Source organism: Panthera uncia, assembly GCF_023721935.1.
Source record: "Panthera uncia isolate 11264 chromosome D3 unlocalized genomic scaffold, Puncia_PCG_1.0 HiC_scaffold_8, whole genome shotgun sequence".
Lineage (NCBI taxonomy): Eukaryota > Metazoa > Chordata > Mammalia > Carnivora > Felidae > Panthera > Panthera uncia.
Genome location: NW_026057586.1, coordinates 13073245 through 13125653, shown reverse-complemented (window position 1 = coordinate 13125653; position 52409 = coordinate 13073245). Strand labels below are relative to the sequence as shown.

The window sequence follows — 52409 nt, the reverse complement described above, 5'->3', positions numbered from 1 at the left end:
CATTTAAGGAAACATGCACAGCTACAAGTTTGGGTGATGAGCTCAGATTTTAACGCATCATGTGAACAGAAAATAGGCAGCGCATATAATCCAAACTGAATGTTGTGTAAGCTAATGAGAAAAATTCCAAGAAATCTAATGCCAGAATGAAGTAAAGCTTGAAGAAATGAGGGAAGAGTGAGGCTGAAGTACATTCCCAGAAAAAGTGCAAAAGACTGTAGTTTGTTTGCCTTTAGGAAAGGAAGTGGTGGGTTGTTGGGTCACCCAAGAGTTTTCTAAGAACAAAATCTAGTAAACAAGGAGGGTGGGAAGAAACTTTTGGAGGTCGTGGAGATGTTTATGGCATAGGTTATAGTGATAGGTTCCCAAGTGTATACTTATCTTCAAGACCATCACGTTATATACATTAAATATGTACAGCCTTTTTTTTTGTATGTCAATTATAGCTCAAAAAAAGTGATTTAAAAATAAATTAGTCAGTGTGGAATTAAAACATGAAAGAACAAGTCAGGTCAAAAAGAATTTGATTTCTTATTGTGATCAGATTTCTTGAATTATTGAGCAGGGGACAAATGTGTTTTGGCTTCGGCATACAGATGGGTCAAGGCTCTTGTTACATCACGATGAAACAGAGAGATCCGGTCTTCCCCGATCCCTCTGCCACCAACTGTGATTTGTGGCTCTCTTCTTTGCCACCTTAACTTCGACTATTGGTCTCTTTTCTTGTGGCACCAAAATGTGGTGTTGACATATATTGTGTGGCTACTTGGACATTATTAATTTTTTTTCTTATTTTAGAGAGAGAGAGAGAGAGAGAGAGAGTGAGCAGGGGAGAGGGGCAGAAGGAGAAAGAGAGAGACTCTCAAGAAGGCTCCACACTCAGCACAGAGACCGATGTGTGACTCGATCCCACGACACTGGGGTCATGACCTGAGCCGAAATCAGGAGTCAGACACTCGATTGACTGAGCCACCCCTGGTCCCCTGGACATTCCTTTTATCTTCTGGTGTTGAAGAAACCAGAAGGCTCAGTGAGTTTTGGTGAAGAAACTAAGCCTCAGTAAGTTTTGCTGACTAGGTTAATGTTACACAATGAAGAAGTCTGACAGAAGAATTTCTGCAAATATACTGATGCTTCCCTCAAGTTTAAGCATAATTATTAGACTGAACTGATAGATATATTTTCTGTTCTTGGGGTTTTATACATAGCCACATGCCCTTAGACTTACTGGTTGCTGCCTGTGGATCTCACACTGTCTGAAACGAGAAAGTTCACTTGAGACAGATACAATGAGGTAAATCCCCTGACTTGACCCATAGTTATTTATTTACTCTTTTCCCTGAAGTCCAAGGTAACTGAGAGGCACCTGGAAGGCTCAGTTGGTTAAGCGTCTGACTCTTGATTTTGGCTCAGGTCAGGATCTCATAGCTTTGGTGAGCTTGAGCCCCGCATTGGGCTCTGTGCTGAGTGTGGAGACTGCTTTGGATTCTTCCTCTCTCTCTGCCCCTCCTCGGCTCTTGCTCTCTCTGTCCCTCTCAAAATAAATAAATAAATAAATAAATAAATAAATAAATAAATTAATTTTTTTTTAAAGTCCAAGGTAACTGAATTAAATTTTATAGGAATAAATTCTCCTTGAGAAATTTTCCTTCATTTCTGGCCAATATTTAAACTATGGAGACTCTTGGAAAGGCTGGGACTAACAGCTGTTCTTTCTGTGGAAAAAAAGAGACTCAAGGTTCCGCATTTACCAGTCACTTTTTCACCCCTTGCATTGTTTCCTTTTTGTGACCATGACTCTTCTTAGGGGCTCCCATTGTCCTTGCCAGTAGTAGCGACAGCCAAGGCCATTCCAGAAGCTCAGTCAGAGCCAGTAAGAAGGTGCGAAACTAAAAATCATGCTTTCTTAGTTCCTGTGCAATTGTTCAGCACACCTACAAATGCTCTAAAAAATCTATTAAAGAAAAGGGAGGGAAAGAGGGTGCACATTCACACTTCTTCGACAAAACTGAGTAAACGCCAGGAGGTGTTGCATGTTACAGGGTTTTCACCAGCATCGTCTGTAGAAATAGGGAGAGGGTTCTAGGATGTGGGAGAACAGAGGGCATCAGGAAGGGATTGGGTGGGTGGGGGGGACACCAAAGACTTTGCTTTCTCCTCTGGCTGTGTGAAGAACAAATGTTTGTCCTCTTCATCTTCTTCTCCTCGTCCTGTCCCCCTCCCTCCACTTTCAAATTAAATGCCAGGAAAATCCTGTCATTCAGTTTGAGTATTCACACTGATGTCTATTGCACAGCTTTTCTAAGTGGGTTATATTCTCAAAGCACACTGGGAAACAGATGGTGGTGGAGTGGTCGTTCTCTCAGAAACCCTCATGGGGGAGGGTAGCACCAGCTGGGTAACTTCATGGATAAGCCCTGTGTACACCATTTCTTTTTAGTCCAATTCTGCGCACTGATATAACTAGATGAACGGAGGCTTGTCTCCTAAGTTTTGCGATGGCACATCCTATGTACATCATGGCCGGCTGCCACTGGACATGGAGAATTGCAACAGGGGGAGGAGCCACGAGGGAAAGTACTAGAAAGGTAGGCTCCAGCTTGTCTTTGGTGTTCTCTTAGGAGTATTCTGAAATTAGTTGGTCACACCATGTCCCCACCTCCACATGAGAGACCATCGGAAGGACGCTTAAAACCTGACCTGAAAGAAACCTAGCCGGTCTAAAGAGTCATTTATCTAATTGTGCAGAGTAGTGATTGGTGTAGGAGGAGTGGTAAAGAATCCTGACCTTTTTCATGGTTCTCTCAGGGACTTTTCTTAGGAGGGAGAAGGTTTGGTTACCAGGTTTTAGGAGAAGAAAAACTGGTTAGGAAACGACAGTGTAATGGCACCTCCTTCTCTGGTGGAATTTCTGTGGAGTACATTTGACATGGTATAGTCAGGTATAAAAATGTTCGTAGATTTTATCCATTAATTCAGTACTTAGATATTTACGCTAAGGAGACCATCTGAGATTCAGATAAGCAGACTAAAACCAAATATTTTTAGTAGTACTATTTATGTCAGTTGGAAACCACCTAAATGTTGAATTAATAAAAGAATGGATGAGTAATTGACGGCACATTCACATAGTCATTAAAAGTAATTCTTATGAACAGAATTTCAAAATATGGAGACATAATTAGGGTGAAGTATTAAATGAAAAAAAAGAAAAGCAGGACATACAACTACAATGTAGTGAGAACTCAACTATGTAAAAACAGAATGTATAGAAAAAAAGAAAATTGTGATTTGATGGGCTTATCACTATCTTTATTTTTTATTTACATTATTAAATATCCTCAGTTTTCTCAAATAACATGTATTATTTAAAATTCATTTGTAATCTCCTCTCCCAAATTTCTGGCCATCTTTCGAAGTCAAAGCTTTTATCGCTTTTACAGTTATATTCCCAATGACCGTATTATTCTGTGGGTTAAATATGACTTATGGGAACCCAATTTCATGTTTGCAGCCAGCCGACTTCACAGATTGTCTGATTCTTGGTTTATAGGTTAGGAGTTTACAACTTTAACATTCCACAGAACTGCAGGGTTTTCTTTGGTAATGAGGTGAAATCTTCATGTTTGACAGCATTTGCTCCACAAATTATGATTCTCACTGAGTCATGACTCAGGGGTGGGTTTTCATGGAACATCGAGTATACTGTCCTCAAATTACATAGAGAGGAAGGGTCTTTCTGAGGAAATTCAATGCTAGAGCTTTGCTGTAAACTGCAAAATGAATTGAACAGCCTCTAAATAGCTCAGAATTCCTCCAAGGATGTGTTATTTTCCTTAACAAAATACGAACCATGTTTTGAAAAAGACCCAATGTTTTTTTTTTTTTAAACGTTTATTTATTTTTGAGACAGAGAGAGACAGAGCATGAATGGGGGAGGAGCAGAGAGAGAGAGGGAAACACAGAATCTGAAGCAGGCTCCAGGCTCTGAGCTGTCAGCACAGAGCCCGACGCGGGACTCGAACTCACGGACCATGAGATCGTGACCTGAGCCGAAGTCGGACGCCCAACCGACTGAGCCACCCAGGTGCCCCGACCCAATGTTTTTTGATGATGAAAGGTAATATCTGGTGAGTTTTGCAGGTGAAATAATTCCTTGGAATAGCCTTACTCAGAGACAAAGAGAAAAACCAATGGGGAAATAGGTCGGGTGAGCCTAGGGGAGAAGGAATGAGGAGCTAAGGAAGACAGAGATACAGACAGGCAACAGGAGAAATTTGTTCACTTGTTAAGTTTTGTCTGAGGTGTGAGAAGAAAAAGTAGTAGCTGGTAAGGATGCTCGGTGAGTCGTCCTAGAAAGCTCTGGATTGTAACGTGACAGATAGGTAACAGACACACAGAGAACATAGCTTTCAATACCCGATTCTACTCTGTCCGTGACACATTACTTCTCTTCATACTTAGCTCAGACAGTAGAGTTCTGTCGCCCTCAATCCATTTGCTGGGAGTGGGTTGGGACACACTGTGAAAAGCATTCCCTTTGGGTTTTGTGTGTTCCATTTACAAACTATGAACTCATGGAGTTTCAGAGTGCTGAAAGGTATCTAAGTTGTTTGGGGAGAATAAGGAACGGAGAGAGAAATCCAGCCCTTTCTAGCAGTGCTTTCTAAAGGCTTCCTCTGTAACCTCTGGTTTCCTGAAAATAGCAGGCTGTGAGGCGACTTACAAGGAGGCTGTGCCAGTGGAATGTTCTATTTTAAAAGAGCGATAACAGACTTAGAGGTAATTACTTTAATTTAAAATTCATTGAGTTAATGACCATAAACGTGTGTCTTTCCCCCCACTCTGTCTTATAGGCTAACCATTGTGATTCATGGTCATAATTAAAAAGCACATAGAATTACTTGCTCAACACCTGTCCTTACCAGTTTTCATAGGCGGTAAGCCTCGGCTGCTCCCTCCTCTGTGTGATAACTGAATTGACTTCATCAGAGCACAAACCTTCGCTGGGGACAGTTCTCACCGGCTTCCAGGTATGTCCTGGGGAGGCGGGCAAGCAGTTGGTGGTGCAGGTGTCTCTGAGGCCAGTGGTCGCAGCATTGAAACCAGATGTTTGAAGATCTTTATTCCTGGCATTGGGGGGAAAGGGAGGTGTTACTTTATCATCACATTCTCCTGCTACTTTCTACTTTCACGACTGCGAGCAACTTAATGTGTCTGAGTCCTAGCTTTCCTCATTTGTCTATTAGGAAAACAATGTCTTCCTCCTTGACTTATTGGAAGGACTGAGTGAGGTAATGGATGCGGAAGGGCCTGTGACATATTAGGTCCCCTGTAAATGTTTATGACATCTAGATGCAGGTAAGACAGTCCGGGATGTAAGTTCCTCCTGCACTAGCTGTCATGAGTGCAGGGGCAATCACGTTCTTGCTCACCGGACAGCCAGTGCCTGACACATAGTAGGCACTCAGAAATAGTTATTTACTGAATGGATGTCTGGGCTATTCTTTTACTGCAGTATTCAAGGGATCTAGAGTTTTGTCTGGGGTTGAGGTCAAATCCAAATACATACTGAAAAAAAATTGTAAATGCTTATTTATTTTTGAGAGAGAGAGAGAGAGAAAGAGAGAGAGAGAGACTGGGGGAGGGGTAGAGAGAGGGGGAGATACAGAATCCAAAGCAGGCTTCAGGTCCTGAGCTGTCAGCACAGAGCCTGACACGGGGCTCGAATTCACGAATGTGAGTTCTGAGTCGAAGTCAGACATTTAACCAACTGAGCCAGCCAGGCACCCCCCCCGCCAAATGCATATTTTTAATTTAAGAAACTGTATTTCTTATCAGTATATTATAACGTTTGTTCTTTGTAAAGAGAAGTTATATATCTAAGGCTATAAAAATTTCATAGGTGTTAAAAATTATGGTGCTTTATCATTTAAAGCAAGGACTGGCAAACTTCTTAGTAAAGACCAGATAATAAATATTTTTGATTTTGCAGGCCATATGGTCTCTTTACAACTCTTCAGCTCTGCCATTATAGCTGGAAAGCAGCCACAGACAGTAGTAAATGAATGGGCACGGCTGTGTGTTTATAAAAATTTATTTATTAAAAAGAGACAGTGGGCTGGATTTAACCCAAAGACTGTAGTCTGTGAACCTTGATCAGAATGTTGAAACCCTGGTTTACAATTACAGAAGAAACAGATAGATGTCATACGGATTTTGTTAAGAAGTAAAAAAACATTTATGCAGTACTAATTCTATGTAATTATACTAGTAATACTAACATATTGTGTAACATATTAGGGCAAGGAAGGCTGCATTGTTATTCCTATTTTTTGAATAGGTGAGAAAATTGAAGTTCAAGAGGTATTTGCTCCAGATGTCAGGCTAGTAAGATTCAGAGCGGGATCTGCACCCTCCGATCGCAAATGTGCTGCTGGTTCCGTGTTGTATTCTTCGCCATCTCGTAGCTTTGACCCTCCTGCGGTCCCTGTGTCTCTGTCCCATTGGGGTAGGGAGTGGTACTGATGCCAAGCCTGGAGCCCTCGGCTTGGGATCTAGGAGAACTGAGGGCTTTTCTGGAAAGGGTGATTGATATCTTAAGAGTAACTGCAACTGCTAAAACAAGCTTGGTGTGTTTTCATCTTTATTATTGTTGCTTTTTGTTGTTTTAGTGGTGTGTGTGTGTGTGTGTGTGTGTGTGTGTGTGTGTGTGTGTGTTTGATTTTATATGCTGTTACCCAGGCTTTTAAGTTTGGAGGATAAAACGATGCATGTGAGGTCAGCAGTTTACGTAAAAGATCCATTCTTCATTAGATTCAAAGGCCTCTATGCTGATATTTTCCCCAGACACATTTTGTTTCCTCGGTGATGTGATGTAAAATTAGAAGAAAAAGAGCCTCTCGACAGTCTTTCAAAAAGACTGCCTTTATGGCACCGGAGAATTTTAATCATATTGTATTGCATCACCAGCTGGCAAAGACTTCGGTGAATCGTTCTGGCATTCCTGGATTTTTAATCTGGGCAGAAAATGACTAGTTAGTAACGAGTTAAAAGATTGGTTCATAACTCATGATGCGTTGTAACATACCTAGGAGGTGCCGTCCGACTCTGCCCTTGATGAAACTGTGTTCTCACAGCCTGTTGACACAGAAAGCCTTGCCAGCTTGCCTTGCAGTGTCGGGTTAGCGACCTCCAACATTCCTTCAAACTCTAGTGTAATTTGCTGACACTTTAAGTCACTGACATTAGAGAGACTGACTTTTTTCACTCACATGAGATTATTATGTATGCAGAATCGCACACGATGCTTAGTACATTGTAGGTGCTCAACGGATTCTCACATGCTCCTGAGCAATTTATTACCGTACCTGAATATTTAGCTACATTTAGTGGCAGATGTCATCATTGCTGATTGAACAATCACACCACACCAAATTTTTAGGCTTGTAGGGTACAGTCATCTGTAGTCAGACCTTTGTTGCATTATATCGGAAGATAAACAGGTGATTATTTGAGAGGATAAACAGATGCCATCCTAGATGAAAGATATTCAAACAAGCTTTGAATCTGCTCAGGCACCCAGAAGCCCAAAGCGATGCGAATTTCAGCGCCAACGACAACACATGTGACAACCAGAAATCCGCACCCTGGATTTAATGTAAATAGTATCTTTTTTGAAAGATGATGCTAGACCGCAGCCGTGTGAAGTATTGATCAGCTGGAATGGAGTATAATTGATTACACGTTAAAATTTTCCAGCCTCTTGTAAGTCATAATCAATGACAAAATTCAACTGAAAAATGATGGTTTTTAGAATTTTGTGGAAAAGTTTAGAGAAAAAACCCACAAGCATTTTTTCAAATGAAAAAAGGAAGGGAAGAGAATTAACCACATATTTGCTTTCTACACTCACTATTGATAATTGAGAGGCCCTCTCGATGATCAGTTACGGATTTCCATTGGTCAATATCTTGCCTTGTAAAACTGGCTTGTACTTACTGCATTTATACACTACCACTAGCTGCATAAGCAGCTTATATTCTCCATATAGATGTACGTACGTTATCTATAAGCAGCTTATGTTCTCCATAATGGCAATATCCCTACTTTAAAAAAGTTTTCTTTTGAATTTCTCTGTCTCATATAATCATATTTGTGGGGCCGGAGCTCTGAAATATTATTGTCTGTCAAGATGTTAGGAAAGGAAGACGAAGCTGTCAAAAAGGGAACCAGGCCAGAGAGGAGTCCTCGTTCTGTCCCTAAATCTTGTCAGTTCCACAGCTTTCACTCTTCCTAACTCTTCCCTAGTTACAACCTTTGTTCTCGATTCACCGACCCCCATGTTTATAGCCACAAACAAATCAGGACTGCAGAATGTTAGAACTAAAAGCAACATCAGAAGCTATCTGACTCAGTTTGAAACTTTGGTTTTTTTACTGCTGGAATATATTTGCCCCCTTCTTTCCTTTTTCCCTTTTTTTCTTATCAGCCTTCTAATAAAGTTTTCATGGGGCAAAGGAAGGGAAGAGGGAAGGAAAAAAGAAGGGAAAGAAGGATGGACAGAAAAGAGGGAAGAAGGAAGGAAGAGAGGAAGAAGAAAGGGAGGGAGGAAGGGAAAGGAAGAGAGTGTGTCTGGGGCTCTAAAATTCCTTGAGGAAATAAATAAGATAAAGAGATGAGCAGATCACAGGATGTGGAGATGAAATTGGACAGACTTTCTGGAGACACTGGCACACAGTTGATCAGTTCTTAGCTTCCTAGCAAAGTAGTTTTCTTCTGGAAAGCACCCCCACCTGGTCTATCAGCAGATCTTGATAATTTCCATCCTCTGATTGGTATTCAGCTATTCTAGTTGATAAATTAAATCGTAACCCCCATTTCCACCCCATGGCTGCTGCAGGAAAAAAAAAAAGAACATTGAGAATAGCTTAACATACATTTTGCAGTCAAAAAAAGGTTAGAAAAATATAGAAATGGGAGTATAAGAGAATGTCCAACACAATGGTTATATGAAGTATAATAGTTCTCTTCCTCTCTCTCTAGTATAGGAATTTGGGTTGAAAGGTGTAGGTCAAATGAGGCATCTCAAAAGAGACCCAACTGGAAAAAGCATAGAAAATACAAACACAGTAAGTTAAGGGGAGCCTGAATGGCTCAGTCAGTTAAGTGTCTGACTCTTGGTTTCACCTGGGGTCATGATCTCATGGTTCGTGGGTTCAAGCCCTGAGTCAAGCCCTGCGTCTCACGTCAGGCTCTGTGCTGACAGCGTGGAGCCCGCTTAGGATTCTGTCTCTCCCTCTCTCTTTGCCCCTTCCCTGCTCTCTCTTCCTCTCTCTCTCTTTCTCAAAATAAATCAATACACATTAAAAAAATAAGCATGGTAAGTTAAATATTTTAGTGGAGAGCATAGAAGGTTTAAATTTGTTTGAAAATACATATACCACACACTTCTCTTTTTTGTTCTCTTTAATCAATCAATGACAATTTTACCCTGGGTTCCCAAATGGCTCTTGGAAAAGTGCCCTTGTGGGAGGGGCAAAGTTCATATATTTCCACTCCGACGGGGTGTGGATTGAAACTTACCCAGCCAGCTGTTAGCAGCAACTCTGAAGGCAAGAAGGTAACTGCGAGCATTGCCTAATATCGTTTTTAACAATGCATATTGCACTGGAAAATTATTTCAAATTACAGAAAGCCAAGAGATTTGGCTGAAGCCAAAGAATGTGCCATTTTTATTACTAAGTCAATGTCTTTTAAAAAAGAGCAGTTGGTTTGATGATGTGTTGAATTTCTTGTAAATGTGGCAATACTTGCCAGGAGATATTAGCAACATCTGTCACCTTCTTTGGTCCCCCTGCACCCGGTCAGCTGTCTGATGTACCTGCTTGATTTTCTTAAAATGTGGATGTTTGGATAGTTTTTTTTATTAAAAAAATTTTTTTTTCAACGTTTTTTATTTATTTTTGGGACAGAGAGAGACAGAGCATGAACGGGGGAGGGGCAGAGAGAGAGGGAGACACAGAATCGGAAACAGGCTCCAGGCTCCGAGCCATCAGCCCAGAGCCTGACTCGGGGCTCGAACTCACGGACCGCGAGATCGTGACCTGGCTGAAGTCGGACACTTAACCGACTGCGCCACCCAGGCGCCCCTGGATAGTTTTAAAAATCTTTACATACTTGGCAGATTGTATTTTATCTTTTTGTTACTTCTGTAATATAAAATGATGCAATATTTAGAATATCTATTTTTAAACATCACAAGTAAGATTTTTTTATTTGTCACCATTAAACATCTGAATTTTAAGCAGATTTTTGGACTGGCGGCTCATATCTATTAGCCCATTCAACTTTAGCACTGGTCTCATCCTCAGTAGCTTTTCTAAAACTACTACCTTCACCATGAATAGATTGTCAGATTGTCTATATTTTAAATAATATGAGCTTGCATTTCTCTTTTGCACCATAAATTGGGAATGCTTTTTTTTAAAAAAATGTTTATTTTTGAGAGAGAGAGAGACAGAGCGTGAGCAGGGGAGGGGCAGAGAGAGGAGACACAGAATCTGAAGCAGGCTCCAGGCTCTGAACTGTCAGCACAGAGCCCGATGTGGAGCTCGAACCCACGGACGGTGAGATTTGGAGCTCGAACCCACGGACCATGAGATCATGACCTGAGCCGAAGTCAGATGCTTAACTGACCGAGCCACCATTTCCAGATGCCCCTGGAAATGCTTTTGATTGCATCTTTCACAACTATTTCTTTGTTTTTCCATATTGTTTGTCATTTAGTTAGCTGTAACCAGAGCTGAGTATTTATTCTAGCAGTAGACCATCTACCTGTGTAAAGTTGGAATTTCATTCTTGGGTTATTAATGGTTTTGTGATCATTATGAATATCACAAGACATGAAATATTCTGGGGATATAATTTTTTCTCCCTACTATATAGTAAAGAACAATTTTCCCCAAGATTTTTTGGGGGTGTTGGAAAACCTATCTTGTCTAAACTTTTATATTTTCACTGTAAAGGAAACCAATTTTCACAAGTGAACTATTCCTAAAACAGTAGAAAGTTAATCAAAAGTTGATTCTGCTATGTAACATCTTTATCGATTATAGGTGCCTGCAGAATGTATGCAGAGTGAATATGAAATACAGAATTATCATCTAATATTTCAAACATTCGAATTATTTGCAATGAAAAAGGGGCAGATGTTAGCAAATAAATCCATAAAAGCTTATTAAGTGCTCTTATTGTGCCACGATTTATATTCTTTACTGATGGGGTACAAAGATGAATATAAAACACGGAACCTGCCTGGAAGAGAATTATGCTTTGGAAGCAAAGACAGAAATATAAAAAAAAATTCACCTCACAGCATGATAAGGGAAACAGAAATATGAATGTCGTGTGTTTAATATCTTTATACCTCTGCTATAATTGCAAGATTAGAAAGCACGCGGAAAATAAAGACAATTGATTTGTCAATAGTGTGAGAGAAAAATTCAAATTTATTGTTGAGGTTTCAGAATATCATTAATGATGCCTGATTTTCTTCCCTCTGCACGATAACTTTGAATTTGAGAACCCAAGTGCTTTTGCTTCATTAGAGGTTAAATAATGAATCACTTATTCGGAAAGAACTGTAGGCAAAAATATGCTGATATTTTTATTGATATCAAAGTTAGTTTTCCTTTTTCTCCTGAATAAAAATTGCCAATTAGCCCCTGCCTTTAAAGTTATGGTGATATGGTAGGAGGTGATACTGGGGACAGTAAGTACGAAATGACCTAAGTCAGGTCTAATTTGGGATAAAGTTGTTTGCAATCATGCAGTTCCCATCTATTTCTATGACACATTTGCATGGATTTTAATGCAACGTGTGGGAGATTTTTAAGTAAATGTTCAGTGTAGAGAAGCAATCCCTCAGCAGATTAGAGGAGTCTTGGAAGGACGCACTGGAGCTCAAGATGTTCCTTGGCAGAGAGGTTGGTCAGAGCAGTCCTGATGGATGCCCAGTGGTGGCCACTGGTCAGAGACACCAATGAAACCAATAATACGTGTTTAATTATTTTATTATCCTTATTTTACATGATTATTTTCTCATTTATTAGAAGAACATCTTCCTGTCATGAAACTATGTGGTGGGTTAGTCGAGCCATGGTCCTGCGGAGCACAGGATTATCTGCTCCAACGGCAGCGCGTGGTGTAGCAAGAAAGACGGTGGCTTTGATGTTGGACTGAATGGCCAGATTTGTAGACCGGCTGTGTCACTTAATGATTGGATTTAAAATGAAGATAATTTCTAACTTACACGGTTGCTGAGAATTAGAGACAACGTTTGTGAAATGCCATGCATATTGTAGGCAAATTAAATGGTAGCTATTATTATAAAGTCATCATAGGTGGGATAGTATTAATTCCTTCAGCTGAATAGATTTTTGAAGGACCTTACTATTTTAAAGATTATTTCAACTCTGTTTGGAAATAATGATGACTGAAGTAAATTATGTACAAGTTTTTCAAGTTTTGGAGTATTAAGAAGCAGCTTACATCAGCAATCAGCCTTTGGGCTTAGACTTAGCTGAACTAACTTCTTTGTGTGGTAGATGTTTTCCAGAGCAGATGTAAAGAACCTCCTGTTAATGCTTAGGGAACATCCTAATTGCATCTGGAGACTACATTTCATTGTCAGAAGTTAGTCTTCAATTTTCAATAGCATCCTGGTTCTTGTGTTAAACACAAATAAAGTTGCAGTGTCTGAAAATGTGCTGCCATGCTTAGTGATACATCTGCAGTACATTTTAAAATAATTACACTTTAGAGGGGCGCCTGGGTGGCTCAGTCGGTTAAGCGTCCGACTTCAGCTCAGGCCATGATCTCACAGTTCGTGAGTTCGAGTCCCAAGTCGGACTCTGTGCTGACAGCTCAGAGCCTGGAGCCTGCTTCAGATTCTCTGTCTCCCTCTCAGAGCTCATGCTCTGTCTCTGTCTCCTTTAAAAATAAATAAACATTAAAAAAATTTTTTAAGTAAAATTAAACTTTAAATATATATATAATTTATGTATAAATATATATACATACATCAATATATAGAAAAGTCATATATAACCATATTATTATGGACCCTTCCTGTACAGCTTCTTTCACTCAACATTGTACTTGTGACATCCATGTTATTATGGGGTGACTAGAGTTCACTCAGACCCATGGGTGTGCGTATTCCGTTGTAGGACTTGTAACCCACAAGCTGTTTATCTTACTGATGATGGACATTTGGTTTGCTTCTGAGTTTGGGCTGTGACAGAAGTGTTTGTATGAATGTATTTGTGCACACAGTTTTTTAAATCTGAAAATGATTTTGCATCTCTGGAAAATATCTGTTATGGTTACATTTTAGTATGATGATGATTAGATCTCTACTGTCCATTTATTGGTAAGTTGGTCCCACTTGTAAATCCAGTGGATTTGGAGACTGGTTTAGTCCTACTGTTTTCAGATTAGTACTGATGTAAAGGGATTTTTGGTAAGGACAAGAAAACTGACCTTAGAGTTCTTTTTATTTTACTTTATCTTTTGTTGTGACAACATGACATGACTTTTACTGCCCACCAAAGCTTATCTCTAATGAATAAAAACAGTGTTAAGTGGACTTAAAAATGTTAACAGTATTATATCTTTAAATTGCCTGTTTGAATATTATTAGGATAATACTCGAATAAGTCTTGATGAGGGCTGTTTAAAATTTTTTTCCTACATAATACTCTTTTGCCTTTTCCATTTCATTTTGTGAATTAATACCGTATTCTCCTATCTATGCTCTTATAACCCCACTGGAGCTGCTTCTAATGTAGTACGTGCTCTATCAGAGGGTGGATTTCTCACAGGCAGAGACTGGGTCTCATTCATTTCATCCTTTGATGTGTAATCACTGCCCCCCAATGGGAGAACTCGATAAATGTTTAAAGAGCAATTAGGTCACTGTCAAATTTGGCCAGTTTCTGATTTAAAAACAAGCAAAACGACAACAGCACTCCAAAGGTAATTACCAGATGCCATTTTAATAAAGTTGTTATTATTTATTTATTTACATCCCAATAAGTTAGCATATAGTGCAATGATGATTTCAGAAGTAGATTCCACTGATTCATCTCTATGTATAACACTCAGTGCTCATCCCAACAAGTGTCTTCCTTAATGCCCCTTACGCATTTAGCCCATCCTCTCACTGACAACCCCTCCAGCAATAAAGTTATGTTTCTATATTTTAGAGTTTTCTACAACCCCAGGCAAGATTTTCCTATAATAAATGCTCACCTATAGTCATCTAACATATACTGCGACTTTCAGGCTGGTTTTCCATTACTACCATTCTCACTTCTCCCTTGGAAGGCGGGGCAGAATTAAAGCTCCATAGACTCTCATGGACACTCAGAACCAGTCCACGGGGTAGAAGCAGCTAAGGCTCAGAAAAGGGACTTGTTGCTGGGGGAGAACATGATAGTATTTGGAGCCAGGTTGGGAAACTCCTGAGACAAAATTTAGCATGGGCTCCTCGTTCTTTATGCACCAATGGGCAGAGAGAGTTTGAGGGTGCACTGCAGCTCCCAGCGTGAATAAGGGTAGCGGCAGAATTAGAAATGGGTACAAAACACCGCATATTCCAGGAGAGAGCAGGCCTGGGCGTGGAGAGGTCATAGCCTTGCCTTTCTCCGGGCCAACTTCGTGACTGGGTGCAAATCACTTCACCGCTTCGGGCCTCGGGTTTTTTTCGTCTCAAGAAGAAGGGAGTTGGCCTGCATGAGCAATCACGTCCTTTCCACAGCAGGTTAAGACTCCAGTTCAGTTCCACGCATCTCGTGCCAGAAAGGAACACCCCACCCCTCTGATGCCAGAGGCACATCCACACAAAGAAACAGGGTAAAGTCGAGCAAATGGCTGGAACATTTTTTAAAGAGCCAGATTGGGATAATGCAGTTTTTAATCCAAATCTCTTCTTTTCCTTTAGTGTTGTGTCTCTAGGCTTCTTTAATAGCAATGAACAAAGAGCCAGAATATCCACTGCTTTTTCCTTTGATGCCAAACGTTTTAGTTAAATATCCACCTTGGTTATATGAACGAGGCTTTAAAAAACATCAGACTACTTTTTATCCAAAATTTTATGATTTAACGAAAGCCTGTGCAATCCCCTCAACCCAGACCACCTTGACTTTATCTGATTTCTCTACTTTCTTAGTAAATTTGTTCCTAAATGGGTAATGCCAGCCACTGTTGTAGAGTGAATATGTTGGATGTGTAGATTTCTGAGGTGTGAGGCACTATTGAATTTCGAGGCATGCTCAGGACATAGGTTTCTTGGAAAACACATAACTGAACCCAGTTTTATCAGTACAGAATGAGAAATACAAGTCATGTGCAAATTTGGCAGGAAAAAAACCTAAGGATAAAAATGGACTGTAAGCTGAACAAGGGGGAAAAATACCAACGTATAGTGGGCGTGTGTTTGGTCAGCCTATCCTATACGGAGGGCAACTTAGCAGAAATAGAAGCTACAGCAGAAACAGCACGTAGATTGGGCCAACATGTGTGATTCGATTCTTCAATTCTTTACTCATCTGGTATAAAGGGACTGCCAATATCTAGCCTGGAGAGTTGTGGGGTTAAAGCTAATATATGTAAAACATATGTCTGGCATATTTTATTTTATTTTATCTATTTTATTTTATTGATCTTACTTATTTTTGAGAGACAGAGACAGAGCATGAGTCGGGGAGGGGCAGAGAGAGAGGGAGACAGAATCTGAAGCAGGTTCCAGGCTCTGAGCTGTCAGCACAGAGCCCGACATGGGGCTTAAGCCTACAAACTGTGAGATGATGACCTGAGCTGAAGTCAGGCACTTAACCGACTAAGCCACCCAGACGCCCTTATCTAGCACATTCTAAAAAAGGTATCTCATGGTATCTTTTTGAATTAGGTTTATAGACTAAAAAGGCCCATATCAAACTGGGATGATTCTAGAACCAATGTACACCGTTCAATGCAGTAACGATTTCTTAATGTTTATAATGTGCCACATGTCTGATGATAAAAAAACACAAACAAGAGGGTTCACATTTCCCTCTACGAAATACACAATATCCATAGACAAAATGACAAAAGAAAAGACATTTCATCGGAGAGGGATGGTCCAAAGTGAGATCTATGTAAGATTTTCTTTCTTTTTTTTTTTTTTCAATGTTTTTTAAAAATTTATTTTGGGAGAGAGAGCATGAGCAGAGTAGATAGGGGCAGAGAGAGAGGGAGAGAGAGAATCCCAAGCAGGCTCTGCACTGTCAGTGTAGAGCCCAATGTAGGGCTTGATCTCATGAACTGTGAGATCATGGTATGATCCGAAATCAGGAGTTGGATGCTTAACCGACTGAGCCACCCAGGCGCTATGTAAGATTTTCTTGATACTTCTAGAATAGATTATTGTGGGGGGCAAGGAATCTGTCCTCAAGGAGTCACTTCCTTATGTTGGTTCTCTATCACCTGTGGTTCAGCGTAGAATTTCTAAACTCCCAACATCTTTCAAGATCAATGATCTCTTGAACAATATCAATGACTGACAGGGGCACCTCAAGTCCTACAGGCTGCATGTGGAGTGAGTCAGAAGGATGTGAGGTGACCAAGGACATGGCCCATGACAATTTGCTGGGCATTCCTCAATCCTAGCATGCTGAGGGGAGAGCACAGGCAGAAGACTGAAGCAGAACCGGGAACAGCCTGTGGAGAAGGAGATGGAATGAAGTTTTCTTGATTGTAAACTTGACTTTGAGGACACGGTTGCCTGTAAATTTGTCTTACCTGAACAAAGGAAGTTCTACCACAAAGTGGGTAGAATTGTGTCCCCCAAAGATTGGTTTAAGTCCTTATCACTGGTACCTGTGAATGTACTCTTCTTGGGAAACAGGGTCTTTGCAAATGTAATCAAGTTAAGATGAGGTCATACTGGCTTAGTGTGGGCCCTCATCCAATGACTGGTGTCCTTACAAGAAAGGGGACATTTAGACTCACACAAAATACACAGGGAAGAACACTGTATGAAGTTGGAAGCGAAGATAAGTGATACCTCTATAAACCAAGGAACACTGAGGGTTACTGGCAACCACTAGAAGTTGGGAGAGAGGCAGGAAACCTTTTTCCTGACAGCCTCCAGAATGAAGTGATGCTCCCAACACCTTGATTTTGGATGTCTGGTCTCCAGAATGAAGACAGGATAAATTCCTGTTGTTTAAGCCACCTGGTTTGTGATAATTTGTTATGGTAGCTCTAGGAAACTAATTCGCAGCCCTAAATGAAAACAGACTTCTTTCTGTATCAATAGCAGTATGGACATCAATATCTATGTACCAGGATAACGGTGACCTTAGTTTTCTGGTTTTTAATAACATATTGAATCATTGTATATTACTGTATCACGTGTATTTAAAATGAGAACTGTTTATTTGTTTTCCTCTAATCATCATGTTCTTTCTCTGTTTTGTTTTGTCTTTGGTTTTAGACTATCGTCAATTTCAGGATGGATTCTCTGGTTGCAGCAAACACCAAATTTGGCTTTGATCTTTTCCAGGAGATAAGCAAAGATGATCACCATAAAAACTTCTTCTTCTGTCCTCTGAGCCTCTCGGCTGCCCTTGGCATGGTCCGCTTGGGAGCCAGAAGTGACAGCGCACAGCAGATAGACCAGGTGTGGATCAGTATCTCTAGGTCCACTCCCAGGGTCATACCCTAGTTCCTCCTTGGCAAGCCAAGCTGTTCCCGAGCCTGGGGCTTGAGGGGGGAGCCTGGTCTGCCCCGGAGCTTTCATTTACACCCCGCCTTGCTTTCTCTTCAAGGCCCAATTAAACCTCTGCCTCTGGTATGACACTTCTCCAGCCTCCACAGTCTGATAGCCGTTCTTATTCATCTTCTCCGTTTCTGTCTGTCTGCATGTCTGTCCCACTTTCTCGCCATAGTTATCCATACCGATACTGCTAGCAATATATATTTTTTTAAATTTAGAGGAAGAGAGAGAGAGAGAGAGAGAGAGAGAGAGAGAGAGACACCACGAACCGGGAAGGGATAGAGAGAGAGGGAGAGACAGAATCCCAAGCACGCTCTGTGCCATCAGCGTAGAGCCCAATGTGGGGCTCGAACTCACAAACGATGAGATCATAACTGGAGATCAAGAGTGGGACGAGCCACCCAAGTGCCCCACTGCTAGCAGTATCTTTTAATGTATGTACGCGTTTTCTTTCTTTCCATAAATAAATATTTAGTAAGCCCCAGTTACATATCTGGTGGCTAAAGATCACAGCATCCTCCTTGACTCCTCTCTTTCTCTCTCACTTGTCATCAAATTCCAACAGGCTTTCCTCTCTATACACAACCAGAACGTAGGCACTCCCCACTGTCTCCCTGAGGTCTGACGACCACCATCCCTTATGGATACAACTTCCTCATGGGCTTCCTTGTTTCTGCTGATGGTCTGTTCTCAACCCAGCTGCCAGAAGGATCCTTTGAAAACCTCAATCAGATCCTGTTTCTCATGTGCTCAAAACCCGGACTTCTGATTTCACTAATGATAGAAGCCGGAGTCCTTACAGTGGCCCATGAAGGCCTGGTACCTGAATCCAGACAACCAGGTGACTCCCTCTCTCATCCTGTCCCTCCCCACTCCTCCAGCCACACTGTCATTCAGAGTCCTTGGGTAAGCCGTGCCTACTCATGTCTTAGGGCTTTTGCTCCATTCCCTTTGCCTGCTGGCTCTCCTCCCCCCACTCCCTCACCCCAGATATCTGATCTATAATTTGCTTTCTCCTTCAAGTCTTTGATCAGAGTTTACCTTCTCAACCAGGCTTACCTTGCTTGACTAGACCAGCAGTCTAATGCTGCAGACTGGCCCCCAACCCTGTAAAATTCCCTCTTACCTTAGCTACTTTCCCCCTACTTGGCACTTCTCATCTTCTAACATACTGCATACAATAATCATTACTATGTGTATTATTTTTCATATGCTTCCCCCTCTAGAATATCATCTCCCAGATGGTGAAGATCTTTATCCTAGAACAGTATTTGGCTTATAGTAGCCATCCAATATAAATTTGTAGAGTGAATGAATGAAAGTGACAAGAACAACTTCCCAGATAAACTATAGGCTCCTGAGGTGGGTCTTATAACTTCCCTGGATCTAGCATCCAACAGAGAGGTTATATGGGAACCCAGGCCCATACGGAGGAGCTGAATTCTTGGATTAAGGTAGAATGTGTCTGAGCTCATCCTGCTTTATGCGTTTACTTTGATTTGGAATATTATGCCATCAGCAAAACTTCGCTTTAGAGTGTGGTTGGCACCCTCCATGTTCAGTTTCAGATGTTCTTTCTCCAGGCCCTTGGGTTTCACCCTGCTCAGCAAAAGTGTCCTGGGCAGGGCAAGGCATGCATTTGTCTCCTGCCTTTCTGCACTGCTCTGGGTAACTTGTCTTTTGCTGTCCTCGCTTGCTTGATTGGTTGGAAGGTCTAGATCAGTGCTAACAAAAATATAATTCAAATCCCATATATAATTTAAAAAGTTTTAATAGCCATACTAAGAAAGTAAAAAGAAATAGGTGCAACTAACTTTAATAATGTATTTGATTTTATTTAACCCGATGCATCCAAAATATCTTATCAACATGCAATCAATTAAAACTTTAAATGAGATCTTTTACTTTTTTTTTTTTCATGCTAAGTCTTCAAAAATCCAATGTGTATTTTACACTAACAGTCTGACTGGCTCAATAGCCACGTGTGGTCTCATGGATACCTCCAAATTCGTTTAGTTTGGTTACATTCATTCTTTTTTAAAAAAATTTTAAAATCTTTTAAAAGTTTATTTATTTATTTATTTTGAGAGAGAGATCAGGGGAGGGGCAGAGAGAGAAGCAGAGAGAGAGAATCCCAAGCAGGCTCCACACTGCCAGAGCAGAGCCCAATGTAGGGCTCAACCCCATGAACCTTGAGATCATGACCTGAGCTGAAATCAAGAGTTGGACACTTAACCAGCTGAATCATCCAGGCACCCCTCTTTTTTTTTTTTTTTTTTGAAATTTTTGTTTATTTTGACAGAGAGACAGAGAGACAGAGAGCACGATTGGTGGGGAGGGGGTGGGAGGGCAGAGAGAGACTCCCAAGAGGGCTCTGTGCTCTCAGCCCAGAGCCTGACATGGGGCTCAAACTCATGAACTGTGAGATCATGACCTGAGCCAAAATCGAGAGTTGGATGCTTAACTGACTGAGTCACCTGGGTGCCCCTGGTTACTTTCATTCTTAAATGCAGACCCAGGAGATAGCATGCAGTTTCCTTTCCTTCCATTCCACAGCCAAGTAAAACATCCACTATTCTTTAAACTATTGTTGTTTGACCACGTAATCATCGTCCCTGTGACACTGTAAAAATGTTGCTGAAGCTATTCAGATTTCCTGGTGTTCGTACTGTCTGAAAGACCCCGTAATCGCCATCATGCAGGTGCTACACTTCAATGAGTTTTCCCAGAGTGAAAGAAAGGAACCTGATCCCTGTCTGAAAAGGAAAAACCCAGAAGAACTCACTGATGGCTCTCTGGAGGGGCAGAAGGAAACAAGGGGGTCTCTGACTCTGCAGGTGAGCCACCACAGACCCCTTCCCCTCTTCTTCTGAACCACTCATTCTGGCTGTGCTATATTTGGCAATGGTTTCTTATTCCCAAACATTACGTTGTGGCCATCATCGTCAGCAACAATAGCAATAACCCCGTATGACCTCCAGTTCCTTTCTGATTATGTATCTCAGATGTTGTTGGCTATCAGCCAGTTTTCTCAAGAGTAGGATCTGGTATCTTCTGCTCATGAGAAAGACGATTAGATCAGAACCCCATTACGCACCTAGTTGTACAGGCCACAGGTCCCCAGGATGGAGCATGGTTGAAGATGAAGGGCGGGAAGGGGCATGGATCCGCTGTGGGAGTCTTACCCTCTTTCTCCAGTTTTGCCTCTTGTGTTTCATGCTGAAATCTCCTGACATGCAAAGCTTTTACTGGTTGTCTCACAGCAGGAGTGGGAAAGATATTCTCCAGGTTATCCATGCTCATACCTTAGAAAGTTTAAGAAGAGGGTGGAGAGAAGATGGTCTTTTTCTTGTATCTTTTTGAATATAAAGAAAAGTAATGTGCACTGATCTCAAGTGTAGTGTGCACTGCTGAGTCCCCAGATGTATTGTTCCTTGACCTTGATACCAAGTGGGAGCCACGATCATCTCTTGGGACCACTTCCTGGCCTCTCTTCCTCTCAGATTGCTCCCCCACATGGTAACAAAGTGAAATGACGACGTGCCTTAGTGGCATTTCATCCCCCTGATGAAACCACATTTTTTTCTTCTTTTGTTAGGCTGAGTCTTCCAATGACGAGAGTGGACTGCTCAGTTGCTACTTTGGGCAGCTTCTCTCCAAGTTAGACAGGATCAGAGTTGATTACACCCTAAGCATTGCCAACAGGCTTTACGGAGAGCAGGAATTCCCCATCTGTCCGGTGAGTTTGGTATGGCTGGTGATTAAAACTATCATATAGCATACTAATTAAAAAAATCAGTGAGTAGCTGGATTACTCATCTGCCATCTGGAACACAGTCCTCTCTGACAGGAGGATGTGCCGTGGACTGGTGGGCTGTCTGGGGCCCACCTCTTTCTCTCCCACACCTTCCATTGCCCTCCTCCCAGTTTTCGACTTGAGCAGTTTATGAGGCCGGTGCTGGTGGGTGGAAAGAGGGTCATGTAACTAACAGCTTTTGGAGCTTTTTGGTAATGGCCTTCCTTCTTGTGACTGTCTTTCCCCGTGAAGATGCCTAGTAGATACACTTGGTAGGTCCTCTTCCGGCCCCTCCCCAACCCCCACCAACACTTCTCTAAAATCACCTTTCATACCACGATGAGGACACCCCTCCATATAATTGTATGCACCTATCAGCAAAATGGCGTAGCAGAAGGAGACTGCATTTGGATCCAAAAAGGTGCTTGGCTTGTCTCCCTGGCTAAGCAGTGTGTATGTAGAGCAGCACACCTCTGAGCCCTGGCTTCAATTTCCTCTGTCACCACTGGAAGGAGCCACAGACTTAGCAATAAACTTGAGGGGTGTGACCACAGGCAAATGTGTGATACAGTTGGCTAGGCTGGCCTCGTAAGGGGGCAGGCTGAGCACACTTTAGCCAAAATAAGTATGTTTTCTTACAATGGAAATGAGATTTTATATACTGATTTTTCTTTTAAACTAGCTGTATTGAGGTATAAATTCACATATCATATAATCCACCTATTAAAAATGTACACACCAGTGGTTTTGGTATATTACCTTATAACTTTTAAAAAATTGTGGTAAAATATAACATAAAAATTGCTATTTTAACCATTCTTAAAAAATATTTATTTTGAGAGAGAGAGAGAGAGCAGGAAGAGGCAGAGAGAGAGAGAGAGAGAAAGAATCTCAAGCATGCTCTGCACTGTCAGCACAGAGCCCCATGCGGGGTTCAAATTCACCAACCATGAGATCATGACCTGAGCCAAAATCAAGAATCAGATGCTTAACCGACTGAGCCACTCAGGCGTTCCTTAACCAGTTTTAAGTATACAATCCGGTAACCTTGATTACATTTACAATGTTGTGTAAGCATCACCTGATTTCCAAAATGCTTTTATCATCCCAGAAACTCTAACTAGTAAGTAAGGTTTTAATTCTTAAAAATAGAGGAATGTTATATAGTTAAGTCTCTCAAGTTACTTGATATTCATGTTGCAACATCTCCACAAATGGGATGTCCAAGGTAAAGGGTATCTGGTAGGAAAGGCTTGTGCCCTTGTAACTGTGGACTGCTTCATGAACAAGCACTCTATATCCTAAATTGTCACCACAATGAGTGAAATGCCACTGGCTAATTAAGAGTGGGGATAGCTAGAGACGACACACATCCTGTTTAAATGACTGGGCACATCTCTCTCATTAGGCTTCTCCTGACTGCCTCACTCCTGTTAGCACAGTTATCTGATTTCATTGCACTATTTCCCTTTATTTCAATTTAACAGGAATACTTAGATGGCGTGATTCAATTTTACCACACAACCATTGAAAGTGTTGATTTCCGGAAAGACACCGAAAAGTCCAGACAACAGATTAACTTTTGGGTTGAATCTCAGTGCCAAGGTAAGAAAGACCAAACACATTATGGCTGGTATTCCTTTCCATTTAAAAGGAGAAAAGTCAGCCTGGTTTCCCAGATGGCTAGTCTGTCAAGGCCAGATGCTCACAAACATGGGCCATGTTCAAAGCCCGTTTTGCAGGTGCAAAGAGTCAAATGCTTAGATGCTATGTTACTTACTGATGCTTCTTTGCTCCATCATAAAAGGTAAAATCTTTTCAGGCAAGCACATGCCAGCAGGATGTTAACCGTTTCCATTTAAAAAAAAAGTTCAGTAGAAAGATTGTGAAGAGAATCTAGTTATTCAGAGGGAAATGGAAATGATAAAATCTCAATTTTTATCAACGCTTCACTAAGTACATAGGTGTCTTCTGGGTAAAGGGGGTTTAGAGCTAGTGATGAATAGTGAAACTATGGATTCAATGTAAAATGGAGTAAGTTTAAAAAAAATTTTTTTAAAATGTTTATTTATTTTTGAGAGAGAGAGAGACAGAGTGAGAGCAAGGGAAGGGCAGAGAGAGAGGGAGACACACAATCAGAAGCAGGCTCCAGGCTCTGAGCTGTCAGCACAGAGCCCAAGGTGGGGCTGGAACTCACAAACCATGAGATCATGACCTGAGCTGAAGACTAACACTTAACCGTCTGAGCCACCCAGGAGCCCCTGGAATAAGTTTTTAAAGTTTATTTATCTTGAAAGAGAGAGAGAGAGAGAGAGAGAAAGAGAGAGAGAGAGAGAGAGAGAGAGAGAGAGAGAGAATCCCAAGCAGACTTTGCACTGTCAGGACTAAGCCCAAACCCAACCAACCGTGAGATCATGGCTTGAGCCAAACTCAAGAGCCAGACGCTTAACTGACTGAGCCACCCAGGTGCCCCCAGAATAATTTTTTAATGTGAAAATCCCCTGTCCAGCCTTTTCTTGGGAGAAGCACCCAAACTCCAAAATTATTTCCCCTCACTTGGTCCACATGCCACAAAAATTCCCATTCCTTCAAGGTTCCACTCAGTTGCCAAGAGGAAAGTGTGTTCACTAAAAAAGTTCATATTAAGGCATGACTATCTACTTTTTCCTGGTTAGCCAACTCTTCTGGAATATTGTAAGTGTAGGTGATGTCAACATAATCTATTATTATGGGGTTTAAGTGGAAGTCTTGCAGTAAAAAGCTCTACTCATCTTTAAGGACTCAGCATGCATTCAAATAACTGATGATTTGGTACTTGGAGGTGGAAAGGGATGGGCACTGAAAATGGATGATTGCTTGACAGCCTGGGATGTTCCAGTCTGCCTCAGGGCTGTGTTACTGTGGAAGGAACCTAGAGCCAGAAGGCCCCACAACTGATCTCAGCTGACCTTGCTGATTTTTGGCTGTGTAGCCTCACCTCTCGCTGGCTGTGGTTTATTCCTCTATAAGAAGGGATAACAATACCCACTTCTTGTGGTTGACGTGGGATGGAATGAAACAGCACACGCGAAAGCCGCTATCAAATAGGTTTTATGTCCTGGTCTAGCACATTTACATGCATTTTTGTTTATATTTAAACATATACACTCTACTGTGATGAGTGCTTAAGACAGGAAGTTTCCACAATAGTTCTGTTTCTCCAGGAGGTTATAATATAATCAGGTGGCAGGGTCTACTTTGAAAAGTAAATCATGGCATAGGATAGCTGATGGCAAGTTCCAACCACAATGATTCAGTGAATTGAAGCAGACTCAGTGCTTTAGAATGGGTCCCTCCTTGGGTTGAGTGACAGTTCCTTCCCTATAACTCCCACCCTCACCTCTGCCCTGGACGATGAATGGTGTAGTTTTCTTGGGTTCATTCTTGAATCAGACATGCTCTATCCTTGGGGATGTTAAGTGGCATTAAGAATAATCTGTCTATGTGAATCCCTCTGACATGATTCATATGCTGGATATTCTCTGGAACCTTTTTTTTTTAAAGGTAAAATCAAGGAACTCTTCAGCAAGGATACTATTAACAGCGCAACTGTGCTGGTTCTGGTGAATGCTGTTTACTTCAAGGCCAAATGGGAAAAATATTTTGACTGTGAAAACACAGTGGATGCACCTTTCTCTCTAAATGAGGTATGATATTAGAACACACGGTTTTCTATATATTCTGCTCATAATTGCCACTAAGAAATTATGATTTCAGTATGTACTCTCAACTTGAAAACTTCAGGTCTGTGGGTTGCAGCATACAACATAATAAGAATATTTTGTTATTAGCAAAAATCAGTACCTGAAATTGTTGAACATCTTGGTGCCAAGATGAGCATTTTCCACTCACTGCACTGAGCATTTTCCACTCACTACTTCATTTGTTTCCCAAAAACGACATTATGAAAGTGGGTGTTATTATTTTTCTCATTCTAGGAGAAATGGGGGAGGGGGAAGAATGCAAGGGTTAGGTTACTTAGCTAAATTCATGCATTAGCATTCACATCTGTGAGTATTTGTCTCAAAAACCCACGTTCCAAGCCACCAGACTGTAGAATGGAGTAAAGGGAAGGATCAGACTCCAGCCTGTCACCTGTTAGCAGGCACTGTACATCCTCATCTGTAGACTGATGACCCCGCATGTCCATAAGGTGTTTGGGATGGTGCCTTACTGTCTGATGGAAGCCTATGGAACAAGTGTTGTTACTTAGCATTTAGATGGTTATCATTTAACCAAGGCTCCAACTGGGTGGGTCACGCAGGCCAGAAAGGGCAAGATGAGGCCAAGAGACTGGGTGGTGCAGGCAGGGAAGGTAGAAAGCTGGTGGGGCTTGTTTCCACTGGCTGGACTGTAGGTAGATGCCTGGATAGACAGTTTACCAACAGGTGGGCTTGGCAGCTGAAAAGCCTATTAAAACCAAGGGGAAAAAAGTGTTGGTAAAGGAAGGGCTGACTGATCAGTGGGCAGAAGACTGTTTAGGTTGGATCACTGGTGTGGCTCAGAGCCTCTGGTGAAGACCCTTCTCATCGTAATGGAGCCCTGTTTTCAGGAGTGATGGGGCCGTGTGAGTCTGTGAGCTACTCTGGCAGTCCCGTGACTTGCCATCTTGTCCACTACAGAATGAAAAGAAGACCGTGAGGATGATGAATCAAAAGGGCCTATTTAGGATTGGCTTCATAGAGGAGCTGAGGGCACAGATCCTTGAAATAAGGTATACCAAGGGGGCGCTCAGCATGTTTGTCCTGCTGCCGGCTTTCTCTGAAGATAACTTAAAGGGCCTGGAAGAGGTAAGTCTTCACTTTCAAGTGTCTACGAAATATTTCATTGTAGATCTTTGGAGAGTGGCCCAAGTTACCATTTACTGTCCTGAGGAAGGATGGCACCTTGGCTCTCAGAGATATCAAAGAATATATAAGAATCTGAATTCGTGGAGATAGGTCTTCCTCTGGTGTTTAGAAAAGAACAAATACCAAAAATGTTGGCTAAGACTTTCCTCTCCAATCTCCTAGTCTTCTACAATTGTTCTCCGGACCTATGAATCCTTTTCTATGAATTACCTGACTTCTGGTCTCTTGCTCAGACTAATTTGCTATGGCTCACGGAACGACCCTTTAGCTGAACTCTGTTTTTGGGTGCATGTGCCTTGACAGAGAGGAGATACTGATACCAGAATAGATTGCTTGTGAGGTGGGGAAGCCTGGCTACATATTGTTCCATGTGGGAGAGAAGGAGACAGAGGGAGAGAGAAAGTGAGAGAGAAATACCTGGAGAGTGACTGCAATAATAGCCATTATTCAAAATTTACTGTGTGCCAGCACTATGTTAATTCCTTTACATACATTATCTTGTTCAGTCCTTGCAAGAGCCTAACGGCATTGTTTCTATTTTATAGAAGAGGGGGTTGAACTTCACAATGTCAAGGCTTGGCACGCAACTTGGTCAACTGAGCTTTGCTGGGCTTCGGCACCCAGACACCAGTCTGTCAGACACCAGAGGACAGAAAGCTTAGTGTGGGGAAAGGTTAGGGAGGGAGCAAGGGCCTTCGACACCAGAGGACAAAGAACTCAAATTGTCTTGTGACTTCTAAAGAGGAAAGAGACTTGCTTGGAGGAATTTAAATGAAACGGGAGTATTTTGAGGCTTAGGAAAGAACCTTGAAGATTGCTACTGGCTGTTGAAATAGACTCAAGCCCTTGAAGTAATTGGGGCATCCTTTGCAGGCTTATAATCTGACCCTGAACATTATCTTCTCCCTCTTGTAGCTTGAAAGGAACATCACCCATGAAAAAATAATGGTCTGGAGCAGCTCGGAAAATATGTCAGAAAAACCAGTAGCCGTCTCCTTCCCACAGTTCACCCTAGAAGACAGCTATGATCTGAATTCTACTCTACAGGGCATGGGCATCACGGATATCTTCGAGGAAAGGAAGGCTGATCTTACTGGCATCTCTCTAAGTCCCAATTTGTACCTGTCAAAAGTTGTCCATAAAACCTTTCTGGAGGTGGATGAAAATGGCACCCAGGCAGTAGCCGCCAGTGGTGCTGCCAGCATGGAAAGGTCCATACCATCCTGGGTGACGTTTAATGCCAATCACCCTTTTCTCTTTTTCATCAGACACAACAAAACCCAAACCATTCTCTTCTATGGCAGGGTCTGCTCTCCTTGAAAGGAGCATGCTGTCTAGTGCCTGGGACCTGGAAGAAAATGGCAGTATAGTCTTCCCCTGGTGCAATGTGTGCATTTGTGTTCTTGCTAATATCCAAAGCCGATGGAATCCTATCACAGCTCCATGCTCCCTTCCTCCAGCCACTGGCTCGTGTGTGTCCTGATCCTTCTTTCACCCTGTAGCTGACTTTTAACTATGTGCATTAGTATCAAAGGCCCTTGCTCCCTCCCTAACCTTTCCCCATGCTAAGCTTTCAAGCATATAATTCACCCTCTGTCATGGGCAGGTCAACATAATGGGGATGGTACTGACTTTAAGTTCCCTACCTTGTTATGAAGGAATTCTGAAAGTCCAAATCATTAGACCACTTCTAGGAGATGACAAACTCAGAAACCACTTTAACATGCGTGGCAAGAAGAAACGTTTAAGTGGAATGTGTTTTGGAAGCTCAGCTCTATTTCTATGGCTATTAAAACCATGGCCGGTCGCTGGGCAAGATTCCCTGCCTCTTTCTCGCCCATCTTCTTCTACTGCATGGAAGATGCCCTGTGAGGTGCTTCTCATTTGGCAGAAAGTGGGGCCTGGGGTGGATTTAAGTGGGAGCTCAAGACAGAAGCCTGCCCTGACCAGCACTCATTCTGTGCAGGAGGATGGCGTTTGTTTTGTGAATCTGACGTTGACCCAGGAGAACCGCGGTGCATTTAAAAATTCGTCCCGGCTTTCCTTATTGAGTCTCCCAGGCCATTGTCATGAAGCACTGTCCTCTGTGTCTTCTTCACCCCCTTCCTCAGAGAATTCTCCTCTGTAGTTAACCCTAAATACTCAGCATGCAAGGTGGGGGAGGGGAACACTGCCCTTACTGCTGACTGCTGGGCTCCCCGTCCCCCTATCTCTGTAGTCTGGCCACCTGGAAATAGAACTGTTTCCTCCTGGAGACCTCATGCCTGGTTACAACCTGAGAGCAGGCCTGGGTCTGGGAATGATGCATGTGGAAACCTTTGTCAGGAAGGCCCTTGGCTTCGTATCAGGCTCTAGTCTACTGAGCGCCTGATGCCTGAGTGTTCAAGGGTCCAGGACCCGGGACCTTAATCCCCTGATACGTCTGTGTGAATTCTTATTCTTGGCCTTAGCAGAGTGCTCTGGAATGACCACTAACAACGCCTAACTCAAAGACCTGGACAGTCATTAGAGCTCCGTTTCCCTGCCCTGCCCTATGGCTCCCTCTTCCCAGTTGCCACTGTGTTGGATAAGTGTGGCTGTAACAGTTTTTGTAGGGAAGGCAGGCTAACTTCGCCTGCTGTCATGCGGGCCCCCTCTCCCCACTTCTCATCTACATTAATGGTTTCTTTGTGCTGTGAACAACTAGTTCCATGTTCTCCATGCAGTCTTTTCATTGCCCAAGGTTGTCTGTGGTATACAAATTCCTCACTGATTATGTGAGACAGTGTGTGGTGGCTCCTCCAAGTCCTTTCCACGGAACGCACGTCTCCTGGGTCAAGTTTATGTCAGATAATCTAATACAAAGTCTCTTCTGTGGTTCCTTTTGGGGTTGATGTTTTGATGACTCTGGGCCTGACCTGGTATCATTGCTGGATACTGAGTTGGATAACTATGGCCCCCATGAAGGTTTGGCACTGTCTGGCATTGCTTACGTTTTTATTCTTTCCCTTGATAAACACATCTTCTCATTTGTATTGGGGTTTCTCAGAATTTTAATCACAAAGGGAAAATGTAACTATTTACAAAAATGAGAAAGAGTGAGATTCTTAAACTTTTCTGTAAATCAGTAAATATATTCTTTACTAATCTTCGATTGATTAAAATGTCTCTTCTTAGTAAATAAAGCACTTTGTCATTAGTTAAAATATGTGCAACATGTTATGTGCCAGCTGACTTTTTTAGTGACAGAGACCTAACTTGAAAGTTTTTTTCATCCCAAAATATAGAAATACACAATCTACAGAACTAACAATTCATCTCAATTATGTAGGAAAGATGTATCTTGTGCCAGGAAATCTTTCCCACCTTTCCACCATGCTTACATATGAAGGCATACACAAAAGATGAAGGCTTACAACAGCTCTAAAACCTGGGAGTGACAGCCAATGGATCATCAAATTTGGAAGACATTTCTGCTGACTACAGGTTAAGAGCTGGATGGAAAGCCTAGTCAAGGGCTCCCTGTATCATGCCACCCATGTGTCAGTCTGCTTTGTTCCCTCCCACTACTGCCTCCCCTGGGGTTCAGAAACATAAGAGCTGTGCCAATTTAAATTCCAGTCATCCATCTCCACTTTGTCCTTGCTGCTGTCTCCTAGCCTCTGTTTTTCTTTCTTTCTTTTTTTTTTATGTTTATTTATTTTTGAAAGAGAGAGTGAAAGTGAGGGAGGGGCAGAGAGAGGGAGAGAGAGAATCTCAGGGAGGCTCTGCGCTGTCAGCTCAGAGTCCAATGCCGGGCCCCATCTCATGACCATGAGATCATGACCTCAGCCAGAATCAAGAGTCCTATGTTTAACGGACTGAGCCACTCGGGCGCCCCTAGCCCCTGTCTGTCTTATCAGTTTTTTCCTTTCTGTAGCCATTTGAAGACTGAATGAAACTCCCCCAGTACAACTCATAGGAAGTGAGGACAGGTATTGGCACTTTCCCCCCAAGGCAGTTTAGTCTTCACAAGCAGAGTAGTTTTGGTGGGATAAAGACAGAAAGAACCCTGCTGGCAATGTTGTTGGGTTCATATATTTCATTTACCTCCTCCATTCAGAGTGTCAGAGAGTCATATCATACAGGGAGGCGAGAGCTTTCTGACAGTCCAGTGAACTACAGTAGATGCAAGCCTATAAGAAACTGGGAATTATGTTAAAATCAGGAGCTCTTGACTCTTCACTCTTGCACCAGTGAGACTGACCCTTTAATATGGCAGCCAGAGGCAGAGAGAAAATGCAAGTCCATGCTCTATAATTGATAGAAAACCAGCCAGAACCTGCAAATCGGGGACTGAGCTCCTCCATTTCTAGTTCAAGATTTCCTCCACCCAGCAATGTTGACAGGTAAAACAAATGAGGCCATGCAGATTCAAAAACAAATGATTCATCTACCCCGACTACAAATGTTCTGGGAAGAGAACCATGAATGTGTAGTACCCAACAGGCTCTCTGGCACTCTCTAGTTCACAGGCTCCGTATGTTCTATTTTATTTCAACCTGGGCCCTTCTTATGATTTCATACATTATCTAATGTATATTTCCCCTAGAGCTGGAGCAAGCTAGAACATGTGTTGCTTCATCCCTGATTGATGCTTCCTTCCTTTGGATGTATGGCTTTTTTTTTTTTTTTTTTTTTTTTTTTAGTATCATTAACCTTAGGCGGAAGCCCTATGATTGGGATGATGGGTGAGGAAGCTGTGTGGTTGTCTCTGTGGGTTTCTTTGTTCCGTAGATGAATGCCAATGTCAAATGTATTCTTCATCCACATTACTTGTGTTGTATTCTTGTTTTCCCCAATCCATTGTCTTATTCTTTTATTTTTTTACTCAATAAATATAATACAAGGTACGCCTGTGTAGCTCAGTTGGTTGAATGTCCAGCTCTTGATTTCAGCTCAGGTCATGATCCCAGGGTCATGGGATCAAACTCCATGTCCACACTTAGCACGGAGCCTGCTTGAGATTCTCCCTTCCTCTCCCTCTGACCCTCTCCCCCACTTGTGCCATCTCTCTCTCCAAAACAAAACAGCTAGCTAGCTAAGGATAAAACATAAGATTTATCCCAACATACGGCACACACTTTTTACCCATTCATTCTGTATACTTAACATTTAATTTAGGAATTATCGTATTTTCATTGGCTGTTTCCCTCCTAAATAATGTTACCCATCAGGTGCTTCGAACAATGTTTTAGCTACAGGTGAGTGAAAGGATTTGAGAAGCAACCAGATGCACAACAGTGGAGCTGGTGGAAACCCACACACCTTTTCTTGACACACATGGGTTCTAAAGAGATCATCCCAGGTTCAAGGTTAAGGAAATAGGGAAAAAATATATATACAGCTGTGAAAAAACGAACAACTAATGCCAAATAAGGAATAAATACATCATGCTATAGAAAAAAAAAGTGAGACTTCAGAAAATGATTCGTGGCAAGAACCAGAAGAGAACTTTAGAAAACTTTTTGGTATGATTGACAGATTTTAGGAAGGCATGCATCTATGGAATTGGAGCAGAGATCTATGAAAATAAACTGTGATGAGGTGTGAAAGAATTTGAATGAAATATAAAAAGATTTCCAGGGGACTAAAAATATAATATCAAAATTTAAATAGATTTTAGAGGCAGTAAAGAAGCAGAACTGATGCACTGGAAAATTTGATTAGTGATGACTAGGGTGTGTTTCAGCATTTGTCTTAGAATATACAGGAAATAAGAAAAGGGAAATCTGCAGCTGTAGAAAACCTAAGAATTATGGTGTTTCTGAGAAAGCAAGCATATTAATTGGCATGAAATTAATAACCAAAGACACAATTAAAGAAAACTTTCTTAACATGGATAGTCACCTGATTACATAAATTTCCAAGAAAAGTAAGCAAAAATTGGCTTGCTAAACAATTATAAAAATAAAAGGTTGAGAAGATAATTCTCTTAGCATTTGGGCAAAAAAAGAAAATCGTTCATTTACAAAGCATAAACAGAGGGTCCCCAGACATTCCTGTTGTATTAAATTTCTGAAGACAAGGAAACCTAGTCTACAGGTTTGAGGGGAAACATATGATTAAAGAATTTCTTGCCCAATCAAGTTGCAAATGCAACAGAAAATCCTTCCTGGCTGTATCTCTGCATATGTGGGCACTGTATGTTTAATATCCAACACCTAGCACCATGCTATAAACACAAAGGAATTGAAACTAAATTCATGTTGCTTTGAGTAGAATCCAATGTAGTCAAAGGCTCCAAAAGGTAAGGTAATTGTAAAAATATGATTTCAACTGACAATCAAAGGAAGAAGAGAAATACTTGATTTTAAATTCTAATTATGTCCCCAAACTGTTGGCAGCTGTGACTCTTCCCTTTGGCACTATTTTTTTGTTGTTGTTATTGCTGTTGTTAATATCATGTCCAGGCACGGATGAATTTCAATATCCAGAATAAGACTGCAGTCATGAAATCTCTGAATTGGAAGAGTAATAGTTCTTGGTATTTCTTGAGTACTTATGTGCACTGGTATTGATCAAAGACCTTCATGTGTGTTAACCCATTTAATCCTCTCAATCATCCTCAGAGGCAGGTTATTATTAGTGTCCATAGCTAACAGGTGAGGAAACTGAGGCACAGAGAGAGTAACTTACAAAGTCACCCAGGTTGCAAATGGTTGAACTAAGATTTTGAACCAGGCAGTCTGGCTGGATGTTATAACGTGGATTTGTAACCACTGCCCAATATACCCTTTCAAATAGAAATAAAGAATATAAGACGTCATTTACTTCCAATTTTTTATTTTGCAAGCATGAACTTTGATGGTCAAGGACTTACTTGAGAGGAAGTTTTGGGTTTCGATGTTCTTTGAGCCTCGAGGTGGAGAATTCAGAGGCCAGGGGGAGTACCAGGTGGGCCACCATCATGGTGGCAAGTTTGAGTAATTCAGTAGAAGGATTTGGGCAGGTGTGCCTCTTCCTGGCCCAGCCCGGTGCCAGGCATTGAGTGGCAGAGGTCTTTGCCCCCAGCTGTAAGTGGGTCCACTTGAGACACAGGGGCAGAGTCATGTCCCCAGGTAACTGCCACTGTCACCAAGATGGCCAAGTTCCCACTCATGGGGTATAAGCTGCTAGCGGCCTTGCCAGGAAGCACATGCAGAGTCTCTCACTCCTAAGTTGCTAAAGCAGGAGGTAGTAACCACAAAAGAGCATCCACAGACAGTCTAATGAGGAATCTCAAATACAGAGATAACCATATGACATAGATTACCAAATGTGTGAAGGAAATAACCGCATGAAAGAATTCAGAAATCAACTTTGATTGAGTTAATAGATCAAATAAAATACGTTAAGAAATATAAAATAAAAATAGGAAGTTAAGATTTTATTTAAAGCTCCTGGAAATAAACTTAATTATTACAAGAGGTCAGTAAGCTGACTGAACAGCAGAATGAACACAGCCAATGAGTCAGCTGGAAGACTGAGCCGTGAAATTCTACAACACGTAGAATAGAAGGATAAAGAGAAAGAAAGCACATTTAAAATACTGTAGTTGAAGAAGCTCCAACATTCATTGGTGAGCATTTCAAGAACAAAGAGAGCTGAGGGGAGGAAGTACTCCAAGATATAGGACAAGAAAAATATACAAAATTGAAACAAATTCACACAGATTGGAAGGGCCCATTGAGAACTACACTTCACACCGTGGCAAAATTATGGAAGATCAGGGAAAGAAGGGAGTATTCTCAAAGATTTGTGAGTCAAAAGAGATAGAATTCATAAAACAGAATCAGAGTCAGAGTTTAGGTTGCTCGTGGGCCCTGCAAGATGACACAGGGCAATATTTTGAAATTCTGAGAAAAAGGAAATGCAATTAGAGTGTGTACCATACAAACTGTTAGTAAAGGGGGACAGCAAAATGCATGAGCAGGGACTTGTAGAGACTGTCTGTAAGCTAAGGAATGTTTAGAAGTTCTACTGCAAAAAAATTTTAAAAGATGAATCAGAGAAGAAATGGTAAGCTATGAATAGCCGTGATGCCAAAAAAGAAAAAAAAAAACAGGAGTCAAATGGGATGAAAGCTTAAATTAGAATTATTAAAAAAATGAAGATTCAGACGATCTCAACATGAGAAGTGGGAGGTGGTAGGGTTGAGGAGTGAAGAGGGATTCACTTTAGACATTATGTTTAACATTTGTGTTAAAAAATTTTTTTTTAATGCTTGTTTATTTTTGAGGGAGAGAGAGACAGACAGAGTGTGAGTGGGGCGGGGCAGAGAGAGGAAGACACAGAATCTGAAGCTGGCTTCAGGCTCTGAGCTGTCAGCATAGAGCCTGACGCGAGGCCCGAACTCACAAACCATGAGATCATGACCTGAGCTGAAGTTGGATTTGGTTAACTGACTGAGGCCACCCTGGACCCCCTAATATTTGTGTTAAACCAAAGGTTGACCAGTTGAAGAACTGAGATAGGATACATACTTGCTGAAACGTTAGGAGAAAAAAGAATGAAAAGTACTTGATCAATTCAAAAAAATGTGATGAAGAAGAAAAAAGAAACAAGAAAGCATAGTGTACACAACATGTAAAACAAGGTGGTAAATAAGTCCAAATAAGACTAGGTCCTAGAATGATCTTGAGGTTCCTGAGTTCGAACCCTGCGTTGGGGTCTGTGCTGACAGCTCAGAGCCTGGAGCCTGCTTCGGATTCTATGTCTCCCTCTCTCTCTGCCCCTCCTTCACTTGTGCTGTCTCTCTCTCTCTCTCTCTCTCTCTCTCTCTCTCTTTCTCTCTCAAAAATAAACATTAAAAAAAAAAGACTAGGTCCTAGAAATGTGGATAAGTTAAATTGCACAGTTACAAGACAGACTGCATTAAAAAGAGAAAGGTTTATTTATAGACTATTACTAGGACATAGTAATAACAATAGGAAGATTAGAGTAATGATAGAGAAGAGGAAATACCAGAGAAACATTAAAAGAAGGAAAGTGAGGATAGTAACAATCAGATGAAAAAATTAATCAAAGCCTATATCAGTAACAGAAACAAAGATAATCATGACACATATTTCTTTTTGTTGTTGTTCATCTCCATTCTGATTTGAAATTATGATTTGAAGCATTCTTCCTGTTCACAGTTGCTTTTCAAATGGTATTTAATTCATTAGGTAGTATGCAGCAGCTTTTGGTTTTGGTTTTGGTTTTGGGTTTTTTTTTTTTGGCTCATGGTTGATTTCTTGGGGATTATTTTCATTAACTGAAAAGTTTTGATTTTCACTATTTTCTTATAGTAGTTTTGCACGTTTGTTGGGCAACTTTTTCTGTTCATACTGAAATGTATAGGAATTTTGGGCTAAAAATGACAGGTTACTATAGGAAGGCAATGTGTCTTGGATCAAGAATGCCCAATTCTGTTGGCATAGTTAAGTGCAGCTTGCAAAACAAATGGTGCCTTATTGCTATGCTTGTTGATCTATGTGCACAGATATTTGAAATTAAGTGCCTTCCATTAAACGGGGCAACAGTTCCCCCAGAAGAATAAATATTGGTAAAGAGAGATCAAGTCATTATGCAGAGATTTTATGATCATCTTTCTAAAAAATCCAAATGAGTTAGCTGACAGTTTAGCAAAGAAGAAAGTTCTTCAAGGTAGTTGGCTAGTTATCCAAAAATTTTTTTAAAAAGTTGTTTTTACAGCAGTAATCACTATTTGCAAGTTCAACATTCTTTAAAACTTAATAGCACTTAGTTCTACTTGATATTTTCTTGTAGAATGTAAATCTGACAAGAGAAGGGATGTTTTACATCTTATTCATTGCTGTTCCTCGGTACTTAAACCAGTTATCTGACATTGGAGAAAATGCTCAAATAGTCCTTGTTGAATAAATGAATGAATGGAAAAAGCAAAGACTCTGTTCACAAGAATATCAAAACTATAAAATACCTGAATAAGTCTAAAAAGAAATGTGTTTTGTGTGACGAGTAACACAAATATGGGAATATTAAAAATATATAAACATACAGTTCAATGAATTGTCAAACAGTGAACATCTATGCCACCACCATCCAGGTAAAAAAAAGTATAACATCATCATTACTTCAAGGCCTCCCTTGCATCACTTTCCGATTTTTACTTTCCTCATCCTCTTCAAAATATAACCGGTATGCCAACTTGTAGCATTGTAGTTTAGTTTTGCCTGCTTTTGAACTTCTTCTTATAAATGGAACCCCACAGTTCTATTCTTTCGGATTTGGCTTCTTTTCTTCAGTATTGTTTTTGATGCCCACCCATTTTGTTGACTCTAGCTTTAACTCATTTCTCGTCATGGCTGTATAGTATTTTACTGTGTGACTACACCATAATTTATTTCTATGTTCTACCATCGGACGTGTCTTTCGGTGCCCATGAGCACACATTTCTGTTGGGTGTATAGCTGAGGTGGAAATGCTGGGCCATGGGATATGTGTATGTTCAACTTTAATAATGCGCTTTGATTAATGAAACTTTTTACCTTTTGTGTAGTCCAATTTATTAATCTTTACTATTAATGTTAATGTTTTTGTTGTGTTTCATTTAGCTCTGCAGGTCATTTAGGCTTGATGTTTTGCATGTGGTATGAGGCAGTAGTCAAGATTTATTTTTTCCCCAATGGATATCCAACTGTCTCAGCATAGTTTATCGAAAATATCACTTTTTCCCCACTGCTCTGCAGTAATACTTAAAAAAAAAATCTAGTGTGCAGATATGCACAGACACCTTTCTAGGCCTTTCTTTTGCCCTATCCTTTGCCACACTTTATTAACAAGTCTTGCTACCTGATAGAACAGGTCTTACCTCCTCCTCCTCCTTCTCCAAGAGTGTTTTGGTTATTCTCAGAGCTCTGAATCAGCTTCTCAAATTTTTGAAAAGCAACAACAAAAAAAACCTCCTGGGATTTCAACCGAGTTTGCAATGACCAATTTTGAGAGAGTTGACATCTTGGCAATATTGAGTCTTCTAAACCATAAATAAAGCATTCCTTCATCTATTTAGGTCTTCCTAATTTTCCTGTATTATGTTTGATCTTTTCTATGTGGAGGCTTACACATCTTTCATTTTTAGTAGGTATGTGATGGTTTGGGGTACTCTATCAAATCATATACTTAAAAAATTTTTCATTTTTTTTGCATTTCATTGTGTTGCTAGTATATAAACAGTATTTGATTTTTTATAGAGACCTTGCATTCAGTAATTTTACTAAACTCACTTTTAAATTCTTATAACATATGTGTCAATTCCTGTGTGAATGATAATTTTATTTCATTTTGGGTCTTGAAACTTAATTAATTATTCAATTGCCATATCACATTTGCTGAATTCTGTTTTTTTGTTGTTGTTGTTGTTTGTTTATTTTTTTCTGTTCTTTCCCTCCAAGCCCTGGTTTAATTTTGAATGGAAGCAGTGATAGTGGCATACTTGTTTTATTTTTGATCACAAAGATAAAACTGGTTTTCTATTTCATTCTTTCTCCATTTCTTTCTATCTATAAACTCTACTGAGGGGCATGTAAGATAAACATGTTTCTAGTTCCTAATGTGAAGATGACAATTTCCCCCAATGAATGTGTCAATTCTAAAGGTTCCAATCTAAATACCCAGGGGAATTTTCATTGGCCTTGGTAAACTGATGGAAAAGTTAATCTAAAGGAGAGTATTTGCAAGAATTGCCAAGGACTGTTTAGAAAGCAAAATCAGTGAGAGATCTTGGGTGAGATATGAAGACACCTGGTCTTGGTCAGCTTCCCCAGAAGCAGTGCTGCAGACAGGGGTTCTTGTTCAGGGCATTTTTTGGATGGGGAGGAGAGGAGAGGGTTTCCTCTCCTTGAGAGAGGAAGCACAGGGAATGGAAACCTGTTCATCAGTCATGTGGTCTCAGCTAGAGATTAGATTCACTCTGATCCTATGGCAGAAGCTCTGGAGGAAAAATTACACCACGAAATTCATGTCCTGTCTTTTTGTATCTTATGCCAGTGTGTCAAACCTGAGGTGTGCGCTGGCTGGAGGTGGGGTGCCACATGGTTCCCCACTGAACTGTCAGACAAAATGGCGGCCAGGCGACAGGAGCACTGGCTGGCAAAAGGGATCTGGTTGGGACCCAGTGGCATCCATTACATTATAGTCTTGGAGAAGAAGTGTTACATGCCAGCGTCAGTCACAGACTGATGCACGGATGTAGAGGTTGTGTCCAAACTTGGGATAGATGGGAACCCTCTAGCACTCTGGTTCAGGGCTTAATTATTTTCGTCTCCTCACCCAGAAACATTTGAACTACTCTTCTAATTGCTAATGTATTTTCTACCTTTGGGACAGTTTTGATACTGGGAGGGAGAGGCTGATGAAATAGAAGGTTAGGGAGGGGTGCAATGATTGGAGGTTGTGACGACATTGAAAATTAGGTTTAGGAGGAACAGGGATAAGACTCCATAGCCAGAGGGAAGAATTTCGGTGTCCAGTAATTTCCAGCAGGAGCAGTTCCTGGTGGTGACGACACCTAAAGTGTGACCACGTGTGTGGACCACAAGAGGAGAGGGAAGATGTCAGGAATGTGCGAGCTGCCCCTGGCATGGACTATGAAGATGTACAGAGGGGCAGTGGGGTTAGAGCGAACAAGAAGACCATGCCTAGCAGGGGTGGTGGGGGTAGCTATGGTTCGGGAAGGGCACAGCGAGACAGGGTAAATCTCTAAAGGGAACACTGAAGGTGTTGAAGGAAGAAAGGCTTGGAAGGAGCAAAGGTAGGAGAGAGACTAGGAATGGGGACTTTGCTTCCTGATCCCAAGATATGAGTGTTTGTCCCAGGGAAGATTGTGGGATGTGTGGTCCCTAGGGGAAAGCCAGGCCTCCCTGTGAAAGTGCCTGATAGAGGAAATGCTTTAGGAAAATGTGGAGGGCTTGCAGAGGTAGCTGGGCCATACAACAGAGTCTAGGGTCACAGAGAAAGGAATTAGAAGACATATACTGATAGGGAGGTTCAAAAATGGAGCATTATTGCCGACTCAAAGATTTCATACCATCTAAAAAAAAACCTTTCTTGGCATCCAAGGTCAACTCCACAACCAAGTATTTTTTCTTTCCAAACCTTACTCAACTGGCATGTTTCTCAGTGACAATTAGAAAGCAAAGTTAATTAAATACTGCTTTGAATTTGCTTGAAGAGTTGTGTTCAGGAAAAAAACAAAACAAAACAAAACAAAAAACAGAAAGCAAAGTGTGAATATTGAGATTGGTACACACTTGACCATGCCCTTAGAAGGTACATCACTGAGCTGCTTCCTTAGGCAGACATGTGGGTGAGAGGGAATAGCTAAAATGTCCTTCTAAGATTTGTTTCTTGGCAACAACGATGAATCTTCACACCCTTTACCCAAGACCAATGTTAAGAATAATCCAAGCACTGTTTCTTTAATGGACTAGTACAGCCAGTAGGGATGCCTCAGGGTTAGCAGGAAAAACTGGAATTTGGAGGTGTAATCTCTTATTGAGTTGTTTTTGGAAACAGTGTTGTTTTCCTGAAACAATGAGCTTGTTGGGTGTTATGAATTATTGGTCCTTAGCCCAGTGTTTGGTACATAGTAGACTCTCAACCAATGCTTACTGAATGAACTAAAATGAGGGATTTCATACTTAAAGAGAGAATGCTTGAGAACAAGAGTGGTGAAGTGCATGCGTGTGTGCGTGTGTGTGTTTAGCTACCTGCCCAAACTTTTCTCACCACTTTTTGTTTTTTTATCTTGTAAGGTAGTTTTCTTTCATTTTCTTCTTTTCATTCAGCATCCTAAAATAAGGAGCAACTGCTAAGTTAACTTTATTGCAGAGACTGGGCTTGCTAGGACACAGCCCCATACTTCCATGGTAAGTAAAGCACGTATTAATTCAGATCTTTGTCAGGCTATAAACCAGTGGTTTCCAACCTTGGCTGCACATCATAATCACCTGGGGTGATAAAAATTCTGATGTCTGGTTCCCACCCCAGCAAATGCTGACTTTGTTGTCTGGGGGGTAAGGCTTGGGCATAGTTTTTGTTTGTTTGTTTCCCAGGAGATTTTAGTGTGTATCCAAGGTGGAGAACCAGTCATCTAAACAATTCTTTCCAAAGGATCCTGAAGATCACTGGGGATGAAAGTCCGCCCTCTGATGGTTTTTCCACCTGAGTCATAATCCATTTAACTTGGTCATTCTCATGCTACTCTTTGGTCGTGGGTTGAGCTCCTGCTTTTAATCTTATTTTGCTGTCTGGCTGATTTTGATCTTCTTATGCTTGGGCCTCCAAAATCCTTTGTAAGGAGTTAGAATTTAAACTCTATTCCTCTATGTCTTAAGGTGCACCCTTTGTGAACTACAGTTCACAAAACAGTTGCTGAGATCAAGTGCACAGGTTCATGGCCATGAGTGGAAGAAATAGGAAATGTAATCCTCAGCTTGTCATAAACCGTGTATGCTAATTTTATTAGAGAAATTATCATTGAGAAACCAAAATTGTTTTACTTGAAATGCAAAGATAATGACTAGGGAGAGGCAGGGAGAGACAGAGAGAGAGCTATAAATTAAAGATCTCAACAACTCCTGCTACATATGCTTCCTGGTTCCTTTCCTAGCCACCTCTGTCTCTCCAAAATCCAGGTAAGTCCTTTCTTTAGCTTCAGCTTAAGACTTCAGTGTTTTGGGAACACTGATGTTTGTTGATTTGAAAGAATTACTTTTATTGTGCATAATTTTCCTTGGGCTGGTTTTATTTAATTCAGTGCCTACATAGTCATGACAATGTATCATCTTGTTTGACTGTAAGTTAATTGATTTTATTTTTTTAAAAAAGTTTTTTAGTGTTTTATTTATTTTTGAGAGAAAGAGAAAGAGAGAGAGACAGAGACAGAGAGAGAGAGAGAGAGAGAGAGGAAGCACAAGTGGGGGAGGGGCAGAAAAAGAGGGAGATACAGAATCTGAAGCAGGTTCCAGGCTCTGAGCTATCAGCACAGAGCCTGATGTGGGGCTCGAACTCACAAACTGTGAGATCATGAACTGAGCCGAAGTCAGACTCTCAACTGCCTGAGCCACCTAGGCACCCTGATTGATTTGATTTCTGAGTTAACTCGTAAGGAATCCTTGAAAGGAAACTTGGGGTTGAAATGGAAGTTTTAACAGCAGATGTGGAATGCCTTCACAGGGATGGGCCCTTGATTCAAAAACCCCTCAAAGTATTTTGGCTTTCAAAAAATTTTCTTCCACACTAATCTCATTCTTGTTTTAGGATTTTTCTTAAAGCCTTCATTCACTAGTTGTAACATAGCTGGTGGTGAAGAAAGCATAAAATGTGTTGTAATTGCTTACTTTAGTAAATAGTAATTGCTCTTTAAAATTGTGTGTGTGTGTGTGTGTGTGAGAGAGAGATTACAAAAGTAATATGAACTCATGGCACAAGCCTGAAACAATATAGAAAAAGTAGAGGAAAGAAAACACTTTTATCTCTACTTAATAATCCATGGCAAAGAGATCTGTCATTGCCCTTTAGGGAAAATTCAGACAAGACTCCGGTTTTCATGCAGTTAGGGACTGGGGTTTAAGATAGTTAATCCATCCAGTCACTCTCTTCTGCACTAGATTTCAATCAGTTGAGAAATACAAAGTACCTGAGAAGGAGCCACTATGGACTTTATTATTTTAAGGTTGGTTCGGAGACCTGAGATCAGGAATTCTCAGGCCCTTCACTGGCCTGGTCACAGGCCAGCAGCTGGGCCATCAGAAGGGAGCAGGAAAGGGCTGGGCCTGCCTGGGGGGAGGAAGCAGTGGGCAGGCAGACACGGGTAGACTCTGGCAGAGAACAAGAGAAAAAACCATTTAGGTGTCAACCCTGATGCCTAGGGAAATGAGAACAGAAACACCGGATGATGCCAGATTGATTCGCGTCTCCTGTCCAGAGAAGGCCAAGGAAAGGGGTGAGAAGCAGGCAGCAGTGACTTTTCCCTGGGAGGATGAAAATCTCTGTTTCCTGAATCAATGCACGGACAGGAAGAGAAGCAGGACGGGTTCCTGTGACAGAAAGCAATTCAAATAGGTGAAATGAACTTGTTTGGTTTTGACTGTTGTTGCTGTTCTAGATCTTGCTGGGATCCTCATGGATTCGCTTGCTGCAGCATACACAAGGTTTGGGTTTAATCTTTTCCAAAAGCTGAATAAGACAAAAGATGGCAACATCTTCTTTTCCCCCGTGGGCATTTCAGCTGCCATCGGCATGCTCGTCTTCGGGACCCAAGGAGCCACCGCAGCCCAGTTACAGAAGGTAAGGAAGCTGTCCAGGCAGGCTCGTCTCTGGGGGCAGCCCTCCGGCATTACCCTGAAATGGGGCTAGGCAACAGAGAATGCACGTGAAGGCACAGGGCAATTGCAGGTCTATGAGGGAAGTCCTCCTCCCTCTCCAAATATCGCCAAGCCGTCTGCTCCCTGGTGCTTGAAATTCCTTTGAGGGGGTGCTGAGTGAGTGGCCTTGTCCAAAGTCTTTAACCTCACTACTAAAGACACAGCATGAAGAACAAAACCTACTGGAAGAAGTTGCGTAATCCCCACTAGCCTATAAAAGACGCATCAAAGATCAGTACATGAAAGGATTAACCAATGTAGGTGAGATCAATGGGCAATCCAGACCTGTGCATGATTTTGCAAGGAGAGATATGCTACCTGTCTACCACTGAAGTTTCTTGAACAAACATTCAACACCCCCGGACTGATTCTATGTGAGGGTTTCTCTATTCTGACCACAACCATAATATTTTCTGTCCTTCCAGATGCTCTCTTCTGAAAAAGAGGCAGGGAACTCAAGAATCAAAGCCGAAGAAAAAAAGGTGAGGAGATATGTGTTACAGTCTTCAGTAAGTCTGCTATGTTGATATGGGCTCCCTGGGAAAATGTGTAGGAGAGGTAATAGTTTATGCTTGTTTTTAATCACTGCAGCCAAGTAGGGTTGCTGGTATTATATAGTAACAAACCCTTAATATTAAGAGGAGATTTTAACTTTATTTTTAAATTTTTTTTTAATGTTTATTTCCTTTTGAGAGAGAGAGAGGGAGAGAGAGAGAATGAGTGCAAGAGAAGGAGACACAGAATCCGAAGCAGGCTCCAGGCTCTGAGCTGTCAGCACAGAACCCAACACGGGGCTTGAATCCACAAACCGCGAGATCGTGACCTGAGCCGAAGTCGAATGTTTAAACCGACTGAACCACCCAGGTGCCCCAAGAGGAGACTTTAACTTTAAAGCACCTTGACCACTCCGATGTAAATATGCATGGACTGAAAAGTCCCTATGGCAGAGTGAATGGGTTTAGGAGTTAAACAGATTTGAGTTCAAAGCCTGAGCCAGTCACTTAACCAGCCATGCTACTTTGGGTAAGCTATTCATTTTCTTTGAGCCTCTATGAAGTACCCAGTGGAGGTCTGGAACATACTGCTGACTCACCCAGTAATAATGGCGGTAGTAGGCGATACTATCACTACATTCTATTTTTATTTTAAGCTCCCTTGCTGATATTTTACATTAACGATGTATTAGCACAGGACCAATGACTTCTTAGGGTCACTTCTGGCTCTAGGGTTGTAGTATTGCTCCTCAAAGGACAATCTGCTCGAACATGGGACAGTCCAGAGGTCAGGGCTGGCATGTGGGGACGGTTAGAGCTCTCGGGGTGGGGGAAGGCACATCTACCCTGACAGTAGTCATGGCTCGGCACCAGATGCCCATAAAATCATGGCTCCGATCACCCAGCAATCCGAGCTGTTCATTTCACAGTCCCACACAGCCAGGTTGTCTGGTTGGCTCTGGGGCATATGTGGAGAGTCCGGCTTCCTTACAAAGTTTGTGTAACAGAACTGGGTCAGAGAGCTGCTCCACTGTCCACTTGACCACGGAGCACAGTTGTTTTCAGAGCACTCTCCCTCCCAAGCATGGTAGCCTGGACAGAATCTTTGCAGGAATTAGAAAAAGGAATGCCCCCTTGGGGGGTGACGGTTGAATTTCAGCTTTGTGCAGGGCACAACCTGTACAAGTCTGCATAGCAACTCTGTCCACCCCTCAGGACTTTTCTGGGACCCACAGAAGCATGAAGGAGAATAGAATTACTGACTGAAAGGACATTAGGACTGAGGCATGTCTTGGAGGCCACATGCTCTAATCTCCTCTTTCAACAGATGACAAAGCAGAGGAGTACAGTGATTTGCTCAAAGACATGCCAGATGCACATTTCATTATCACATAAACTTAGAGTATTCTGAACCTTGCTTTTAAAAATTGAAGATAAAATTTTAAGATATCATGTACAAAAGGTATTAGGAATTCTTACACACTTCTGCAATTCTGAATAATGCAATTCTGAATACCTTTTAACTCTCCCTTCTAGTGTAAGAAATAAACTATTGAGGGGGCACCTGGGTGGCTCAGTCGGTTGGGCGGCCGACTTCGGCTTAGGTCATGATCTTGCAGTCTGTGAGTTTGAGCCCCGCGTCGGGCTCTGTGCTGACAGCTTGGAGCCTGGAGCCTGCTCTGAATTCTGTGTCTCCCTCTCTTTCTGCCCCTTCCCCATTCACACTGTCTCTGTCTTTCAAAAATGAATGTTAAAAAATAACAATAATAAAAAAGAAATAAACTATTGACAAATTAGCTAATGCCCCCAAGTACTTTCCTTGAACACATTCCCAGCCTTTCCTGAAAGAAGAAGTTCCACTATCCTGAACTTGGTGTTTGTTGTTTCTGTATTATTTCATTGCATGTATTTTTTTTTTAATTTTATTATTCTTTGAAACCTCATTATTTTGGGCTCAGGATTGTATTTATAAGATTCATTTATTTTAGGTGGATACTTGTAGCCATTGATGATTCATTTTCATGGCTATTAACCCACTGATCCTGTTCATAGGTGATTTCTTTCTTCCTTGCTTCCTTTCTTCCTTCTTATTAAAAACAGATGACCCTTCTTATACAAGCCTTGTAGTTTCCCTGGATGAGAGTCTCTCTAGTCCTCAGCTTTCAAATATGGTAGCCACTGAATTGGCTATAGAGTATTTGAAATATACCTAGTTCAAACTGAAAGGTGCTGTAAGTGTCAAATATACATCACATTTCAAGATCTTAGTATGAGCAAATAATGTTGAAGGAAAACTGTTTTACTACTCACAACACTTCTAACACCGAATGTGTGAGTTTCCTTGTATTAAACAATTTTGACACTAACTGCATGAAGTCAGTGCAGACCCCACACGTTAAAGAGCTCCATTCCACAAGACTTGCCCTACTTCAGATGCTAATTGCAAGGAAGTAGGTTCCCAGATTATTCACACTTCTGCCCAACTTGGCTACAAATCAGAGGACTCCATTACCCCCTACTCAAATTTGATAATTTTCTATAATGGCTCACAGAACTTAGGGAAACACTGGTTTCTTGTAAAGAATACAAACAAATAGCCAGATGAAGAGGTATATAGGGTGAAGTCTCAGATTTTCCCAAGAGTTTGGGGTGCACCACCCTCCTGGAACATGGATGTGTTCACCAACCCAGAAGGTCTTTAAATGCTGTAGTTTAGGGATTTTTATGAAAGCTTTATCATAGAGGCACTTTCAGTGATTAGCTCTACCTCCAGCCCCTCTCCTCTCCCTGGAGGATGGGAGATGGGACTGAAAATTCCAAGCTTCTAATTATGGTTTGGTCTTTTCCAATGACCAGCCCCCATCCTGAAGTTGTTAGAACAACAGATGCCCCTATCACCCAGGAAATTCCAAGGAATTTAGGAGTTCTGTGTCAGGAACTGGGATCAAAGAGAAAATATCGAAAGAAAAGATGCTTCCTAGCACCCAGGAATTTGTAGTCAGCAAATTACAAGGTTTAGGAGCTCTGTGTTAGACACCGGAGAAACAGACCAAGTATACATTTTTTTATCATGTCACAGATAAAAAACATCTTGTTAATTTTTATATATTATTTTTGTTGAAATAATATATACTTGTATATTTATATATATATATAATTATGTATTATAGTTATGTCAAAATGATGTTCTAGATAGATATATTTGGTTTGATAAAATATAATACTATGTTTGATTTTATCTGCTTTTTACTTTTAAGAATGTAGTCACTAGAAAATTTAAAATTATTTATGTGGCTGGGGCGCCTGGGTGGTTCAGTTGGTAAAGCATCTGACTCAAGAAATGATCCTGAGGTTGTGGGATCAAGCCCCACATCAGGCCCCATGCTGAGTGTGGAGCCTACTTAAGATTCTCTCTCTCTCCTCTGCCCCTCTCCCCCACTCACGCTCTCTCCCTCTCTAAAATAATAAAAACTTTTAAAAAAAGATTATATATGTGGCTCACATTTGTGGCTTGCATTATATTTCTATGGGGCAACACTGGTCTATAGTACGTATCTGGAAGGTAGGGTGTATGTATGTTCAACTTTATTAAATATCACCAAACTGTTTGCCAAGGGGATCATACCAATATCTGTACCACTTGGCAGTGTATATTGGCCCATTTCATACAGTTGTACAGAGAGAGTGGGACCTGAAACCCCACTGGCCTTGAAGTCACCAGTCATTGATATTCAGGGATAGTTGACCCTTGAACAACATGGGGTTGAATGGCACAGGTCCACTTAGATGCAGATCTTTTTTTTGATAAATACAGTACTGTAAATGTATTTTCTCTTCCTTATGACTTTCTTAATAACATTGTCTTTTATTGAGCTTACTTTATTATAAAAATACAGCATATCGTATATATAACATATATATTGTTTTGATTTTGAAGATTGAGAAGACAGAAGAGATACATCACCAATTCCAAGAGTTTTTGAGTGAGATAGGCAAATCCACTAATGGTTATGAACTAAGAATAGCCAACAGGCTCTTTGGAGAAAAGACATACCTCTTCCTTCAAGTAAGTTTAGCTGTATCCACCACATCTGTGAGTGGTATTCATGAATGGCCGATGGCCCATTTAGGACTGTGGGTCCTGGAGGCATACTGCCTGAGCTGACTGCCTGGCTCAGTCCACATCACTGGGTGTCCCCCTGCCTGTTCTCCAGACATTCAGGCCCTTTGGGAGCTTCTTTTTAATTCTGGCAGTCTAAATCTGCTTTTTGCCTTAACCCTATCGTACCTGCCAAAAACGTGCCTGGAAGTACTCAGAAGTGATTTTCCCAGGTCCTAAGACACCCTGATAACAATGTCAGCCATCTTTAATGTACAGACACATTTTTTAGAGATGTTGGAAATGGATAAACTGAATTTCCGTTTTTCAAAATAAATTAAATTTTCAACCTCCTTCTATTCTTTCCCTGTTCCTCCTAAAGAAATACTTAGATTATGTGGAAAAATATTACCACGCTTCTCTGGAACCTGTTGACTTTGTAAATGCAGCAGACGAAAGTCGAAAGAAGATTAATTCCTGGGTCGAAAGCCAAACAAAGGGTACAGTATGGATGGGTCATTCATCATAAAATGCTTCTTGAGCACCTGCTCTGAGCTGGACACTCATAGGGTGCCAGGGTGCACAAGCCTTTGGGGGGTTCAGACTTGAGATAAGTTTGTTAGGGTTAGAAGGGCAGGGCTAGGCATGAGGAGTGGGAGAAGACACTACAGAGAGTGGAATAGTCTCAGCAAATGGGAGAGAGCCAAGGGGGCCCCAGGGAGGGACCAAAGGAAGCCAGCTCCATAACGAAGAATGATTTGAACATGGCTGTGCCTCACAGTATCTTCGGGACTCCTGAAACTGGACCCGTGTCTGTGTTGGGTTCACATCTTTTCCTTTATATGAGAGCCTTTCTTTCTTAGTCTGGGTCTGTAAGAGGAAATGTCATAGAGTGTCTCCTTTCTCTTGTCAAGTGAGAGACATTTAGCTCTCCTCCCACCAAGATCTTTATGGCCTCCAGCTGGGGCTTCCTGGCCTTCATCTCCACTAGAGCATCATGCTGGGACGGTAACAACTTTCAGCCCCATCCTCAGCACAGAACTTGACAAAGCCTCACTTCATGCTCTCTCCTTATCCCCTAGTATGAGCCAAACACACAAGAAATACCAGAGAGGACTATTTAATATGGAAATACACTTGGGGGTGGGGGGCAATAGCTGATACTTTAGTGTTAGAATTTCAGAATACATTTTTTAAAATTCCAGTTATCAGGAAGACATTATTATTTCACAATACAATTTTTCCATCTTTATACTTAGACCAAAAAATAAAATAAAATTTGAAGAGCAGGAAAAAAGGAGGGTCTATCAAAGGGTTGACTGATGGCAATATTCTTCAGAATTTAGTGTGGGAGGGGCTAAACCCAGAGACAAAAACATCAGTTTCTTTTCCAATAATATAATAAATCCCTAAATTTTGGGTGGTAACTATATCAAATGGGTAAAAATAAGAGCTTACACTTACTGCGTGCTTCTTATGAGCTGGAGAGCGCTCCAAGTGCTCTACACATATTAAGTCATCTACTCCTCATAACCACTCCATGAGGCAGGTTTTATTCCTGTTTTGCAGATGTGGAAACTGAGGCACAGCAAGCTTAAATAACTTGCCCGATTCCTCAACTGGTAAGAAGCAAAACTGGATGCTAACAGAGGCAGTCTGGTCCCAGAACCTGAACGCTTAACCATCGTACTTCAATTTATCCAATGGGACACACGGGCTGTGGGCAAAGCGAGGGCCTCCCTACAACCCTGCCAGCAAACCCTTTGTCGGCAAGGCCCTCAGGTGCTGGCCTGGCTGAGTTTTTAGTGACGAGTCAAGTCCACCTTCATCATATCTGCCTTGCCTAGCACTTGTGATTTTGAAGATGGGCCAACTTTGTTGTTGTTGTTGTTCATTTGCAGAAAAAATCAAGGACCTGTTTCCAGATGGTTCTCTAGACAGCTTCACCAAGCTGGCGCTGGTGAACACAGTTTATTTTAAAGGGCAATGGGACAGGGAGTTTAAGAAAGAAAATACCAAAGAGGAAGAGTTTTGGCTGAATAAGGTATGGCCCCTAATTTATGTATGTGATGTGTTGACACGTGGAACGTACAACCTAAAGCCCTACTTGAGCAAACGAACATGGTAGACAGCAAATACTGACTGGAGGCCCTGATCTTTAGCACTATTTTTGGGGGAGCCAATCACTTTGGTGGGTGAACCTGGCTGTCTTCCGCCTCCTCTGACACTGCACGCTCTATTGCTTTGTTGCAGAGTGCGAGCAAATGTGTTCCGATGATGACACAGACCCATACCTACAGCTTCACTTTCCTGGAGGACTTACAAGCCAAGATTCTGGGAATTCCGTATAGAAACAATGACCTAAGCCTGTGTGTGTTGCTGCCCAATGACACAGATGGCCTGGAGAAGGTAACACCTTGCATCTCCCCAGTCTTGCTTTCATCTCCTGAGGCTTTGTGTCCCAAAGCTTGTTTCTGGGTAAGCTTGGAAACAGGACTACTGATCTGGAGCTGGTGTCGAGCAGACACTGTTCCTTACTCTGTGCAGCAGCTACAGACGGATGTCTAAAAAGGGGCATTAAGCAGTATCGGGTTTCCTGAAAACAACCAATACCGAAATAGTTGGGGATGAGCGAACACGAACATTTAAGGTCATATAGGAGTTCCAAAGATCAGCGACTATTCTGAGAAATGGTTGATCTCTGTGCACCTTTTCCCCAGAAAAGAACGGCATTTGCACATACAGCAAATTTTGCATCCTGTTCAGTAGGCTATTAGACTTCCTGAATTTCTTTCTTGGAACTTTAATTTCTTTTTATTTGTTTTAAAAAAATTTTAAGTGTCTTGATTTATTTTGAGAGAGAGGGCACAAGTGGGGGAGGAACAGAGAGAGAGGGAGAGAGAGAGAATCCCAACAGGCTCTGCTGTTAGCACAGAGCCCGATGTGGGGCTCTCAGACTCATGAACAGTGAGATCATGACCTGAACCAAAATAGAGTCGATCGCTTAACTGACTGAGCCACCCAAACACCCTTAATTTCTTTTTAAAGATTTTATTTTATTTTATTTTTTGGAGCAGTTTTGGTTCACAGCAAAATTAAGAGGAAGGTACAGAGATTTCCCATTTCCTCCCTGCCCCCACATACACAGTCTCCTCCATAATCAACATCACTTACCAGAGTGGTAATTTTTTTAATCCAAAGATGAACCTCCATTGACACATAATAATCGCTCCAAATCCATAAGATCTTTAATCTTGAACCCTTTGATTTAGTCCCCCTTCATTTAAACCTAGTCTAAGATAGCTCCAAAAAGAGGTCCAGTACATGGAAAGAACTTGATAAATGATGGATGCTATATTATGATGATACTAGATGCTGTTCTCTGGCTGTGAAACATCTCTAGTTGCTTTGCATGTTGGAAAAATTTGGGATAGCAGAATGCCAATATGTATGAAAGCTTTAAGAGTATTCATACTCTGACTCCAAAATTCCAGTTCAGAAGAAACAAAATTGCTTTTCTGAGTCAAATCAGTAATTTCTGCATTAAATATACTGAGACACCTAGTTCAAAATTCATCATCACCATCATCATCATCATCATCATCATCATCGCTATTTTCAGATCCACAATATCTATCAGCATCTATCATGCTGCATACTTACTAGATGATCGTAAAATGAGTGGATGAATGTTTGGCAAAATTTATCAGCTCAATGGAAGTATTATCTATCAGTCTGAAGATATTTAGGAGAGATACAGACCTCTGAAAAAGTTTACATTAAAACAAGTAACATGGACATTCACTGTAATTGCAACTATGTAAATATATATATCATGTTAAGTAGACATATATATTATGTAAGGTATATTATTACATATTTATTACAGATAATTCATATAAATATATGACTTATTCTATATAAATTATACATTATGTATGCATAAAAGAGTACAGGGGAATAGTAAAAAATGAAATAATATGTGGATTGATAGAATAAGAAATACCTTATTTCTCATCCTTAAAAATTCATTTACTACTACTGAGTTTTCACATACATAAAGATGAATAAAGAAGTATAAGACAAGTGCCTGCTATAAAGACAACGGTCTAGTGGAATAACATTTCTTTTGTGCATTATTAAAATTAATCATTTCTAACAGCTTCAAATCAGTGTTACAGTGTTCTAACTTTGTGTCGATAATCATACCACTTTTCCTGCATAGATTATAGATCAAGTAACTCCAGAAAATTTAGTAGAGTGGACTAACCCGGGGCATATGGAAGAAAGGAACGTGACCTTGCACTTACCGCGGTTTGAAGTGGAAGATGGGTACGATCTGGAGGCCCTGGAGGCCGTCTTGACAGCCATGGGGCCGGCAGACGCTTTCAGCGAGTACAGAACGGACTCTCCGGGGCTGTCCTCACACTCCGGGCTGCAGGTGAAGAAGTTCCTGCACAGGGCCTTTGTGGCGGTCACCGAGGAAGGGACTGAGGCCGCAGCAGGCACCAGTGTGGGCTTTGCTCTCACACTGGCGCCGGGTTATGAACATTTTCATTGCAATCACCCTTTCCTGTTCTTCGTCAGGCACAATGAGTCCAACAGCATCCTCTTCTTCGGTAGATTCTCTTCTCCTTAGGACAGTCATGGCCTTGGCGGAAAACCAGTGTTAGAGTATCAGTTAAGACTATGGACATAGCCCGTTCTTTAAGAAAAATTGTCTTACTTGCTTGCATTCCAATCTTACCATCAAAATCAATGACCCGGTGACTGTAACAGGGTGCGTGTACTTATAATTCTCCTTAAAGCTGAAACGTCCTTTTGTTTGTGCTCAGTAAAAACCAAGTTAAATCGAGGCTCGGTAATAATCTGTTGATTTCTTCTGGAAGTAAATCAACCTCTTGTGGTTTTGTGTACTA

At 41.3% G+C, this 52409-nt stretch overlaps 2 protein-coding genes across 5 annotated transcripts; both read left to right on the top strand.

Annotated features, from left to right (window-relative positions):
- Nucleotides 1-17560: 17560 nt before the first annotated feature.
- SERPINB12 (serpin family B member 12) lies at nt 17561-27829 on the top strand. Of its 2 annotated transcripts, none has more exons than XM_049620528.1 (7): nt 17561-17728; nt 20527-20599; nt 21421-21563; nt 23108-23225; nt 25164-25306; nt 26282-26449; nt 27425-27829. In XM_049620528.1, exons 1-7 carry the CDS (start codon nt 17561-17563, stop codon nt 27827-27829), a joined length of 1218 nt encoding a protein of 405 aa, XP_049476485.1. The 2 variants fall into 2 exon arrangements, with proteins under 2 accessions (XP_049476485.1, XP_049476484.1); XM_049620527.1 differs by having other exon boundaries at nt 20527-20661; nt 21423-21563.
- A 14727-nt stretch (nt 27830-42556) lies between these two features.
- On the top strand, nt 42557-52129 carry SERPINB13 (serpin family B member 13). 3 transcript variants are annotated; one of them, XM_049619721.1, is made up of 8 exons: nt 42557-42820; nt 43323-43406; nt 45839-45841; nt 47329-47457; nt 47873-47990; nt 49392-49534; nt 49744-49899; nt 51716-52129. In XM_049619721.1, the coding sequence occupies exons 1-8, from the start codon at nt 42656-42658 to the stop codon at nt 52127-52129; spliced, it is 1212 nt and encodes a 403-aa protein (XP_049475678.1). In that variant the 5' UTR covers nt 42557-42655. The 3 variants fall into 3 exon arrangements, with proteins under 3 accessions (XP_049475678.1, XP_049475677.1, XP_049475676.1); XM_049619720.1 differs by lacking the exon at nt 45839-45841 and having other exon boundaries at nt 43323-43391; XM_049619719.1 differs by lacking the exon at nt 45839-45841 and having other exon boundaries at nt 42639-42820; nt 43323-43379.
- Nucleotides 52130-52409: the final 280 nt, after the last annotated feature.

Bases quoted from the DNA above. Each gene is read 5' to 3' on its own strand.
- SERPINB12 (XM_049620527.1), top strand. From the start codon at position 17,561: ATGGATTCTCTGGTTGCAGCAAACACCAAATTTGGCTTTGATCTTTTC. The intron at 21,564-23,107 runs GTGAGTTTGGTA...TCAATTTAACAG, and splicing joins AGGAATTCCCCATCTGTCCG to GAATACTTAGATGGCGTGAT. The intron at 25,307-26,281 runs GTATGATATTAG...TGTCCACTACAG, and splicing joins CACCTTTCTCTCTAAATGAG to AATGAAAAGAAGACCGTGAG.
- SERPINB13 (XM_049619721.1), top strand. From the start codon at position 42,656: ATGGATTCGCTTGCTGCAGCATACACAAGGTTTGGGTTTAATCTTTTC. The intron at 42,821-43,322 runs GTAAGGAAGCTG...CTGTCCTTCCAG, and splicing joins CCGCAGCCCAGTTACAGAAG to ATGCTCTCTTCTGAAAAAGA. The intron at 49,535-49,743 runs GTATGGCCCCTA...GCTTTGTTGCAG, and splicing joins AAGAGTTTTGGCTGAATAAG to AGTGCGAGCAAATGTGTTCC.